At 41.3% G+C, this 72,089-nt stretch overlaps 1 protein-coding gene and 1 long non-coding RNA gene across 8 annotated transcripts; one reads left to right on the plus strand and one right to left on the minus strand.

Moving 5' to 3' along the window:
• Positions 1 to 5,747: 5,747 nt before the first annotated feature.
• On the minus strand, positions 5,748 to 21,135 carry LOC311581351. Its single transcript, XR_014773752.1, has 3 exons — positions 20,434 to 21,135; positions 20,233 to 20,291; positions 5,748 to 6,185 (listed from the first exon to the last, which is right to left on the minus strand). It is a non-coding gene; the product is annotated as an uncharacterized lncRNA (long non-coding RNA).
• On the plus strand, positions 13,803 to 43,126 carry TFAP2B (transcription factor AP-2 beta). Of its 7 annotated transcripts, XM_084753477.1 has the most exons (10): positions 13,804 to 14,091; positions 17,291 to 17,317; positions 18,579 to 19,037; positions 23,803 to 23,863; positions 31,345 to 31,564; positions 33,414 to 33,532; positions 35,746 to 35,887; positions 38,728 to 38,984; positions 40,008 to 40,070; positions 41,244 to 43,126. In XM_084753477.1, the coding sequence occupies exons 1-10, from the start codon at positions 14,011 to 14,013 to the stop codon at positions 41,264 to 41,266; spliced, it is 1,452 nt and encodes a 483-aa protein (XP_084609603.1). In that variant the 5' UTR covers positions 13,804 to 14,010; the 3' UTR covers positions 41,267 to 43,126. The 7 variants fall into 7 exon arrangements, 6 of the variants coding, with proteins under 6 accessions (XP_084609601.1, XP_084609603.1, XP_084609604.1 ...); XM_084753475.1 differs by having other exon boundaries at positions 13,803 to 14,091; positions 40,008 to 43,126; XM_084753478.1 differs by lacking the exon at positions 40,008 to 40,070.
• The last annotated feature ends 28,963 nt before the right edge of the window (positions 43,127 to 72,089 follow it).

The following is a 72,089-nucleotide window of genomic DNA, read 5'->3' on the forward strand; positions in this document are numbered from 1 at the left end:
CTACAGGAAGAGGTATAGACTATTAGTGGCTGCTAAGAGACTGAGAATCAATCTTCACCAGGGACGGTTGTCTTGTTAGGTTATCCGTTCCTATCAACACTAAACACATATGTTCATATGAGTAGATCTAAATGGATGTAGCAGGTTCCATTTGTGTGTGTGTGTGTGTGTGTGTGTGTGTGTGTGTGTGTGTGTGTGGAGAGAGAGAGAGAGAGAAAGAGAGAGAGAGAGAAGAAGAAGAAGAAGAAGAAGAAGAAGAAGAAGAAGAAGAAGAAGAAGAAGAAGAAAGATGTCATGAAGTTGACAGGGAATAGGGGAAACATGATATGGGATACAGGGTTTAAGAACAGAGGTAGTAATGATATAAATGTAGTACAGTGTATGAAATTCTCAAAAATAATACTAAAATGTTTTTAAGGACAGTGAACAAGGAGTAAAAGACAGAGCTGGTGACAGCAGGTCTTCCCATCATTCTGCCCATTTAAATTCACACACTGCTGCTTTAATTAAAGTGTCACAATATAACCGTCTCACATGTGACCAAATGTATGTATTCTCAAATGTAAGCTGGTGGCATTGGAGTGTGTTAACACACAAATTATTTCAAGGAGGAAAGAAGGAAGGGATTCAGCATCCAAGACGCTAAAATAACTGCACATTTGAATCCGGGCAATTCTTGGCCTTCTCATCAGTTTGAAATCCAATGTGCTTTGCTTTCTTTAGACTAATATCCTGAAGCTAAGAAGGTGGCAAGGGCTGTGGCCCTGAAGCTGGGCATGCACCGCTCCACTGGTTACTTTACTGTTGCAATGACCAAATGCCTGGCAAAAAAAAAGCAACTTAAAGGGGAATTATTATTTTTTTAAAACCAACAGTACATGGGGATTCAGCACTTTGTGATATGAACTGCATGGGGACAGGAGAATAAAGTGACTGGTCATGTTGTGCCTACAAATCAAAGAGCAGAAATAAAATAAGAAATGGAACTGTGGTGTCAGTCAAAGGCCAGGGACCCACCACCTCCAACAAAGCTCCTTGTCCTAAACGTTCCCCAACCTCCCAAAACAGTGTCACCTGCTGGTGATCAGGTGTTCAAATACATCTGCTGTGAAATATTTTGGGTTTTTTTTTTTTTATTTTATTTTTATCTGACTCAGTCCATTGCCTCTTTATTTCCTCTTTTTTTTAATCTGAAATTCATATCCACACCATGTTTCATGAATTAGTCATCCAATAATGATTAGTTATTGCTATGATTTATATTGTATTCTTTCAAATAGGTATATTGAAGTCATAATTTCCATACCTCAGAATATGACCATACTTGAAAATAGAGTAATTATATACGCAATTAGTTAAGATAAGGTCAAGATAGGGTAAGGTGGGCCTCTCATCTGTGTCTACAGTGACACAAACACACATGGAAAAATAAAGGTGGGCCTGTCATTCAATTGATTCCTGTGTCTACAATGACACAACACACAAGAAAAAAGGCATATGAGAACAGATTGATAGGAGAACTATTGACTCAGAGCGAGGTGAGTCAAAGCACAAGTAGTAAAAGCATACGTCAAGACTTAAGCGCAATCAAGGTAAGACTTCGTGGTAGGACCCAGAGGGTCCTAGAAGCCTACAAGTAGAACATTATGATAGGCAGATTTGGGCATAGGGGTCCCGCTCAAACTAAGGCACCAGCCAAGGACAATACAGGCGGTGAACCTTAAACCCCTACCCAGATCTAGCCAATGGACGGAACACTCTCCACAGTAGAGTGGAGAGTGGGATATTACTTTCTCACATACTCTGGTGCCTCACCTTTGACCATGTCTCCTGTAGTGGGAGACCTGATGGCACTCAGAGGAAGGACAGCAGGTTACCAAGAGGAGACTTGATACCCTATGAACATATAGAGGGGGAGGTAATCCCCCTCAGGAACAGTCATAGGGGAGGGGAGTAAGGGGAAAATGGGAGGGAGGGAAGAATGGGAGGATACAAGGGAGGGGATAACCATTGAGATGTAACAAGAATAAATTAATAAAAAAATAATTTAAAAAAAAAGACTTCATGGAATACATGAATAGCAGGCTTATACAAATCTGCTTGAAGACGCAGAACTTGCAGGGCTTGAGCTTAACCTGGAGCAAATGAAATGCTGCAGGGACAAACTTGATAAGTTCCTAGTAAAATGACAAATGAATTATAATTGTTGCACTAGTGAATGCCTAACAAATTAGTAACTTACTAATTAGTAATGTGAATTGTTACTAAAGAAAACAGCAATTTGAGCCAGGCACAGTGGTGCACGCCTGTAATCCCAGCAATATGGGAGGCAGAGGCAAGCAGATCTCTGTGAATTTAAGGCCAGCCTGGTCTACAAAGTGAGTCCAGGACAGCCGAGGCTACAAAGAGAAATCCTGTCTATGAGAAAAACCAACCAACCAAACAAATAATAATAAAAGAAAACAGCAAGTCATAAGTGAAGAAAAAAAATTTTTCAGAGTGAAAATATCTAAGCCCCACACAGAATGCCACTTAAATGGCTAGAGAGAAGACTATATTTAAAGGCTAGGCTCAAAACAAAAAGTGCCATAATGTCGTGTAAAGCAAAGACTCTTCTCATTGTAAGATGCTTCATTTCATTTGCCACTTATAATTTTTTTTAATCACTCAGGAAGCCCTGGTTAAAGTATGTATTGAAAAACAAACAAACAAACAAGAACACCAAAGATTCCCCAAGAGAAAATAATCAAATTAAAGAACGTCCCCAGTTTTGGTGTGATGGCTCACTAGGTAATAGTGTATGCTGAGCAAACAGGAGGACCTGGGTTAAAGTCCTCAGCATCCACGTAAAAGGTGAGAATGACTGCTTGCACCTGAAACTCTACAACTGTGTGTGGTGGAGACAGAAACAGTGAGTCCCAGCCTAGCAGGTTCAATGGGAGACTCTGCCTCAAGGGAATATGGCTGAAAGTGATAGAGCAGGATTCTAAAATTGTTTTCTGGCAACCACACTGTAGCACACTGGTCGTGGCACCAGCACACTCACACCTCTAACCCTCCAACACACACACACACACACACACACACACACACACACACACACACACACCTCCAACACACACACACACACACACACATACCTCCAGCACACACACACACACACACACACACACACACACACATACCTCCAGCACACACACACACACACACACACACACACACACACCTCCAACGCACACATATACACACTTCCAATACACAAACACATACACACACCCCTCCAACACACATATGAATTCTGATACTTGGGGATATTTTGAGCAATCTTTCTCTGATTTATCTTTCCGTGATGTATCATTCATTGCAAAATGAAAAAGTAAGCACTTGAGAAATACTTATTTGAAGAGTGGATCTCAATTGGACACCAGAAGCTGGAAGTAAGACCCAATTCACACCGTACGAAATTTAATCATTTTGCGCTACGATAGCTTGCTTCCTGAAGGCTTCATTTTTCATTTCCAGCCTCAAAGAGTCTCAAAAATGGCAGAAAGAAGACAGGAAAAGCTACCTCTTCTTACTTGGGTCCTACAGTATCTTAGACTTCTTGTTTATGCCATGATGATAAGATTAGCAAAATATTTCAACACAAGAAAAAAAACAACATTCTTCATGGTTTCTTTATAGATATCACTGAAAGTTTACATCCCTCTACAGGGAAAGAAGACCCAGAAAAGATTCTATCTTACTTAGGGTTTCTATTGCTGTGAAGAGACACTGTGACCATGTCAGTGCTTATAAAGGAAAGCATTTCATTGGGGCTGGTTTACAGGTACAGAGATTCTGTCCATTATTATCACGGTGGGAAACATGGCAGCTTAAAGGGCGGCCGTGGCACTGGAGAAGAGCTGAGTTCTACATCCAAATCAGCAGGCAGCAGAAAGAGAGAGTGAGCCACTGGGCCTGCCCCGATCTTCTGAAACCTCAAAGCCACCCCCCACATGCCCCGAGACAAACTTTCTCCAACAAGGCCACTTCTACTCCAACAAGGCCACACCACCTCCAACATAGCCACGCTTCCTAATAGTGCTACTCACTATAAGTGTATGGAGGACATTTCCATTTAAATCATCACAAATTGCTTCTCTATTAGGTGTGTCTTTACTGGTCCCATAGGACCAAAGAGGGTCGGGGCAGGGGAAACAGGAAGATACAAGTGAGCGGATAACAATCTGGATGTAATCTGAATAAATTATATTTTTAAAAAGATTATTGAAAAAACAGATTATTGAAACTCTAAAGAAGTCTGATTAAGGAGTATGATTGTTAGATAAATCTTCTGTAAAAGATTCATCTTTTTCTCCAGAGATGAAACAAATGTTCCTCAAGAACGGCTGCATGTGAAAACATTGAAGCCTCTTCATCTATAGTCCAATCAAATAAATGCCCCCCTTTTGATACTCTATAAGTTAAGATATACTCAGGGAAATTAAGTATGCAAAAAGTAGTAATAAGAGAAGCAAAATAATCAGAGAGTAACAGACCACCAGACCTGCTGAGTGTAATTTCTACGATGTTGCCACTAAAAAAGATCAGTTAACATATGCATTGCATGGAAACATGGATGTAGTGAGTGTGTACCATTTCTTAATCTGGTACACTTACAAATACAACTATGATCCTGGGGGTCTTCCACATGTGTCTCTCAGTGTCAATCTCATTCTGATAAATTCATCTGTAAAACTACACGGAGCTCTCAAAGTGGAATCCCAAGGCCTCAGGGTAGTAAAAGACCACCTGCCAGGTGTTCTGTAGGTAGACTTCTTTCTCAGGACTGCCCCTCCATCACTGGAAACTACATGTGCTTTGCTTGCATCTTCTAAGGACTCAGAGTTTGTCACAACCGAGTCTGCTTTTCTAGAATTTTAGATTTTTTTTTATATTAGTTTTCTCACAGTGCGCTGAATTTGCCTCCTTGGAGACCTCTCTGTCTTGATCTTAGCCTTTGATTTTAAATAAAAAGATAATTGTTTAGTTTATATATATATGTTTCAATATATAATTTCAATATATCCATGCAGTCCACTCCACTGCATGCTCACAATGTGGCAGTAAGCAAGACCAATGCAAACATTTTCCATCTATCTTCCTACTGCAAGACCATTCTTCAGTATTTAGAAGACAGCATTTATATCACCAAGTGTATATTCAATTTTTGTCTACTTTTTGTCCCTTAGCCTGGACTTCTGGGTCTTTGTGTAGTTTGGAAACTCCATTTGGTGTCAAGAGATGGCCAGATGGGACTCTGTCTTCCCCATTATTTGGCAATTTTATTTAGACCATCTTTAAGAATGTATGTATGTATTTTAGGAAGCGTCTACTGTATTGGGTTTCCATACTACCCCTCAAATGGCCCTTGACTTTAGTATATATACCATACAGCTCCCCATATTTTCTTCCTCACCCCACTCTTACCTCTCCATTTCCACTTGATCCTTTCATTCCAGCCCCCCTATCCACCCATAACTATACATTCTATTTCCCTTTCCTGCGGAAATCTAAGTGTCACTCCAATCTTTTACTCTACACTTAACTTCTGTGGTTCTGCAGATTGGAGCTTGGTTATCATTGACTTACCAGCTGATATCCCTATACAAGTGAATATGTAGCGTATTTGTCTTTCTATGTCCTGGTTACCTCATTCAAGAGGATTTTTCTATTTTTATCGATTTACCTGCAAATTTCATGATGTCATTCTTAATGGCTGACTGGGTCACAATACTCCATTGTGTAAGTGTACCACATTTGCTTTATTCATTCTTCTATTGAGGGACATAGGGAGTTTTTTTTTTCAATTTCTGGCTATTATTATAAGTAGAAAAGGAATGGCCATGATTAAGCAAGTGTCACTGTGGTAGAATTAAACATCTTTTGGGTAGATGCCTAAGAGTTGTATGGCTGGATCTTGGTGTAGGTTGATTCTCATCTTCCTGAGAAATTGCCACACTGATTTCCATAGTGGCCGTACAAGTTTGTTCTCCCACCAGCAACGGATGAGTGTTCCCCTTACTCCACTTCTTATGCAGACAGCATGAGCGGTGACTTGTTTAATTGATCTTGGGGCTGGATCTTTCATACTCCTCCTCCGTGCCAGGGTCTCAAAGAGTTGAGATTTTACTACCATATACCTAAAAGGAAATGCTTACATTTATAATTTTTATTTATAGATATTTGAAACTTTCCCAAGTGTCGTTTATAAAACACCCATGAACGTTTATTTTCTAAGGAAGAAGCTTGGAAACTACCCAGTAAATCCTCATCTTGTATACAAGAAAGCAGATACCCAGAAAGGTCAAAAGACATGCCCAAAGGAACACAGCTCATAAGTGAGAATGATGCAGAAAGAAAAGAAAAGCCTGTTGATGCTAAAATATAAAACTCACCCCCATTTAATACTGAATGTTCCAAGGTCTCTTGCTCTCTGCATATTGTCCATCTATGGGTCTCTGTATTTTTTCCTACCTATAGCAAGAGGAAACTTCTCTGATAATGGCTGAGCTAGACACTGATCTATGGGTATAACAGAATGTTATTAGCAGATATTTTATTGCCACATCTGTTAGCAAAACAATAGTAGGTCCTACGTCCATGGTCTATTTAGGTTAGGGTGCTCGGCTACCAGAGTGGTGTCAGGCATGAATTTGACCCATGGGATCTTTTTAGCAAACCTTTTCCCTAAGGGTCCAAAGAACTGCGCAAAAGGCTCAGAGGGGTGGAAGACATCAAGGAAACAATGTCTTCCAGACACAACAGGGAACTCATAGGACACACATGGCAACTCACAGAGACTGGGACACTTGCACAGCACCTGCACAGATTCAAACCAGCTGGGATCACAGTGCTGAAATAGAGGGGTGAGCCCAAGTCCCAATCCCTCACCAAGAGCCTGTGACCAGTTGACAACTGCTAACAAAGGAAAAATTCGTTTTCTCCAATGTAGTTTCACTGGGTATGCAACCACACTTAAAAGCAGGCCCCATACCTGGAAGTAGATAATCAACAATAAAAAATAATTCAAAGATATTGCTGGAGATTTTTTTTCACATATTGCTTTTGTTTGTTTGTTTGTTCATTTGTTTGTTTGTTTTAACCTTACTGGTATTTTGCTTCTATGTTATGGTTGTGTTTTGTTTGTGTGTGTCTCTCCATGTATTTGATTTTGTTTGTTTTGTTTTATTCTGCTCTGTTTGTTTTCTACTTGTTATTTTCTAAAGAGAGAAAGAGAGAGAAAAAGGGTGGAGTTGGAAGGGTGGGAAGTGGGAAGAAATGGGAAGGGGAAACTTTGATCAGAACATATTGTATAAAATTATTTTCAATAAAAAATAAAAGTCAGAACGTAAACATCCTTCCTGTTTTTTTAATCAAAATTCATCAGTATGAATTTTAGAGCATGCTTCCTATGTAACATTAATTTCTCTCAAATGTCTCTTGTACTTATGAGATACTTCAGCCTTGATGTTATTCATTGTACGTGTTTATCCATGCTTTAAAGGTTATACTTCTGCTCTACATCTTTCCTCGTCTTCATTTGCAAATTTTTCCCTCATAGATATGTATTGGTCTACTGGTTACATTTTGAAACAAAATTGTTTAGTGTTTTATCCTTGAAGACAGTGCCTTTTAAAGCAATAATATTAAAATATCTACAATGGCAGAAGCACCTGTCCTTATGTATTAGTGATGGCAAAAAGACACCTACTCACATTTTATGTGAAATGTTACTGGCACTGTGCACCGTAGCTCTATGTTTGTTCGCTTCACTTATTCCAACCTCCCACTTATATTCCATAGGCGCTATATCTCTAGACACAGATACTTGAAAACCATCCCATCGACCAGTTTTCAGACACTGCAGTTAACCAGAAAATTCTAAATCTAAAATGTCTAATAAAGTCTCCATTGTTCCTTGAAGGTCCAAAGAGGGTATAAATGTTTTTGTTTTATTTTGTTCCCCCACACACTCGGGGTATATTTTTACTAATTTATTCAGATCACAACTCAATTGTTATCCTATCACTTGTATTCTCTCATTCCTTCCTCCCTCCCACTTTCACCCTATTCCCCTCCCCTAGGTCTATGACTGAGGGGGCCCTCCTCCCCCACTATAGGGTCATAGGCTATCAAGTCTCATCTTGGTAGCATGCTTATTCTTTCTTTGAGTGCCAACAGGACTCCCCACCAAGGGGATGTCATCAAACATGAGGCACCAGAGTTCATGTCAGAGTCAGTCCCTGCTCTCCACCCAGCTGTGGAAAATGTCCTGTCCATTGGCTAGATCCGAGTAGGGGTTCAATGTTTACTACTTGTAATGTCCTTGGTTAGTGCAATAGTTTGAACAGACACCCCTGGGCCATGATCCACCCATTACAATGTTCTTGTAGGTTTCTAAGATCCTCTGGATCCTTCTATTTCCCCATATCCTATATTTCTCTTACCAAGAGTCCCAGTGTGATGTCCTCACATCTCTCCTAATCTCCTGGTCAGTGAAGACTTTCATGGGTCATGCCTTTTGGGCTAGTGCCCAATTATAAGTGAGTATATACCATGTAATTCTTTCTGCTTCTGGGTTAACTCACGCAGTATGATCATTTCTAGTGCCACCCATTTGTCCACAAATTTTGGAATTTCCTTTTTTTTTTTTTTTTTTTTTTTTTTTTTTGGTATAGCTGAGTAGCATCAACAGTGTAAGTGTATTATAGTTTCTTTATCCATTCTCCAACTGAGGGACATTTAGACTGTTTTTAGGTTCTGGCTATTATGAATAAGCCTGCTATGAACATGGTTGAGCATATGTGAGGGTATAAAATTTTAGTTACACTAATTTTTAACTTTACAAATGATTTCTAGCAAATATTATTTAAAACTTTACAAATGTGCTAGGACTAATGGCATATACCTGGGGATCTCAGAAGGCTGAGGTAGTAGGAATTCAACTTCAAGGCAAGCATAAAGTGCACAAAGGAAGTATTGACTAATTACAATGTTTGCCTCTATCTGTATAGCCATAAAATATCAATCTAGAGATAATTTTACCCAGTTTTCATTTTATATCTTTTTTATTGAGAAAAGGCTGCATCATATAACCCTAGTTGGTCTCAATCTCATTATGAACAAAATTTAACATTTTAGAAACAATCTTGTACAAAATATTTCCTCCCATTTTGAATCTTTATACCCAAATCACAGAAAACATAAGTGATTTCAAAGCCCTGTAGAACAAGTGTTTGAATTGTATTTTCTCTCACTCAAAGATAATTTTCAATTGATTTCTAATTTTAAAAATACGCAATAAAGACCATCCAAGGGCTGGAGAGATGGCTCAGAGGTTAAGCGCACTGACTGCTCTTCCAAAGGTCTGAGTTCAGTTCCCAGCAACCACAGGGTGGATCACAACCATCTATAATGTGATCTGATGCTCTCTTCTGGCCTGCAAGTGTATATGCAGGCAGAGCACTGTATACTTAATAATAAATAAATCTTTAAAAAAAACTTTTCTTAATAGAATCATGATAGATAGAAGAGTACAGAGTTATGTTATCTTAGCAGGACAAGGCATCATCCTGTCTTATATTCATGAACAATAAACCTTGGGATGGGTAAATAGCACAAGTTGACCCATGCAAATATCTCTCTCTCTCTCTCTCTCTCTCTCTCTCTCTCTCTCTCTCTCTCTCTCTCTCTCCTCAAGAGAGGGTCTCTCTGTGTATCACCTCCAATTATCTTTGATCTCACTATGTAGACCAGACTGGATTCAAACTCACCAACATCTGCCTGCCTCTGTCTCCTGAGTGCTGGGATTAAAGGTGTGTACCACCACATCTGGCTCTTTCTTCCTTCCTTTCTTCCTTCCTTCCTTCCTTCTTGTCTTTCCTTTTTTGTTTTTAATTTTCAACCTTTATCTATGTGTATACCCAGGGCAAAAATAAGCCTGGAAAACTTAAAGCTTTCAAAGTTACTGTATTTCTAATTTCTGAAGGAATTAAGCACCACGAGACTGTGGGGAGTGTGGCAAACACACGATGGAAAACCATAGTTAAGAACACCCATCCTCATGTACTGAGCTTGTAGGATCACACGCTCTCCTGAAACTCAGGTCAATGTTTTGAGACTCCAACAAGAAATTAAATCATGTGCAACATTGTCTAGAGGTAAATTACATCATTATTCTTCAATAAGCATTAATTGAACTACAACCATCCCTAAGATATAGCTTAATGCATAGGGGTTTGGGATGTTAAATATGTTTCATTCTAGAATGGGAGTTGTCAAGGCTTAATCTCAACACAATTATCCTCGTTTAAGATTAGATTTGTATTTCTTTTATATATATAATATATAATATATATTATATATATTTGTATTGTTTTTGTACTTCAGGAATATGAGAAAGAGAAACCCAAGGAGATAATGAAATTCGCAGGGCGGGTGGGGGGTCCAGGAGATGTCCTACAAGGGTGCCAAAGTGAGGAAGGGTTGGAGTTAAAGAGATTCAGATACGTAGTGATTAGATTTTGGCAAGAAAGAAAGAAAGAAAGAAAGAAAGAAAGAAAGAAAGAAAGAAAGAAAGAAAGAAAGAAAGAGTGCTAAAGTTGATATGAGATTTAACATTCCTTTTTTAAAATAACAAATCTATTCTAGAAACTGCCAGCAGAGGTCTCCATGCTAGGTGAGTTTGCTTCGCAGCCCTGGTTCTTAACGTGTCTTAGACAAAGTTCCCTTTATCTGTGTCTGAAAAGGGGTGGGGTTAGTAACTCACCTCTCTGTAGCACTGAACTGTGCGTAAGAGAGGACGTGTGGGTGTGCCGATCCCGGCCGAGCGTTCCTACTCAACGGAACATGTGTGCCCAGAAACATAAATATAGTGATGAAAATGCTCGTTTTACTCAGTTTTCCTTAGAAATTCAAAATCCTGTCTCACCTATGCATCTGTGTTTGCCTACATTCGAGAGAGATTTTTTTTCCTGAGAGGTATCAATAGGCGTTAACGTGAAATGTAATACAATGTGGAAAAGAGAAAGGTCTCCACTTACGAATCCTTTTTCTCCTCTCAGACGTTCAGTTTTTAATTTATATATTTTTGAAGCGCTTAAACTTTTAAAAGTATTTCTAAAGTTAATAGATGTGTCACGAATTGGATTTTCAAAATGCTCTCAGGCACAGCATGCTTTCACTGACCAAGAAAGGGGCATGTGGAGAATTGCTTTTAAAAGAGAAAAGAAAAGAAAAAAGGAAAACGAGCGGCTATTGGGAGTTTGGTCTGCAAAATTCCTACAGAGGGCGCTGTTGCCCGTTCAATGAAAGAGGGAACGTGCCCTGGGAAAGGTTTGCGGTAAAATAGCTGGCATTTTTCACAAAATGCCTCATCACAGAATTAACAAGGGTTTCTATTATCGTTATGCATTGCTTTGGGTAGTTATATATGTATGTGTGCACATATTTTAAGTTTCTTTTGTTCTTAATAAAACCGGACTTATTTTTAATGTTCTGTAAAGAACTTAATTAAAAAAAAAAAAACAAATCCAAGTGCATTCCTACTTTTGAAAATATCTAATATTAAGATAATATAAAACACAACTAAAAATTTTAAATTCTGCATAAATGAGGCTGCAAAACAGTCATGCTAACACACTATATCACCTACTTAAATAGTTTCATGTGTAAAATTATACCTTCAGTTTGATTTGGTTTTATTAAACCTTCGAGTTTATTTCAGATTAATCGATGAAATGCCCAAAAGTGATTTAAAACATAAAGAAATACATTTAGAGAGAGAGAAAAAAACCCACATTTTGTCCAAATGTATTTTTGTTTGAAGTTTTCTTTAGATAATTAAAAGCTAACAGTTAAAGATTTGAAAAAGAGATAAGAACTGTTTTTATTAATGAGTTTGTGTCTGGAGAATTTTAATTTCCAAATCTATTAGACCTATCTTTCAAAGAATCAACAAGAGGTTGACTTTAGTGAGGAAAGGGGTGTGGAACCCCCCACACGATGACATTAAGAAGAATGACTTCCTGTCTTCTATCTAACTCTGGTGGCAAAAGGGGTGGGGGACATCTCTGCTGACGCTGGAAGAATAGCCTAGTTTAAGATGTTCAATTTTTTTAACAGAGGAAAAAGGGGGAGGAAAGGAGAAGGAGAAAGTAGGAAAGAATAAAAGGGGAAGGATGAAAGGAAAGGAAAAGGGAAAGGAAGGGAAGAGTGGGATGAAGGAAGAAAGGCAGAAAAGGCAAAAATTCATCCAACAGGGAGTAAAGAAAGGATGTGTTTCTCTAGTTCTGTCTGAATCACCGTATATTTCCTTCATTTCACTTACGGTTAATTAATAATGATGATGATAATAATAACAACAACAACAACATATCTGCAGAATTATTCGTTGTGCAAGGCAGGAGTCCTCAGCTTGCCTCTTAGGAAATCGCATCTTCCTAGTCTATCCGGAGCCCTCTGCTCTGGGAGCCCCAGACCTTGCCAGAACACTAGAGTCCCGGGCTTAAAGACAATCGCCCTTTACAGATCCACTCTCATCAGGTTTAATAACTTCCACCCCCAAATTACCCCAACCCTCCTCATTCCCTCCTGTCATTTATTTTCTGCCCCAGGGGCCAAGATCTTCTTCAGCGCCTCCCTACTGACTCCAGGGAACCTTCCGCACCCAGAGAGTAGGAAAACAACAGAGGGAACGGGAAGGTGGAGAAGAGATGGAGCTAGTGAATATAGAATTCCTCGTGAAATTCAAAATGCCTGTGTCTTACAAGGCGCCCATTTGAGGTTAGGTTAACTTTGCACTTGCTGTTGCTTAGGCTTTCAAAATAATAATAATTTAAAAAAAAAACAAGCTAAACTACCTGAATCATATATCCAATAGAAAATCTATTCCAAACCAAACTGACCAAACAAAATTAACTCGTGCTTATCCTAAATCATTTCCCGTTATCTCCTACAACAGTATAAAGCTTAAACCTTCTCAGAGATTTGGGTGTTTCACGAATTTACTAGGTTAAAAATGACAAATTGCAGACCACAAACACGAATATAAAATGTCATACACCTCTGTTAAAGGTCTCTAAATTAACATTGCATGCTTTGTTGTTTCCAAATGGGGGGAGGCACTTAATAAAATGGAGACTCCAGGCAAACAGAAAGATAAAAAGCATCTACAGAAAATACACAACCATCCCTTAAGCAGCAAACAATATAGACTGCAGGAGCCAAGATATTCAAGTTTCCAAATATGTTAAGCAAAATGAGCAAAAATTTGAGAAATCATTGTGGTAAATAGTTTTGTTGATGTTCTAAAATGATACTTTTTAAAAGTTGAGTAGCTGTCAATACAGAAAAAAATCTCTTAAACTCAAAGGATTTTTAAAAAATATTCTCTGAACTCACGCACAGAAAAGGAGAAAATTGTGTTTTAAAATCTCAGTAATGGTCTGCCTTAAAAATATCTGTAGAAAAATGGGGGGAATTGATGTCCCTGGTTCCTCATTATCAATTGTTAAAATAGTTTAGTTAGTAGCTGCAATGATTCATCATTTTCAAAAAAGAGGGTTTAATGTATCTATTTATGATACTCGTTTTGAACAACTGTCTTTCCTTTAAATGAATGTTTAGTCTGTGCATTTTGTGACCCAGAGGTGTTTATGTAACTAATGTGAGTATTTGCGTGTAAATTCGTGTTTATGATTTTTTATAATATATGTGTGCATGTGTGTGTGTGCATGTGTGTGTGAGTGTGTGTGTGCGTGCGCGTTGTATCTATGTCCTGTGTGCAATAATGTTTTTTCTGTCTGCTGAGGCTTACTTCTCCAGCCTATTGTTTGAGACAACAGATATAAGTTGCAATGGGAGAGGAGCGTCGTTGGATTTGGTGTGTATCCCCCATTTCCAATTATAGATGGATCATTACAGACAGCGGAGTCCTGAGAAACCAGACATCTGCTCCTCACATGAATGCACTCACCTCCTAGAGACCAGGCTGCCATCATGCTCTGGAAACTCGTGGAGAATGTCAAGTACGAAGACATCTATGAGGTGAGCAGACACCCCCAGATGCATTTTAGAGCTTTGTAGATAGAAAACTGGAGCTTCTTGACACCCCAGCTGATATATTTTAAGCTATTTACTCGTACATTTCCGGTCGGTTTCTTTAAGTTTTCTAAGGCTGGCTCTAGGAGACTTCGCTCTCCTACAAGGGAACTTTTAAGAATGGAGTCTAGTAAGTTTAATTTAGGACCTCTTTTTCTTTTTCTTTTTTTCTTTCTCTTCCTTTCTGGCTCTCTCCTCCCCCTTGTAGGCTCTGGTGGGTAACGCGGAGCCAACAGAATTTAGGCAGACAGTCAGGGAAACACAATCTCCCTCAATTTTGAGTACGGGAGGGAAAGAATCGGGTTTTCAAGCTTCCTTCCGACTCAGACTTCAGATTTGTTTGTTGTTGTTGTTTTTTTAATAAATTTTTGAAATCGGTAGCAAACCTACGCAGGTAGAGGGTCGACTTCTAGGGCGAGAGAGGGGAAAGGATGGATGTATGCACAAATAGAGTACAGTATGAAGAGAAAGCGCGGTTTATTATTTTTTGTATTCTTGTGTTTTGTATCTTTGCGGGTCAGTGGATCCAAGGAGAGAAAGCAGCCGCCAGCGTGCGGTCATTTTTAACAAAGTCTGCCCACACTTCTTGCGCCTAGTTACCGGTCCCCAGGCGAGCGAATCCCTCCTAGGCTTTGCCCTCAGCCTCCCCGGACTCGACCGGTTGCTTCCGGAGTCCGCGCGTTGAGCGAGGCTGTAGCATTGCTTGGTACCTCCGCCGGTTGTTGGCAAGGCGAAGCGGCCCCAGCTGGGGACAGATGCTGGATCCTGCGCCACAGCAGGGGAGATGGGGAGACTCCCAGTTGAGCTCGAGAGGAAAGGCAATTAAAGCTCATAGGGGACATCGAGGGAGGGAAGAAAGGCTTTGAAGTTTCAAAAAATCAGAGGATCAGAAAAAGAACAGAAAGCGAAAGGGAGTTAACAAAGCCGGGAGGCGTAAGCGAGAAGCAAGGAGGGAAAGTTGGAGGGAGAGCAGGAGGCAGAGGAAATGAGACCCGCGAGACCGGCACAGGCAGCATTCGGCTGGACCACGGGGTGGAGGTGGACAGCCTAGGCACGCGAATGGGTCTGGAAAGAAACCTGGGACCCAAGACTTAGAGGGGACTCTGGGTGACAGCTCCGCCTGCATTCGCAATGCCCACCTAAGGGAGTCTGGGGGCAGTGGTCAGCTTTGTCGCCACTGTGCTGACCAAGTCCGCTGAGTAGACTGTCTCTCCTTGGGGCGCGCGTAGCAAGAGCTCCTAGAGCCTGTGGCTAGTGTCCGCCACACCTCAGAGTTCATTTGGAGGTAAATGAGAAAGTGAGAAAGAAGGTGGAAAGAAGAGGAAGAAAAGGAAGTCAGAGAGAGAGAGAGAGAGAGAGAGAGAGAGAGAGAGAGAGAGAGAGAGAGAGAGAGAGAGAGATTCTTTCTGGGGTGACTCCAGGTTTTGCCTTCATCTCTATAGTAGTGTAATGGGGGGCTGCACCTTCCTGCCTGGTGGGGTCTGTTTCAATTCGACCTCCTTTTTTTTTTTTTTTTTCCTAACGGGCGGGATTATGTTCAAGTCCAGGGCGTTAAACTATCCTAAACAATACATCACCCATTGTAAACGTGACACTGGCCGAGCTGGGGCCACGGTGGAAGTAACTCTGGCTATATATGTAGAGGGATTAAAGTAATCAGAGTTCTTTGCTTATGAAAAATAAACGACTAAGTGGGACCGGAGGGAGGTTGAGGGGAAGGAGTCGGGTGGAGTAAAAGTGGGAAGGGAGAAGAGAAGGGGGGAGGGAGAGGAGAAAGGAGGGGGTAGAGAGGGAGAGAAAAGGAGGGAGGGTGAGAGAAGGGCAAACAGAGGGGTAGGAGAGGGAGGAGAGGAGAGAAGACTGAGAGGAGGGAGGGGAGAGAGCAAATTACTCCTGGCTGCCTAAGTTTTCAGCCAGGCAAAGCCAGGACAACCGCGCACAGCTTTGGTGGAAGGAGCTTATTTCAGTCTGGACTACGGTTGAAGTTTAACCGAAATGGCAGTCAGGCCAGTTGAACGGGTTCCTGAAACATCCCGAAAGATTTTCTGTTGCCCCTGGCTTTGCCTGGAAAGGATACATTTAGTGTGCTTGAAGACCCATCACATATATTTTAAATCTAGGGGGGAAATGCAGGCTGTAAGCACTTTAAGAGGGAAAGGCTGCACTATGTTCAAAAGCCCCCATCTCCCCTAGGTCCTTTTTTTAAAAAGAGAGAAAGAAAGAAAGAAAGAAAGAAAGAAAGAAAGAAAGAAAGAAAGAAAGAAAGAAAGAAAGAAAGAAGCTTTACCTTTTGCATTTAGAAAAAGGCAGTGTAGCTCCCAGTAGAGGAACACAAACAACATGGCCCACCCATTTACTTTCCTCTCCCCCTCCAGATGACCAGGCAGTGCCTTTCTAGCTTGGTTTTTAAACTGCACACAAAGCTCCTAGAGCAACCACCAACTCCCGGTTAGGAAAGTCTCCCTCTCTATACCAGGACACCTACAATCTCTGGGATTCCCCCCCCCCCAGCACTGCTTTCTCCCACACTGCCGAAACCAGAGCGCAGAAGCTGCCTTGTGAGAGCGAGCAAGCGTCCCCGCTCAGTTAATTGAAGTTCTGCTGCCTCTTTCCTGCTAAACTTTTCCCCCAGTCTGCCTCCGCCAGCCCCCTCGTCTGATTACATCTAGTAATTCTCCACTGAATGAACGTCATTTACAATAGTGGAGGAGCTCTGAGCTCGCTGCTGCTTCACGCTCCATTTGTCCTCCATTCTCCCTTTAAAGTACTCGTGTAATATTAATAGTCATGAATATCAATTATTATGAGGCGGTGTAGGCAAGCGGAGGGAGGAAGGGGCGCCCGAGCAGTCTGAGCCCAGCTTCGGGTAGAAGAGGACTGTTTCTGGAACCCCCCAAAGAACCCGCAGAAGAGAAGAGGCCAAAAAAAAAAGACAGTGAGAGACAGATGAACAGTCCTGCCTGTCTATGACAGGCACCTCCAATCTTCTTGGAGGGGGATTTTTTTTTTTTTTTTGGATGGCTTGTCCTGGAGACACCTCAAGCTCAGCTCCTGTGTCCAGCTCGCTTCTCTGCTGGACTCCTTGATTTTTTTTTTTGAAAATTCATTGTTTGATTTTGAGCAGTAACCAGGCTTTTTTTTCCAGATGTTAGTCCACACCTATTCATCCATGGTGAGTTCAGATTCCTGTTGTACCAGAAGTGCATGCCTTCCCCTCTCACAGTCTCTGCGTTTCTCTCCGTGTGTGTGTGTGTGTGTGTGTGTGTGTGTGTGTGTGTGTGTGTGTGTCCCCTCTGTCTCTCTGTCTTCCTTTGAGTGCCTTTGGCTTGGTAATTTAGCACCATAATTGGTCGAGGCTGCAGCTGCTTCTCTATGCATTGTCTGTTCCCTATCTGTGCTCCACGAGTCAGCTGGGAGGGAGTGAGGCTGAACCGAAAAACTTTTTTTTTGTCAATGCAGTTTGGAAATTTAGGCGGCCATTTCTACCGGAGGAACCATGGGGGGACCTTAACACTTGCCATTTTCACAAACGGATGGGGAGAAACTTAAGGTGTCTCGACTCCCCCCCCCCTCCTTTCACTTGCCTTACACTCCAGAGAGGAGTGAGAAGACCCCGTGTGGCGGGGTATCTCTCCCCTCCCAACTTCAACTTTTAATTTTAACACCCTGGGTGTAATAGCATGCGATATGGAAGGCAAGCTTAGAAATAACTCCTGCAAACCACAACTCAATTTAACATGGGCTTAGGGTGTGATTTCAGAGGAGATCCGTTTCAATCAAACACTAAGTTATTTAATTCCTCTTGGGGAGGGAGGGGTGGCTAGAAGCCCAGATCAGGAAGATTCCTCCCAGCTCTGGGAATCTCCTGCTTGCCCCGGGGCCTGCCAGCTACCTGCCAATGAAGGCAGAAGTTCGGTTTTTTTTTTTCAACCACCCGCAGCACCACAGCTATTAGGAACTTTCACTTGGTGTACTTTGGATCTCTAGAAGAGACAGGGGCAAGAAACACTCAGAAAATCAAACACCATCCTTGAGTCCTACTTTTTCTTTTTCTTTCTTTTTTTTAATTACGGCTTTGAGCTATCTCTGTTCACACCCAATTCCTTCCCCTCTTTCTTTTGCCTGCTTTGCACTCTCAAAGGCTGGCTCTTAGGCCCGAGTGTGAGTGAGGTTCCTATTTCTGCTGTTATTAAGTCTCCTGAAGCCTCCCTTGTGGAACTGTTGACATTTTACCATGTGGCGCTGAGTCAGTCATCTTGGGGGTCTAAGGGTTAGACTCTTTGCTGCTTTCTTATGCTGGTAAAGTTGGACAGAAACCGAACCAAATAAGTCTCTCTCTCTCTCTCTCTCTCTCTCTCTCTCTCTCTCTCTCTCTCTCTCTCTCTCTCTCTCTCTCTCTCTCTCTCTCTCTCTCTCTCTCTCTCTCCTCCCAGGACCGGCACGATGGCGTCCCAAGCCATAGCTCGAGACTGTCTCAGCTGGGCTCTGTGTCCCAAGGACCCTACTCGAGCGCCCCGCCGCTGTCCCACACACCATCATCGGACTTCCAACCACCCTACTTTCCGCCTCCCTACCAGCCGCTACCCTACCACCAGAGTCAAGACCCCTACTCCCACGTTAATGACCCTTATTCCCTGAATCCTCTGCATCAGCCCCAACAGCACCCCTGGGGGCAACGACAGCGACAAGAAGTGGGTTCAGAAGCCGGCTCTCTCCTGCCCCAGCCCCGGGCAGCCTTGCCCCAGCTCTCTGGTCTTGACCCACGGAGGGACTACCACTCTGTCCGACGGCCTGACGTGCTGCTACATTCCGCACATCACGGCCTGGACGCCGGCATGGGCGACAGCCTCTCGTTACACGGCCTGGGGCACCCGGGAATGGAAGACGTGCAGGTAATTCCAAACAAACAAAAATAAACATGAAAGACAGTAAAAAGTGGAATGCCGGTGAGAGAGAGGAGGCGAGGGGGAGGGACGTCTTGGTTTTGCCTAGTGGCGGGGGAGTTGTCTTTAGAACCAGAGGGACTGGACAAGAGAAAAGTGTGTGAGTGTGTGGCTAGAAGGTGGCGGTTTTTAGAGATCCATTTGTGAATGTCAGGACGGCTGGAAATAAAATCGTGAAAGAGGACGTAAGTTTCGTGATAGTTCACAGCCATTGCCGCCAAGGCTTAATGTTTTTATCCTGAGTCAGGTATTGGACTTGTGCATTCTCAATTGCTTTGTGTGCTGAAGTTGGCAACAGGAGCCCCAGAGTGAGCCGGTCCCTCTAGCTTGGTAGGCAAAGCGCTGGCTGTCTAGATAATAGAGCTCTAAGCAAGAAGGCAAACGGGCCCCCGAAGGCTCCAGGTGTTTTCTCTGGTTTGCAAAGCTGTGCTAAGAATGACAATGCACTCTGGGAGAGAGACGTTAGCTCTGTTTGTTTAAGACCCCTTTGCTTTGAATTTCCAAAGGCTGCTGCAGAGCTCTTTTTCCAAGCAGAATTCTAGAGCCATCATCACTTGGCTATGTGATCTTTGCTGGGGAAGGAGAGAGAGAGAGAGAGAGAGAGAGAGAGAGAGAGAGAGAGAGAGAGAGAGAGAGAGAGAGAGAGAGAGAGAGAGAGAGAGAGAGAGAGAGAGAAGCAACTGAGTTCTGGGGCCCTTGAGGACAGACAGCGTTTTTTGGAAATTCCATCTCTTTGAGGGCCACTTAATTGACTATAAAGCACTGTTCTCCACCTTCACCCTTCAGCCCTTTCCTCAGACAGTTGTCACTCCTCCCCAATATTACTATTCCCCTCTGAAGAGGTATCACGTGTTTATTTTTTAAAACAAAAGGTTTAAAACACACCCCGGACCCATCTAGTATCCCATTTGCAACCTACACAATAGAGGATGACTTGGATAAGAGTATTTGCTTAAACTAAACAAAGAAACATCAAAGAAATGATTCCTAAATACTTGTCAGGGTGATTCTGAACAGCTCTGCTTCACCTACCGACCCAAATTTAAAGAGTCTCCAGAAAAGATAAATATTGTTGTAAAGCATTTAATTGACACTTGGATCTCATTGGCGTAGTTGAATTAGTTATGCATCAGTGTAGACTTACCTCTGAAGTAAAGAAAAAACGAAATGGAAAAGAGAAGGTAGCCAAGCCCTTCCTCTTCCCTAGGAAAAAGAGAAAACAAAACAAAACAAAACACATTAAGATCAGTCAAAATGTGGTGACAGCGTCAAACAACATCGCGCGGTCTGTGCTTGTTCATTGTTTTGGAGGAACCTTGTTATTAAAAAGGAAAAAAAAAAAAACCTGATCTGTGCCTGGCTTCACACACAGCACCAAGAGTGATTGTTTTGTTGATTTGACTGAGTTGTGCCTGTTTGGAGGTATTGCTCATTTCAGAATACCATATAAGAAAAGAAAAAGTGAGTTTGTTTTTAATGCAATGAAGTAATATGCGTCTGGGGGGAGGGAGTTTTTAAATTAACCTTTCTGAGTACGGTTCAAAGTACTGAATAATGAAGGTAGACCAACAACACAGCCCCATTACCCTGAGGGTCTAACATGAACCACTACGTCTACACATCCTAGTTGCCACGGGGGATATTAACATCACCCACTTCCTCCACCACTTTCTTGCAGGCCAAGGGATTCAGGCAACTGGGCCCTGGAATGACTCTCAAAAATAGACAGAGATTGTCTTTGCTTTTAGAATGGTTCCCTGAAGTCAAAACTCCAAGGTGTTTTTGAGTGTTTAGCAAAATGCAAAGGGAGGGAATATAATAGTCAAAGCAAGTTGATAGATTTCGAGCATTTAAGATTTAGAAAACCAGCATCATGCCTGAGCTGATGCCTTTTGCTCAGAGGCTGTGGGGGTAGAAAGGGCACCCTGCTTGCTTCTTCTTCCTCAGCTGATAGCCTGGCAATGTTGTGAGGCCTGTGGGACCTTCACCAACAGCTCTAAGTGTGAGAATACCAGGAGTACAGCCCATATCAGCCCCAACAGTGAAACAACTGTGTAAGGCTGGGCTCTGTGTGGCCTCAGTGATAGGCCTCTTGAGGCTAGGGCAGGGCTGATATGGCATAGGGAAAGGAAGGAGAAGGAATGTACCTGGGATCCAGAAGTGTAACTGATCAGCTCCCCCAGAAGGGTCCAATGCCAAGTTCTGAATCTACAAAACCAGAACCTGAGTTATGGAAGCTCTCTGGTCTCCAGACACAAAGCAGCAACAGACCCAAGAGGGAAATTGCACACTTCTGGTCTCTAGAAGTGACAACAGAGTAGTTTGGCCTGGACCTCAGAGTCACTTGTTCTATATCAAAGGTCTGGTCCCTGTTCATCCAGGACACTGGAAGCCAGGGACCAGACAGCCAGAGGTGCTGCATAGGCCCTGCGGGTCCAGGATTGGGGGTGGGGGGGGTGGGGATTTCACATGACCTAGAGGCACACTCATGAGGCCGCCGCCCTGTGAGAGAAAAGAAGGAGAGCTAATTAACCAAATGCTTCTAATATTTTTTTAAATGAAACTATAAAACCCTGTCAATTTCTATTTCAATTTACTCACAGGGGCTATTAAACTAGCAGATCGCTGTCTGGGTTCCGGGTATGCTACATTTCACCCATTGGGGAGGGGGGGCAGTGTTAAAAACTCAGGGGGAAATGGTTACAGAAAAAGAAAATGAGGGGACACCTAGTTGTGGATTTGTTTAGTTGCTGTGTAGGCATCTTGTTCTTCACAGCTTGACTCTCTAGCCTCCCATCACCTCTACCCCCCATGAGTACCAACATATATAGCTGCTTGGTGAACCCTACACACACACACACACACACACACACACACACACCCCATTCAAACACACCCTTGTGTCTTAAAGCAACCCCTGGTATCACTTTTAACTAAAGAAGTCTAGTAATTATGAGTCTGAGTTGTTTTTCTGCGCTTCCGCATGCAGTCCTAATTAAATCTTTACGATCCTCCCTGTGACGATTAAGCGCCAGCATGCTGCGTGAATATCCTGTACAAAAACCCAGCAGGCGGCCGTAATTAGATAGAAAATCAGACAAGAGCCTCCTCATTAACTACCACAACTACCCCACGTTGCTGATGAGGCGTAGATACATATTTGCGCGCCAACATGAGCGTGAGGTTCGGGGGGCTCATGGGTCCAGGCCCCGCGTATGTATGTGATGGGTTTTGCTTGCACAAACACAGGCAAATATTTCTGTCCTGAATGGAACCATAGCCACAGACACACAAGTTTAGAAAAAGGGGAATTGAGTGCAAGCGTGCCTATGTATGTGACAGGGTCCCCTGAAAACTTAAAAGTTTCATGAAAGATTTTTAAGACACCTCTCCTATTACGATGTATATGGCAGTCTCTAACAATTCAGCAGTTCAGATGGAGAAAAAACCCCACCCTCAGCTTTCTCAGAGCGGAAGAGTTGACTAGGAAGAATAAAAAGAAACACATGAGCAGAGCGCACACACCCTGATGGTTAGAACTTCTTATTTCTTAAGCTAGACTTGCTTGTTTGTGAGAGTCTTTTCTTTTTTCCTGTATTGGACACAGACCCTGTCTAAGGATGCATCCTGAGTGGGTAGGAAGCACTGGGGAAACCCTTGGCTTTCAAGCCCTTCTTTTAATACTTATTTGCAGAGTGGGTGACAAATAGGTTCAAACTTAACTTCCAGCGGATGAAGAGAAGCAGTCGTGGGATTCAGAAAGCCAGTGGATATTTTCTTTGGGAGTAGGGAAGGTGGAAGAGAATTTGCTTTCTTGACACCCTGCAATGCACAGCCAGAAAGCCAGTTCCCCGTGTGTTTCATGACAGCAAGGAACTCGCTCCAACAACTATTCTCTCAGATGTGCTGCCAATTCTGAGTTGAAACTTCCCCTCTCTGGGATGAAACTGAAGATGGATGTTCCTTCTGATTAGCAAGGTGCTGACTGGGAGGATCCTGTCCTTTGTGTGTGCATGCACCAATACCTGTAGTTCCTGCCTTCCTAACAGGTGTGCTCCTTGCTGGGCAGCAGCACCAGCGTGGCTGGAGGAGGCCTGTGGACATTGTACAGGTTCCTGCAGGGACTGTCACTGTGGAGCAAGAAGCTCATGGCTCACAGGAATGTGTGTGGATTGCAGTGGGTGTGAGGTCCTGGAGGCTTTTGTATTGCTGTTTGCATTCCATTCCAAATGCTCAGACTTTAATTAAAATCCCATAATGTAAACTACTATGTATTTGTAAAAAAAAAAAAAAAATGGCTCTGGGGTTAAATGCACTGGGATAGAAGGAAAAACTGAAATTGTTCTTAGCTAATATTGGTGGGAAAAAAATCTGTTAGCTGTTGCCAACTTTTCACAATTCATTTGCACGAATAATTTAAAAGTTTATATGTCTGTGCAATATTTATGTTTCAGATAATAACAAAAACCAATACTGCATCTCAGATTTCTCTCTCTCATAGGTTCTGTTTTCTTTTTCTTCTATTGGAAGAATTTACCATTTTAGTGAATTGCATTTCCATGTCAATTTGGAGATAGTAAGGATAATAATAAAACCTCCCTTTGCGTATTAATATAAATGGAAATAATAGAAACTCCGTTTAGAATGACATGATTTATGTACGCAATCCTTTAATATCCAGTCAATTTGAATGGTGATGTTTTTATATTCACAGTCAGTTGAAGATGCCAATAACAGCGGCATGAACCTATTGGACCAGTCAGTCATTAAAAAAGGTATGGATTGTTCCTTCCAAGAGTAAGCAAAGATTTCAATGTCTTTATGATAAGCGCTTACTTTGGGAGAGTTCATTATTTTGTATCACAAAGAATGTTTGTTGTAATCAGTCAATGGTGTCAGATTAGGAAAAAAGGGCATGCTGGGAAAAAGGAAATGGGACCAAGTAGAATGGAAAGTCAGTCAGACACCAGGATTGAGAATCAGAGAGGCACTGGCAATTGCCAATAATGCATAAGGTAGCCATTCCAAATGCATCTTACATGACTGAGCTATCATGATGTGCGGAAACGGCTGAGAAGCACTGGTTTCAAAAATGTGCTATTATTATTTGTTCATAACTGGATTTAGCTGTGGTAAAGGCTGTGTCATGGAGATAGCTCCCCCCCCCCTTGATTTTGGTTTGATTTTTTTTTTTTGGTGGTGGTGGTGGTAATTTTGTTACCAGTTCTCTGTGTTTTATGAGTTGTTTCCTTTTATTATTTTTTTTAATTGTGCCAAATGCTTTGCTAAATATGCTCATCTTGAGAGGCTGAGGCAGAGACTACTATGCATCTAAATCTTCCTGCATATGCCCTCATGATTTACTATGACTGTGGAATCACCCCATACTGTTAAAGGGCATGTGATATTAACAAATGTTTGCAGTCTCTTGTACAGCTGTAAGCAAAATAATTAACTAATTAAACTAATTAAATGTAATTACAATAACTCATTTCAGGCGTATTGCAGCTGCTTAATTTTTTTTTTTCTCTGCTCTTCTCTGACAGTCACTAAGAGAATGTCTGGCGATTAGAGTAGCTGCTTCAAGGCCTGAATGTCAGTCACATGCCACAAATTTAAGAGTTCGAATGTGTGCACAGTGCAATCTTTAATTATCATGCACACTTGGTATTGGAAAACATAGCTTTAACTACCATAGTGTATTCTTATTGAGGAGTCAACAGTTCCCAGCTTCAGTCATTTGAGATTCACTTGAGCCGCTTAACAGTCACAGAAATAATTAAAGAAAAGGATAATTTAGAAAGTAATCCATCCAGACTCAAATTGGGGTAGTAGTAGGCAGTTTGTGAAATAAGGATTCCTAAGGGGTTAAAAGCATGCTAAATTTTCTCCTTTCAAAATGTCATGAATATGTAAGTTTGAGAGGTAGACAGGGGAGTGGATGGTGCCTTTTGATTTTGGAATGATTTTTTAAAAATAGGTTTTACAATGTTACCCAGGATCTCTGCCCCTCTTTCTTTAGATAATACCATCTTCGGCTGGTATGCTCATGGTGTGGTGCTTACACTGGTAAACTGTGCTGACTGCTCACTTTCACTGGCTTCTCTTGTGGAGTCCTCTCTTTCGTTTAATTGCTGGCTGATTGGGGTGGGGTGAGGGAGGAGCCTTCCTTGTTGCCTTTTGTCATTGTTGTTTTAATACCCCCTCCCTTTCTGTGGAGAGCTAGAACAGCTTAGCTCAGGGATGGTAGCCTAGCAACATCAATTGGCTGGCAGAGGGACGTGCCCAGCAGATGACCAATCAGAAATGTTATTAACAGTCAGGCCAATAAAAATATTTGGGACTTAGCTTGCCTAAAAAAAATGGGGTTCATGGTTTTCTTAGATGTGGGAAGCACTGGTTGCAGAGTTTGAATGTGTTTGCCAGAGAAACATGAATATTTATGCACAAGGTTATTTCCAGGGATAAAAAAAACAAAAAACAAAAAAAAAAACAGTGTTGACTAAAGTTGCTTGTTCTGTTTTCTGCAACTGCCACATGATTTCCCCCAAAAGCTTTTTAAAAGCACGCACAGCTTAAAACACTAAAGTAAACCCCTAATCATTAATTGCTTTGGTGTGAGCAGTATTAATATGAATGTTAGGTCAATTCCATTATTTAATACCTGGAATGTTTGTTTTATTACATGAGGAAGAGACCCTAATATCATATTTTTATCTTTTAAAGGCCACAGGCCAAAAAAAAAAAAATGAGCAAATGTTTGATTTATTTTTCTAACTCACCAGGAACCACTTAAAATAAAGTTATGGGTTCAGTAGCTCCTTCCCTGCCTGCCTTCTCCCATCTTTGCATATTCGCATCCCATGAGGGATGCTTCTGTCAGCTTAATTCTGTAGAGAGGTGAAAAAGTTTCCTGAACTGAATATTCTAAATCTCAGCAACTGGAAGGGGACATGGTTGCTTAATTTGTTCTCTAATGGGCATTTAGACTTTTTTTTTAAAAGAAAATTATGCTTTATTAGTAAAAAGCCAGCAACTAGCCCACATTACACGTCTCCTCTCCTATGTTAGGAAACCTAATTACCTGTTTATAAAAGAGTTATCTGTCCAGTTGTGTTGTGGCCACTCCTAAAACTTAACCCAGGTCATTTTTCTTCCTTATTGATATCACCCAATATATTATAGACTCCCTCTCTTGTTATGTTTGCTATGTAGGCTTAGCTGACATTTCTGAAGTAATTTAGTTAAGAGGAAATGAGTTGTTCCCAGTAGAGAGAGCAAACGAGTGGAGTGAAGGTAGCCAGCGTGATAAATGGCTCTTTCATTTGAAGATCTCCAGAGCTCGTTTACGGCTAATTTTCTGTATTGGCCCCCTTTGAGCTATTAATGCAATCGGCAGGGACCGTGGCCCCTCTCTTCTTAGCTGCCCCATTAGAGCTCCCATTAAGCTGCCTAGTCTCAACTCTACGGCAAGAGTTGGGGAGGGGGGAGTAATGAAAGGTGCTTTTTAAACTCTCCTAATCTAAACCGGCAGAGGGTGGTTAATACGATTTGAAGGGGGCTGGTCAATGAGCAATCAATAAAGTAATAATGAGAAGGATTCGGTACATTAACAGTCTAAAAATCCAACGAGACATTAAAAAATCATTCTTAAGTCTCAGTTCCATTAAGATTACGAATCTGGGTGGGGTGGGGTGGGGTGGTGGGGGTGCCCAGCTAACATAAATGATCATTGCCATCTTCCTATAGCCTAACTTAAAAGGGTTAGCTAGGCTTAAAGAAATGGGGGTTGAAACAATCAGAGACCAATATGCAATCTGTTTGACACATTAGACAGTGGAAAATATGTCAGAATTTCTTGGAAAGGTTATTGAGGCCGGAGTCCAAGGTTCAAATGCTGTGTCTGTGGGGCATTTCATATTGGTCTTAGGGATATCCTGTTTGGTTAGTTTCCGTTCAGCCTCCACTCTCTTCCATGTTTTCCCTGTTAGTTCTGGCCCCTTCCCCACACAAACACTTTGGTGTGGGTTTTCTTGGAGAGGAGGGAAAAAAAAAAACCACTCAATTCTAGTGGGTTCTTTTGAGATTCTTCCTTCTTGCCTAGAAGGAATTTTGCACCAAGAATCTGAGTCAGAGTCCTGTAAAGGTGTGTGTTTCCTCTCAAGAACCTTGTCTTTCCAGAGAGAGAGAGAAAGACAGAGAGAGAGACAGACAGAGACAGAGACAGAGAGAGACAGAGAAACAGAGAGAGACAGAGACAGAGAGACAGAGACAGACAGAGAGACGGAGAGAGACAGAGACAGTCAGAGAGACAGAGACAGACAGAAACAGAGACAGAGACAGAAAAACAGAGGGAAATATCCACTAAGGATATTCAGAAACCATACAATTTCAAAACTGGACCAGTCAGACATTCCTTTCCATTGTTCCAAGTGTGGGAACCTGCAAATGCACAGACAGGAGAAGATAAATGACTTTCTCAAGGTCAGATGACGCAGTAAAAACATTCAAGTTTGAGGTTTTCAAATTCTGTCGTTACAGAATGCCAACATTGGGTATTGGCACACAGAGTCTGTGTGTTCCTACACATTTCAGTGCCTAAATGCATACGTGTGGAATAAAACTTAGAGATGAGGTAGACTTAAAAGGATGCCTTCCCTCACCGTTTTAGGTGCTAACTTTCTTGCTTGTTTACCAATGTAGCCCTCTCACAATTGTCAGTTTCTTCCAGGGCAACTTACCCCTTTAATGTGTGAGGCAGGTTAACTTCTCCCTCCTCCTCTTTCTCACACAGGTCTTGTCAAACACAGTTTCTCAAATTTGTGCCTTTACCCTGAAGTTGTTTTTAAAAAGGGAAATGAAATATTGGCCCATTAATTCCTACATAGTCTACTACTGAATACCATTTCCTTTACTTTTCCTCCCTTTTTCTTAAAACTCCACTCACTGCCAGGAAATAGTAATCTATTTGTGTTTTTTTTCTTATTGGAATAATTCATGGGAAAAGGAAAGGGGTGAGTCTCTCTCTCTCTCTCTCTCTCTCTCTCTCTCTCTCTCTCTCTCTCTCTCTCCTCTCTCTCTCTCTTCCCCCTCCCTCCCTCCCTCCCTTTCCTGTGCATGTTCACGTTAAATCTAAAAGTTGGCTTTACTACCATCCAACTGAGAACTGAAGAGGGGGGAAAGCCACTTTTTAATATATGCACAGAAAATTGTAAACATGTAAAGAACCAAAAAGCTTCCTGCTGAGCCTTGCTATGCTCCATTTCCTCAGCATTTCCTGCTGTCGCTTTAAACCTATCTCAGTCATCTCTAGGTTCCATGAACAGGAACAGTGTGCTTATAATTACTAACAAATCAACTGGGCCCTGTTGCTCTCTGGGTTTATTGATAAGCTGGAGGAAAGCAGAAGGGGAAAGATGAAGGGAATAAAATACGGGGTTAACTGGCTGAGCTAAGCAGGTGTGAGGGGAAGGGGAAGAGGAAGGGGAAGGTTGGCTGATAGGGACCTGTAGACCAGAAGGAAAACCGGGAAGAGAAATGTGTAGGGTCTGGTCTAGGGGCTCCATGCTGGACCAGGGGTAAGGAATGTGACTTGGTGCTAGAACCCGAAGATGAAGGATACATTGTAAGAACATGATTTTGATAGAAAATGGAAATATACTTGACAACACTTCTGTTCACCTTGTGAGATGTTTTGGGAGGAGGAAAAGCCATTTCCTAAGGTTTGCTACCTATGTCTAAGCAAAGAAGTACAGCCCAAGGGAGGAGTAATATATCTCCCTAAAGGAACCAGCTCCTACCAGCTGAGTCAGGCATGCAACAGTAGGGTATAAAGTCTCCCTGAAGGCCTAAGTTTTCACCTGGGAATCAGAGAGCCAGAAGAACTACTGCTATTTAAGAAACACTGGCTTACTACGCATAGCAGTAACTGTCAGGTTACTGGGCTTGTTATTAAGTTATTCCAGGCAATGCTAAAGATGAGAATGAAGCCGAGTATCAAAGATTAAAACTTTTACGTCATTTATTTTATGATTCTCTTGTTAAAACTGCAAAAGGGCTATCTATATTTAGGGGAAATCTTCCCCAATCTGATACTATGCTGCTGCCTAATAGGATAAGTTGTATATAGAGACTTGAATATGAATCTGAAATACAAATATCAAGAATGCTATGAAAGTAGATAGCAGGCTACCAAGAAGAGACTTGATACCCTATGAGCATACACAGGGGGAGGAGGTCCCCCTCAGTCACAGTCATAGGGGAGGGGAGTAGAGGGAAAGCGGGAGGGAGGGAGGAATGGGAGGATACAAGGGATAACAATTGAGATGTAATATGAATAAATTAATGAGACATATTAAAAAAGAAAATAGATTAAAAATACATGTGGATACCTTGTAAAAGAATTAAATGTCTCCATCCTAATCACCCATTTACAAAGGGATTTAAAATCATCCTTATAAACTCCATGGATCAGTCATGTTTTACAAAAGCAAGTTGGCAGTTTGCTGCCTTACTACTCTGAAATGGGAAGCAGTCCCTGATTAGAATATGGCTGTCCAGACAATCAAAATCCCCTTTGTCCCTTGTCCCTACCCCACAACAAGACAATGTAGAAGATGTTTTCCACTATCATCCCCCCAACTAGAATAGATATTGGACATCAACTGCAGATCCTGAAATTTCGTTGTATCTATCAAGAAGTGGTCAAAAGGAAGGTTTTAGTGTCTAAATCCACTCACTCCCTTAAGGAAAAAAGCTCTTTTCACAAAGTTTTGTAAAACACCAAATCAAACTAATAAACCCCTAACTTTTGGAAACCTCTCAACAGCCACGGAGACTGAATGCTGAAATCTGTGCTGTAAAGAGTAAACTGCAAGAGAAATGCTGTGCTGTCTTATCTGCCCTGTAGAAAAGAGGTTACATTATAAAATTCTAAAGCCCATCCCGCAGTAGTGAGTACATCTTTCCCTGTCAGATTTATAGGAGGAGGCATAGAAGTTGTTAGAAAGAAAGTGGAAGTTTCTCCCCTCCCCAACCCTTAATATATATGTCGTGGGGTAGGGACAAGGGACAAAGGGGATTTTGACTGTCTGGACACCCATATTCTAATCAGGGACTGCTTCCCATTTCAGAGTAAATATATATATTTCAATGACTTGTCCATGGAAGACGTTAACATATAGGAAAAGTTCAAAGGGCGAGACTTTCAGATCGCTGCTCACTGCTTCTTATTCTCCAGTGTTCCACCTAGCTCAGCCTCATCCTGTCAGATGACACCAAAACACAATTAACAGGAATACAGGCTGGAGAGGCTGAGTGCACCCGGGTAGCAGTGGCAACCAGCTGTCAGCTCTTATTAACTTCTGCATAAAACATACCTTGAGTGTGGTTTGTTATCAATTACTTGCTGAAATGAAACAACTGGGGCAAGGCAAGAACGCCACCGCTCATGTGAATTACAGTGATTGGTTGATTGATCAGGGCACCTGTTGTAAATCATAACTGTTCCAAACAATCACCAGCCGGTGCCTTAATTTGTAAACAAAATTCGTGTCACTGCTGAATTGCTCTCGCTGGAGATGAGCATTTGGGTACATTTCTAAATGAATCCTGCTGTTATTTTTATGCCAGGGAAAACAGGGCTCATTATAAGGCAAGAAGCAGAGCTTTTCCCTCCCCCACACACCCCAGGAGCGCAGCCCGTCTTTAGTGAGGACCACAAATTTGGGTCCAGTCAGACAGAAGGAATTTCTACAGCGATCATTTGGCATTACCATGTTCTTTCAGAGCATGGTAATAGTACTCTTCACCCTCAAGTACCCAAGGAGACAGTGTTATTCTGGGGAGGTCGGATGAGGAAACTGAGGTCCGGATCTCAGCGAGGTGTCAAGGTCACAGAAGAAACACGTGAGCAAATAGGCTTTGCCTTAGACTCAAAGCGTGATCCAGGGTTCAAGGGCTAACTCCAGTGTTTCCCTGATTTGGGCTGGGCCATCGCAAGCAACACTCACAGCCCCTCCCATCTTAGGTAAGTTTCCAGAGGAATTGTGACTTTTGGGTCGGTTCATAGCGCTGGGAACAGCAATGCAGCTGCAAACCACTGGACTAGCCGCCTCCCCCTACACTTTGCACTTGGTGGCTGCCCCGTGGCTTTCCCAGATGATACGTCCTGTCCTATCAACCATCAGTCAGCTGGGTTGAAGCCCGGTCACCTTTATGGAAACATTTTTTTCTCCTTCTCTCCATCTCTCCCTAGTTCCTGTCCCTCCCAAATCTGTGACTTCTCTAATGATGAATAAAGATGGCTTCTTGGGAGGAATGTCAGTCAACACCGGCGAGGTATTTTGCTCAGTCCCAGGCCGTTTATCTCTACTCAGTTCAACTTCAAAATACAAAGTCACTGTGGGAGAAGTTCAGAGACGGCTCTCGCCCCCTGAATGCCTCAATGCGTCTCTCCTTGGCGGCGTCCTCAGAAGGTAAAACAAAATAAAACAAACAACAACAAAAACTACACACACACACACACACACACACACACACACACACACACACACACACACGCTTGATTCTGTTAGTGGAGGAAGATGGTGTAGGGACAGAGGGGGTAAGCCTGACTCGGTTGCCTAGCAACCTGGAGTCTAAGTATAGCTGGCCCCTGTGAGTGATTCCACAGGAAGGCTGTGGCTAGGTATCTGGCGTTCTAGACCGCATTGTACCACTGTACGTGTGCAAGCCTCCTAGATAATTCAGGATTGGGAGGGAACCTTTCCCTTTCTTGCCTGAACAAGGCTCTCACCTAAGTGAACGCATATCTGGGAACATTAGCCTGAGTTCAAGCCAGAACCTAGTCTCCATACCACACAAGCTCATTTGAAACAGCAAAGTCAGTTTCCGTTTTGCTGTCCATATAATCTTCATTTTACTAGTTTTCAAATACAGACTAATGCACTAGTACGTTGTGCTTTCCATTTTGAAAAATCCTTTTCTAGATCTGTGACCTCCCTTCAACACTATCACACCTCACAACATTAGTACTACCTTATAACTATCAGTAGTCATTTCTCGGGGCTACCTAGTTGCTCTCCAATATTACAACCCACAGAAAGACTCCTGGTAAAAATGGAAGAAGAAATGGCTAATTTTTTTTTCTCTGCAAAAGTTTTTGCCCATATCTGGACCCTTGGCACTGTCCTTACTAAGTGATTTTTGTATAAGATAAAACTTTCTAAAATTAACCCCCATTCTTTCCTCACAGTGGCTGGTTGAATAGTACAGCGACAGGGTTCTTGCATGATAATAAGTTTCCTTTCATTTTTGTCCAGCCTTCAGAGGACATGGGGGGGGGCTTGAGGGAAACTAGGTGTTGTTGCAACCCAGGAATGGTCTTAGTTTGAATTATCTTCCACTGCCCTTGTTTGGTTTAGTTTTTAAGTGAGTCTTTTGAGCTTCAGAGTCTGGCTATATTATTATTATTATTATTATTATTATTATTATTATTATTATTATTATTATTATCATTACTACTACTACTACTACTACTACTACTACTACTACTATTACATTTTGAAATAAAGTTTCTCTGCGTAGTTTTGACAGTTCTGGAACTATTTTGTAGACCAGACTGACCTCAACTCAGAGATCTGCCTGACTCTGCCTCCCAAGTGCTGGGATTAAAGTTGTGCCTCATCACACCTTGGTTTCCAGAGTAGGGTTGTTTTCATTCAATTCCTGAACACGAGTGTATACAATTTATGGATTGAGATAGTGAATACAAAGAGCTTACCGTATTTGTAAGTATCATAATGACAAACATTATTTGATTATAAATGCTAATCTTCTCTCTCCCCCCCAAAACTCTATTATGTAGGGTTATTGTTTGTTTGTTTTTGCTTTTGGATCCTCCTTTAGAAGCCTACCTGCTTTTGGAACCTAGCCCTCTTCTTTTCTCCTCTTTTTAAAAATCTTGCCTGGATTCTGCTGTCCTCACTGACTCCAGGGCAGGGAGTGAACCTCTTCATGTACATGGGATGAGCAATATTTACCTTTTCTGGACCCACTATCCTACATCCTAATTATTCCCATCTGGCATTATTTCCCCCCCCCCCTCACAATAAAAAAAGACTTAACTTTTTAGTACTCTGTGTTGTAGAAATTAAGCAAACCTCAGCAAACTATCAGCAAATAACTGAAAGCAAGGGGTGCAGGGGAAGTGCCAGCCTCAAGTTAAACCCTCTTCAAGCTCCACTGGGCTCTAGATTGCTAAGTCTAAACTTTGTTTCAGGAACACTCTGAGGTTAATCAGAATGTTAATTCTTGCAATTGCAGAGCCAAATCGAAAAATGGGGGGAGATCCTTGAGAGAAAGGCTAGAAAAAATCGGTTTGAATTTACCCGCGGGCAGACGCAAAGCAGCAAATGTCACGTTACTCACCTCCTTGGTGGAAGGTAAGTAAGACTCCTGGCCATTTCGCGGAAGTGGCAGAGCTTAACTATCGACATTTTACATGTTTCATGATTAACTGGGAATCACTGTGATTGCTGTGCTCTATGAGTCTGATGTCAAGGGACGGCAGGAGAGAAGTTCAAAGGTCTTTTTTACTTAGAGGGTGCCAGCAGCAGCTGAGAAGGGAGCACAAGGTATAGAAATGTTCTCATCCTCTGAACAGGAGTTAGGCCCAGGCTCCAAGTCAAAGCAGGGATCATTTCCCTTGTCACAGGGGTTGAGGCATCCTCTGCTTGAATGCCTGCAATAGGATCTCTGCACGCTGCTATCAAAACTCTTTGCCCTCCCCTAACTTTACCTCTAAATGTTACTGGTAAAAAGCAAGTGACATTGAGGAGGATAAAGGCAAATGTTTCCATGTCTGACCACTCTGACATCCATCTCCAGGTCCCACAAGGTAGAAGGAGGGAGCCTTCCTGGTTTTCTTTCCACCTCTACATGTTCATCCACCAACAAATGCAATAAAATTTAAAAGGTGTTTTTAAAAAAAAAAAAACGTATAGTGATAATGAATCATAATGGTTACTTTAAAACTCATGACTGTCCATGAGTCCTGCCTCCTGCATCCTGGACCTTGACATCTTAGAAAGTCCATCAAGGCTTGGAAGAAAACTGTGGAAGGAGCTAGGGAAATGTGTGGAAATGGAAGCTGACTCTTCAAGGCAAATTAATTGGTTGCGAATTAAATGGCCGTCATTGTACTAAGAAACTTGTCATTTTCTTGTCAGTGTGGGCTTTTGAGATGAAACCTATGGCCTGTGGTAAGGGAGAGAGTCTGTATGATCTGGGAGAGGGATGTCTGCAGACGAATGTGTAGGGAAGGAGAAGACGGGAAGCACAGGTGGTTGGTACACAGGGAAGATGACAGGGCGTTTTCTCTGGAATCCTCCTTGTGTGTCCTGTGTTTGTTCATTTGTTTCTCCTCCAAATTTTAGCAGATATGGTGCTTCGACTCTTGGAGGGAGCTGACTCTTGCAGGACAGTATTTTATGTCGTCTAAATGATGATCACAGAGAGATAAAAGAATAACTGGTCTTGCACTTTACCATCTTAAGGCAAAGGTTTTGTTTGTTTTGTTTTGCTTGGCTTTGCTTTGGCTAATATTCTCTCATCAGAGGCTTTTTAGTCATCACACTGTCGAACTCCACTTGGTAGCAGTTGGCTTTTCTTAGCATGTGGGCATTCCATTTTGCCTTTTAGGGGAATCATTACTAGCACAAACCTCATTTTGAAAACAGTCAGTGTAGGCTTAGCACAAGATAAAGATTTTGGTAGAGGATGGAAGGAACTAGAAATCATACCAAAACGGCAATATTTGGTGGGTGGTTTTGGGAAAATGGAGCTTTATAAGCACTACGTTTGAAGTCTTTTGATATTACAACACCATTAAAAGTAAGTCACCTTCTCTCAAAATAATGCGTTTATGGCATAATCGGACATACATATTTTCCTGTTTCTGATCTTTCCTCAAACCCCAATGCTGTGTTTCAAAAAGGTAATAATACTTTATGCAGAAGGGTCTTCTTCTTTGTAAGGCCTGGAATGCCTAGTGCGCCCTGATGTCTGCAGTTACAGATTTGATTCCTCCAGTAGAAAGGTTTTAAGTAGGAGGAGGATGAGCGTAATCTCTGAAAGAGAGATTACCTGAACACAACAAGAAAAGTCCAGGGTAAATAATTATCTTGCTGTTGAATAGGAATACTCTTTTCATACACATCAATACAGTTATTAGTGCATTTACATATGTAGATTTCTTATGTGGTTTCGTTATAAATATAAGACTATTTGCTTAATGGAATTGTAGGAAGATGGTGACTTTTAAATTGTATTTGAAGCAGGTGTAACTGGTGCTTTAAGTAAAAGAGAGGAGTCTAGCTATCATATTCCACTAAATGTCTAGATTCAGTCATAAGGTGGCTTTTGAATCTATAGTCACTTCCCTCTAAGCCAAAGTGAGTGATATTGCAGGAGCTCCTCCCCCCTCTTGGGAGGGGACAGTGTCTATCTAGAGCCTGGTAGAATAAGTTTTGTCCTGTTCGTTTTCATTGTGAAGTTCATCTTTACCTTGAGTATCTGCTTCAGGTTTGAGTTGGTTGTGTGCCTGGCTTCAGGTGTTCATTGCCTTGGTGTTGATTCTCTGCTGCTCTCCTTACAGGGGAAGCTGTTCACTTAGCTCGGGATTTTGGGTATATTTGTGAAACAGAGTTTCCCGCTAAAGCAGTGTCTGAGTACTTGAACAGACAGCACACGGACCCCAGTGACCTGCACTCCAGAAAGAATATGCTGTTGGCCACCAAGTGAGTTTCCAAGTCCCTGGATGCGGGTCCAGGACTTCCTCCCTGACTTAGGAAACTGGAGGGGGTTTGGTTCAGCCTATCTGGGGTGCAGAAAGCACCTTGGCCTGAAACAGCAAGCTAAGAAGCCATCTGCTTCTAAAGGGCGGGGTATGATGTAGACTTGAGGGGCTATGGGCATGTCCCAGTTCCCTTTTCTGCTTACAAAGAGAATGCAGGTTTGTATCATTTCCCCTCTACAGTTCTGGGGTGTCAGGCAGATTTTCCCTATGTCTCTTCCAATATCCCCAGGTGAACATCTCTGTCTGGGCTTGGCGTTGGTCTTCCTTGCCATCAGGGGTACAGCCATGTGTGTTTGCTCAGGGTGTCTATATGTCACCCACAGCTCTAATTACTCCATTTCCAACGTTGCTGTTTGCCATCTTCCTCGGACTTGTAAAATTTACTACAACTCCAGAGGGGAAAACAGTAAATCTCTGGCTAAATTTAGGTCTAGAGCTCATTTGAACATTTACAGTGGGTTTTCTATTTATTTGATTTACTCCTGTCTTTGGCTTCGGTGTCATATTGTTGATGTTTTATGACCAGCTTGGCCTGCAGTGGGCGGCGCTGCGTGCACCAGCACGTTTCTCTCTCGCAGGCCAGGCGCGGCGGCCTAAACAGCAACGCTCATTTATTTAGCGTTCCAGGACGCGGTTTGTTCCGTTGACAGCATAATTTAAAGAAATATATGGAAGGCTGAAAAATCATTTGCTCAAATTTGTCCAGATGTTTTGAAACGTGATTGGAATTTGATTGCCCCTTTCCGCAGGGTCAAAAAATATTAATGTCCCAGAACTTTAATTGCTTACAGAGCCTGGTTTGGGCTGTGCAGATTTTAAATGTTTGACTCTTAAGCAATTGTTCTCTGCACTACAAAATTTCCTTTTTTTTTTAAATTTTTGTACTTTGGAAATGAAGACAAAGTTAAGAAAAGCCTTTAACCATCTTTACTAATGATCAAAACTTGACACCCTCCTTTCCTCCGACCATACCATCTACCAGTTTAATATATTTTTGTTGGTAGGCTGCCCTCTTACCATTGGATTGCTGTATGCCAGTAGCAACCAGTTGCACTTTATAAATGAAGCAGGGAACTTTAGGGAAAATAAAATAATTTTTTTAAGAAAAGCCTTACATGTCTAAGGCAAATTAAAAGATCAATTTTTCTTATTTCTTAAAGAGATGATTATTTGTTCTTAAAGAGATGAACACACACACACACTGAAACCTTATGACTTTTAAGGCCACTACTTTTTAGCCTAGGGTATCAGAATCATCTTAGGAGCTTTCCCACTATATTCATGTCTGGACCCATCCCCACGCCCATCATGTTGGAGTGATGCAAGGGAGGTGAGTCAGAGCCTGGGAGTGTGTAGCGAACCTCACTGAGGCAGGCCCTGTTGGGTGAGAGCGGTCCCTTGTGGAGATCAATGGATACCCGCTGAATGGAGACAAGAGGGGGTAAGGAGAGTCTCCATTTTTGTCTGCAGTCCTTGGAAATGTCAGTGGGTGGAGAAACGGTTCTCCCACTTGGTTTATTACTAGCCTTGGGCCATGGAGCAGGATCCAGGGGAAGGGTGCCCCAAAGGTCTTTCAAAACCAGAAATCCGCCCTGTTTACCTGAGAGTCAGGCCAGGTGTTAGCTGCTAAGTGCCCTTTCAGCTGTGCCTTGGCTGTCTAGGTCCAGCGCCCTGTATAGGTTTTCTTTTCTCACTGGCATCCCACAGAACCAGAGCCTGGGTGATGACGGCAGGTGGTCAAGAATAGCCTGCCAATCTGAGAAAGGCTGTGGCCTCTGGGATGCCACGCCTCAGAGGTGCCAGCAAAGCCAACCCATTTGACCTTCAGGGCTAAAACCCTCCCATCCATTTCCTATATTAAAAATCTCTCAAATAAGCTCAATCCATAGTTAGGCACTTAGGGGTTCCTAAGGCTAGGAGAGCTCTCTAAATTGTAGGCACCTTGAGGAAATAAAAAAAACCTCAACAAATAAAAATCTATCCTCCCCAGTGTTTCAACCATCTACCATTAGATTTTATTTAAACCATTCAGAAATCCTTTTATATTGACAACAATACTGTTACACAAAGATTTTTAGTAGCTCACATAGGCAAAAATTGGGGAGGGGACACAATTTTTTTTTTAAAAAGAAGGGATTAGATATTTCTCTTCCAAATTGCTGCAGTTAGATGGGTTTTGCTTTGAATGAAATCAGCATTCTCCCCTAGAATAAACAGGTTTTTGCTCTGGGCCATGCAAGGCTCCAGCAATCTGCTTTTATGCCAGAGACAGGCTTGTGGCTGGGGGGTTTAAATCATTCAGGTTGTGTGTGTGTGTGTGTGTGTGTGTGTGTGTGTGTGTGTGTGTGTGTGAAAGAGAGAGAGAGAGAGAGAGAGAGAGAGAGAGAGAGAGAGAGAGAGAGAGAGAGAGATTTAAAGGTTGGAAAGGCAAGCAGGAAGAAAGGGAAATGACTGAAGACAAGTGCCAGGTAACAGCTAAAACCTACAGACTATTCAAAATCAAAAGCTAAAATGCCTAGCAAATTTCTTAAAGCAGAATACAGGTGGCCCTGGAATGGAAAGTGGAAAACGAAAGGTGTGTCGAGAGTGGAAGGTTTCTTTCACTCCCAGCTAGTAGGTGAGGGAGCCCCTGGGGAAAGAAATTGAGCGGAGTTGCCTAACTTAGTATCCCTCTCCTCAGACCCAAAGCCTCTGGGCTTGTGTGAGTGTCTGTTTTTTGAGGTCGGGCTAGTGACCAAGACTCTGAGGGTGCTTTTGTCTTCCTCCACCACCCCTCCGCAGGCAACTTTGTAAAGAATTTACGGATCTGCTGGCGCAGGACCGGACACCGATCGGGAACAGCCGGCCCAGCCCCATCCTGGAGCCCGGCATTCAAAGCTGCCTCACGCACTTCAGTCTCATCACACACGGCTTCGGTGCCCCGGCCATTTGCGCCGCGCTCACTGCCCTGCAGAACTATCTCACCGAGGCGCTCAAAGGCATGGACAAGATGTTCTTGAACAACAACACTAACAGGCACACGTCTGGGGAAGGCCCAGGTAGTAAAACTGGCGACAAGGAGGAGAAACACAGGAAATGAAAAAAATAAAATAAAATAAATAAAGAGAAGGAAAATGTTTTAAATACAAAAGGAAAACAAAAAAAAATAATTTTAGCTTTAACATATTGGATTGGCTTTGGAAGAATTATATTAGGTAGAATACACATACAATCAAAAATTTTAAAAAGAAGGCTAAATAACTTTAAAAAAATAAACTGAGGCGTACAACGGAGCAACAAAACCGGCTCTCGTGTCTATTTCAAGATACACGTGGAGACAACCGTCCGGATTTTCCACTTCGGTTCTTTCGAGTTTAGTAATACAGATAATAAAAGAAAACTATGAATTCCCCCCTTTGGAAAATAAACATGAGACTAAACATGAGAACACGCTAACTTATTGGAAGAAAATTGGAGAAACGTTGGTGTCGATGCTTTGAGAGCTGGTTGACTGAGTCGCACGAACTTTAAAAAAATTTAATTTAATTTTTAAAAGGAAACTCTCGCAGTCCGCGCCCTCCATTTCTCCCTACTCTTCTCACCGCTGCTTTCCTCTTTCCCTTCTTCACACCTCTCCGGGAACCTGCTGGGTGATCTGGAGTGTGGTTGGCAATCTGGTGTTGCGTTAGCCCCTTTGGTATCCAGACCTCGCCTTGCGCTCCTAACTCCCCTGTTGCCCACCCCTCCCCCGCCCCGCCCGGGTGTGTTTAATTAGGGAGGCCAAGGGTGGGGGTGGGGAGACTGGCGGAGGCTCTAGCTTTTTGATCCAGGCTTGAGAGCCGACGCTCCCGCGGCAGAGGAAACCGATAAGTTGATTCATCCTGGTTACTTTCAGAACATGTTACTAGTTCTCAGACTTGCCAGCACCTGTTCACAGAGAATATTGCATTTGTTATACTTGTGTCATCTAGAAGTATAGTTTAAAAAAAAGAAAGAAAGAAAAAGAAACCATGAATACTTTGATTAGTATGTAATTTCTTCGGAGGGGTATGTACCATTTCATTCTCTTCTGTTTCCCAAAGCTTTACCCGCATGGTTTATGAGCTTCTTCAAAGAAGACTTGGGCTTCCTACACAATCTAGAAGGTACTGAGAAAAAGAAATCCGATCCGTTGAAAGTCAAAGCCTGTGTGTCAGATTCGGGCAGGTTCACTTCTTTAAAGAAGCTCAAAAGGAATCATTTAGGAAGTGGCCAGTGTTGGGGAGTAGCTTTGAATCTTCTTGCTCACACACCTCGACAGGGGAATTCTTGCAGGGGTGGGGCACTGCAAAAGCGCATTTTAAGGGGGGGGGAGGGTCAAGTAAGGCATCTTGGGAACCTATATTCTAACAGTATTGTCTTCACTGAAAAAATGAATTCCATTTCCTTGGAATCCTGGGGGACTGTTGTTCTAATGGGGAAAGAAGCAGCTTTGCTGGTGTAATTGGGGAAGGCAGCCTACACACTACTGTGACACTTTATGAATGAAGTAATTATCCTTCTCAGATATACCCTTGTTTTGACGTGAAATGGTACACACACACACACACACACACACACACACACACACACACACTACAAAGCAAAGTGTAAGAGCGTGTATGTCAGCGTTGACTTCCTGTGTGTATATATTGGGGATATTCCCAATGGATAAGTTTTAGTGCATTTAACATATCTCACTTCTGTCAGCCCAACTTTTTAACCCATATTCTATCTTAACAGTGCCATGCAATAAACCCTACACCTTCAGAAAGAGCAGTGTTTGGTTGGTGAGATAGGTACACTCCTTTGGTGTGGGTGCTCCTGTGTCTTTTCAAGAACTTAGATGGGATCTTTGCAAAAAATCTATTGAGATAAAAATTCAAAGGTTTTCTGTGAATTACAAATAGCCCTTTCCCCCCTAGGAGCCTGGACTTTGTTTTTCCATCCTTTTCCAACCCACCTTAAAGCAAGGGAAGAGGCTTGAAGTTTTAGGGACCCTCTGAGGGTTTTATTTGAGGGAAAGGAAAGTCACAGAGTGGATTTTAGGTTACCGAAGGTTGTAAGCAACAACTCATCTACCATCTCTAGCTGATGCTGACTTCTGTGGGTTTGCAAGACCCAGACCTAGACAAGCTGACAGGAGTACAAAGGTCAGGATCTATAGACTCACAGCATCTTTCTCAGTTTAGAAAGCAGCCCTCTTTGTCCGTGGGCCGGGGGCGCTTGCATTAATTGAATTCTGATTGCACGAGGCCAGCAGAAAACACACTGAAAAACATCGTCTCCTTTCCTTGCAGGGCAACGCGCCCCACGCGTGTGACACCGAGAGACGCGATGGATGCGCCTTGCTCTTACTGTGCAAGTCCTGGGAACACGTGGGCCCTCTGGAGCCCAGTGGTGTTGAGGACATAGAATCAGCAGCTGCTGGGGTCTCGCACCGCAAGGGCCCTTCCTGCTCTGAGCCTCACCCTAAGGGCTAAGGCTATCAAGAAAGGCTGGTTCCAGAGTAGGTAAAAGGGAGGCGCCCCACTGGCTGCTGGAGTGGGGGGGGGGAGGGGTCCCAGAACTCTACAAAGCCCTTTTGCCACTGGCGGTCACTCCGGGCTCTACTCTGAGAGACATTGTAACCCGGAAAAGTTCAAGGAATTTGAAACTTCCGCGTGTTCTTTTGTGCCAGGAAGGAAATTGTCCCCACCCTCACTCTCCTGATGCGTGGGCATGAAATAAGAACTGTCATACTCGGGTAGGTAGGCTCCCTTAGCCAAACGTCATCAAAAGCGCAGCTATGTAGACCTGACTTGAGCCCCATGCCCCAACTCCGGGGTGAGTCCTACGTTCCCGCCCTTTTCTCTATTCCTCTTTCACGTGGGGAGGGGGGTCCTCTCCCATGCCTTCCTTAGCCAGGCCATTTACATTTATCTGATAATTGAGTTATTAAAAGATTTGGTTTCCTTGGGCTTACATATCAATAAACAGTAGGATTAACACAAGAGTTTGCCTTTCAAGTCAAGGAAACAGTTTAAGACCAGACCCTTTGAATTTTGTTTTCAAACCAAACAGGTGAGTTACAGTCCTATCCTCTCGGCCCTGCCCTGCGTTTTGTAGCCGTTTTATCCGGGGTCCAGAGTGCCACTTTCTAAATGCTGGGGTTCTAAACCAAAATAACTAAAGGCTGGAGAGTAAGCCCGCGGCAGCTGGAGTTCCCGGGAGAGTCTTCCAGCTGCTTCTGAGCGAACCGAGCATTCTCCTCCTTGTATTTTCGATCCCAAGGAGTTTGTTTCTAAGTGAGGATTCCCTCTCCAGGGACCTTTAACTTCCATCTCAACTAGGAAGTGACTTTCTTTTCTCCATTTTCCCCAAAGCACATTGCATTTTCTTTCATTTACCCCACCTCTTCACCCTTAGCTTTCTCCATCCCCTTATAAAGAGCTCGATAGACTTTAAAAGATGCGACTTTTGTTGTCATTGACCAAGGAAACAACTTTCTTTTAATCAATTATTTCATATGCTATGAAAACTGGTCTAGTGGAAAACCCCAACCCCCAGCTTATCTACACACTTCCTTCATGGGTACAAGATCCATCTCTAGTTAGAGTACTGATAGAAAATCTATCATCGTACATGATAACCTGTGCTTGTAATAGATTACGTGGAAAGGAAATAACCTCAAACCATCTGATACTGCCTCTCAAGCTACCCCTCCTTTACTGATGTGTATTAAATTATTGGTGAAAGAAAAAAGAAGTATTGAAATTTGTTTGGTTTCTTTAAGAAGAGAAAAAAGAAAAAGAAAAAAAAAACACGGAGTGAATGCTGTTTCTTCTTTAAATGCCAAAATTGATTCTCCTTTGAGTTGGTCTCTAATTCACTAATGTTCTTTTTTACCACCCAGTCAAGAGCACTCTGGAGGGTGTCTGTGTTAAGTTTGTATATATTTATTTATGCTTAATTTAATGGGAATGTGTAAATATGATGAGCAAGTAGTTTGGGATTATTTATCTGTGAATCTATACCTCTGTGAATGGGTGGTTTGAAAAAAAAAAAAACCGCTTGACCCTAGGTAGAATCCTATCTGAATTTTTCTGTTCTTTATAGACAAGCTGTTATGGTATTGGGTAGAAATTGGTTTATTGTCCAGTGTTAATCTTATTTACATAAATAAAAAGATTGTTGTGTTTTTGTTGTGTTCTCATCTTCAGTTTCTTAAACACGGATATTGTTTCATTCTACAAACAGGAAAGAGATATAGCAAAAAATTTCTCTTTTTGTTCCCCCTGAAGTACATACAGTGTTTTTGTTACAAGAGAAATACAATAAATTTTGCTTATCAGAAAAAAATGAACACTTTTGTTTCCAGTAGAAGGTGCTTTTTCTTACTTTTAAATTTTCAAATGGATGCTAGTCCAATCTTATTTGTAATAAAAGTTCATATTAACTGCATCTTATTGTTTATTTTACCCTTAAAAGGAAAAGGAGTGTTATATTTACTTCCTGGGTGACTAAAAGATTCTGAGTCCAAGTCAAAGATGCTACAATAGGTGGTGGATGAAATAGGTGTTCCCAGGCGGTGTTGGTACACACCTCAAAACTGGGTGTTGGCTCCTGCACTTGGAGACATGGATTCTTGGAGGGGTTAAGTGGTCCATTTCAGAATGGTATCTCTTGCTCACTTCATCAGTAAGGGCCTCTGCAAATAAATGATGAAAAAGCTCCCTTGGCCAAGAGAGTTGTACGAGGCTTAGGAAGCTGTTTCTTATCTTGGGTTCTGAGGCTGCCTAGAAGCAGCCAGCTCTTCTCACTTGAGTTATTGGACTTTGGCTTAGCCCCATATGCTTCAGGGACCGGACATCTCAATCTGTATTTTTATCCTAAGGTGGGGAGATCTTCCTGGAGGCTAGGGAAGAAAAGTCATTCAAAATACTCTACAATTTGTACAGCCTCTTTGGGGGGGGTGCATCACAGGCTTTATGTGTCCTTTCCTATACCATCATTGCCTAAAGTAATCATAAAAAGCAGAAACAGCAGTGAGTGCATAATTTAGGAATGGTACATCTTGGGCTCAGATTACATAAGAATGCTTAACATATAGTTGGTGCTCAAGTAATTAATAGTATTCCTTTTATAAATTTTCCATTTTTCAGATCAGTCTTTTCCACTTGGATTTGCCTATAGAGAAAAACAGAAGAGGTGGTGCAGTCAGTTTTATATGAGGCTTTTTAATTCTAGTATTATTTATTAACTTAAAGGGAGGAGGGTTTTCATGGCTAGAACTGTAAGCAATTTTTTTTAAAAAAAGAAAGAATGCAAACAAACAAACAAACAACCCCACAAACCTAAAATAGAAATCCCACAGGAAATATCATTACAAGAGTGTGTGTGATCTATATAGCTTAAAAGAAATTGTGTGAAAGTGCCTTAGTCTCTTGGCCAGTTGTGTTAACATTGGATTTCCTTTTCATTTGCTTTACAGAATGTGGGTCTGGTTAGCACTGGGCTTACCTAGAGTTGTAATTTTCATACCCTATGACAAGTTTCCTACAGCCGGAGAATAGCAGCCCTGAGGCAACAGAAAACTAATCGATTATCCACAGGTAAACTCTGGACCACTGCCATGACTGTCCCACCAACTTCTGGTAAGAAGTCAGTGACCTGTGCAAGCAAAATTCCACATCTAGAGACGCCATACCTGTGGAGAAAGAAAAGAGGGAGGAGGCTGCGAAGGAATGGTCGAAAGCTGAAACCATCACCACCGTACAAGACTATAAAGGCAGTAAGAAAAGAAGTACAGGCAGGAACTCTTCGGCTTTGACTTGCAAGGGAGTCATTGCCCCATCTCTCTGCCTGGAACTTACCAGAGCAGCCACAAAACTTACACACTCTCTCCCCCAACCTACCACTGGCTTAAGGTCGTGAGTAAGGTGAAAGTTTAAAGGTTTAGAAAATTAAAACGCTTTTCTTTTCTTTATTTGATAACAATTGGCCCTGTGTCCATCACTTGGGACCACCAGGTTGTTGATGGGCCTGGGGGTCCATACCTTTCCTGAAGGCACTTCACGGCTCCCAGACACACCCTAGTTGCCTTTTGAGTTCAGACTTCTCAGGCAATAGTTGTTTGCCTTGTTGATGACTCAAAAATTAAACGTGCAGCGCACAAGTCCATTAATTTTAGCTTCCCATTAATCTATTTATAACTGAGCCAGCGGAGCTCTATAAAGACGGTCCTATAAAATTGAAGTCTTTCCCATAAATCTTCCAAGTTGTTTATTTACATGTATTCCCTGGCCCTTTAATGGTCCTCCTGTAAACTCAGGGAAGACTCTAGTGGACCCACCCAGGATGGCGTGTGCGCTCTCTGCTCTCTTCCCTCCCCTCTCCCCAATCCCTCACAGAGTTTGACGTAGACCGGGAAGGGGGTAGAACCGGGAGTGTGAAATTCATTCTTCCTCCCTGACTTTGTTTCCTTGTTTCTATCCCAAACTCGCCCTCTCCGTATTCCCCATCACAAGCCTCATGCTGATTTATATAGTCATAAACAGCATTCTTGCGACTGTATTTCCTCTCATAGCTTGGGGTGAGCTCTTTTTTTTCACGTCCCTGGCAGCCACTACTTTAAAATCAGGCCTCATAAATAACCTCAAGGGTTCTCTCAAGATGAGATCCGTCAAATGTCTACTTCGCTAGTTTGGGTCTCTCCATGGCTCCCCCGAAGGTCACAGGTTGGTGCAGTCCCATTGGCTTTCCCCTGGTGGTTGCCTCACTCGGATGAGAACTGCTATTTAGAGGCTGGGTACCATGGAAGTGCTGCGTTCTGGGAAGCGTCTGAAGGCGCGTGCCACTCGTGCTGTGCGCCTCAGCCTGCTTGCAGCCAGCTCACCGGGAGCCTGCAGCAAGCGTCTGCGAACGTTCTCTGGGACATCTGACCCGGTGTCATGGGCGCGCACGCGTACACGCGTGTGCGGGCGGCTGCAGAGCTCTAGGGCGGATCCCCAGCCTCCAGGGCTGTGCGTCCTCTGCCAGGGCATCTCCTACACGCCTTGGGGATCAATGGGCTCTGGGGTTGTGAACTGCTGCAGCCTGCGCAGCACTCTTATAGAACTGCTTTCCTTTCTTTCTCTACCTTTCCTCCCCGAAAGCCTCTTACGCACAGATTGAGGGTGTAGTTTTGTTACAGAACTTTAAGGAGTTGGATGCTGGTCCAAAGCGATCACCTTGTTCTGAGCCTATTGGTCCCTGTTTTTTCTCCGAAGGGCAGGGCAGTCTGGAGCTGACGCTAGCAAGAAGAGTAGGGAGGTCGTGGGAGGGAACAGTCACACCTGCTGCCCAGAGAGGCCTCTGCATAAAAAAACGCTCTTTAAATTTTAGAAAAGTCACATAATGGCTGATGGCATTACCAAAGCGTGACCTGCCCGGGCCAACCAGTTAACGTCCCAGGCGTGCCTGCTCGCAGATATTAGCAAACATTTCAAGGATGTGGTTGTCAAATGTCATTAGCCAAGTCGTGCTCACCAGCCATTTGATTAAGAAGGGGGAGGAAACAGCCATGGCGTACAAGTGTAGAATATGTAGTGGTGGTGGTGGTGGTGGTGGTGATGGGATGTCAGAAATTTTCCACCTGAGCAGACAAATGTCCCAAGTGATCTGGCTGAAAACAAGCTGTAAGCAGTAGGGTACAGAGATGTGAGGACAGGAGGACCTTCTCTCTGACTGAAGAGAGAATCAGTATCTGAGGTGGAAACTCCCCCAAACTGGTCTGCTGTAGAGACTGGTCTGTATGATCAAGCTCTGCCTACCTGGAGGTTCAGAACCCTGGAATCTGATATCTCAACCCTTAATTATCACCTCAGTGTACAAAAGGGCTGGTGGCTAGTCAGGTGGGCAGAATGCAGTCTGTAATCGGATTTCGGAGGAACTGAGATATACAGCAATGGATTAAAAAGACAAAACAGCAGCAACAACAACAACAAAACAACTTGTAAATTGTCCTTTCCTTGCAGGTAGTATAACATGTCTGGGGAGCTGGGGCAGGAGCCAGGGGACTCAAGCCATTACAGAGGAAACAAACAAGCATAACACTAAACCAAACTTGGGCTGTTCTAAAAAAACAAAAACAAAAACAAAAACAAAAAACATTTTTGTGACTGTGCTGACTTTAAGACCAGAATATCAAACTTTGGCCAGAATGAATTCAGTGTAAGCGTTATCCCTGGTAAGTGTCTTTACTAGGTGACCATAGAAGAGACAAGCCTTGGAGATAGCAGTTCAGTCTTACACTGGAGCTCAGTCTCTCAACTGCAGGTGCAGAGTAAACACAGAACAGGCACAGCAAAGCAGTGTTTACCCAAGTGAATTTTCTTTGTCCTGACAGTGCCAGGTGTTAAAGCTCGTGTTTTTGTTTTGTCCTTTTAAAACTTTTCTTTCTTTTTCCTTTTCTTTTCCTTTCTTTTTCTTTCTTTCTTCCTCCTCCTCTTCTTCCTCCTCCTCCTCCTCTTCTTTTATTTATTTACTTATTTATTTGGAGACAGGGTTTCTCTGTGCATCCCTAGCTGTCCTGGAGCTCTCTCTGTACACCAGGCTGGCCTTGAACTCCAGAATCTGCCTATGTCTGTTTATTTCCTGTCTTAATTTATTATACTTTAACTCTTTTCCTTTCTGGATAGAATTCTCATGTCTATAAGCTTCTAAATATAGGGTTCTTTCAAGATCTGAGGCAGATGCAAGGCTGACTTTGCCGTCTCATACTTTTTCACTGTGTTTAGGGGCGCAGGATAAAGAACCAGAGACATGAGCCTAGCTAACAATGTGGGCCCACTGGTGAGTCATTTGCTTTCATGTTCTGTCTAAACACTCTTTTCCTTTTCAATGATGGGGGCCAGTCAGGACCACGGGGCTACATAATCCAAAGAAAGGCCATGCTGATCTAGGTTCTTGTGACCTTTTACCCTTCTTTTAGTTCTCAATACTGAACATCTGTGTCTGGTGGCCAATGTCTGAAAGTAATAAAGACAATTCAAGCATTTTAGTTTTTTTCCTGGAAAAGGGCTGGGTGCTAGAGCAGAGGTTAAGTCTCAGTGGATGACAGCGCTTTGCAGGCCGCATCTAGGAGTATCATCCAATGAGACTCTCCTTTCCCAGGCCCCAGGAATGCAACGAAGAGGGTTATGTGCTAACACTATAAGCAGGTCATGTTGCTCCTTTCTCTGTTCTTATTAGTTGGTGGCTTTATTTATTTATTTAAAAAATTTAGTGCTCTAGGCAAAATGGCATATGCCTGAAATCCCAGCACTTGGTAGGCAGATCTCTGAGTTCGAGGCCAGCCTCGTCTACAAAGGGAGTTCACGACAGCCAAGGCTACCCAAAGAAACCCTGTCTCAAAAAACAAAATGAAACAAAACAACAAAAATTCACTTCTATACCAGGGAAAGAAGGCAACATCTACTCATTTCCTGCCCAGTTCTAAGTTTACTTTCCAAACTCCTAAAGATTTTTAACCTCACTTTCTCAACAACTTCTTGATGTACATACAGATCTCTTTGTTCTCTCTAAACACAATCCCAGATCAAACCAATGTTAACTACCTGAACAATATATAAACACTGACTACATGGTCATTGATTTATTGAGATGTATTTAACTCTTCAAGTTAGGGGATAACAATTGAGATGTAATCTGAACAAATTATTTAAATAAATAATAAAAAAGAAGAAAATGAAAAAGTCCACTAGTCTTGAGCCAATTTAAAAGGGTCAGAGATCTGAAAGAAGAAAATATTCTGGAGATAATCAATTAGAGAAATTTATGTCTTAAACAAATGTTGTGCCTGAAAAAGCCCCATATTTTCTCAGTACATGCTGTCCTTACGGCACTCTGCTGTGGTCTTTTGATGATTCAAAGCTTGTTTCTTGTAAAGGGCACATGTCTGATGAACATGGAGCCAAGCTGCTCTGTTAGGAAGGCATGGCATTACCTAACAGTTTAAAACTTATGGGTACTGCTGAATAAAACAACAAAGTATCCCCTGTGTTTGTAAATCTCCAGCATCTCAACTGCAGTGAGACATCGTTCCTGATCAAGCATGTTTGAAAAAAATCACCTTTATTTGTAGAAGTGGGCATGTCCAAGAACCAGAGTGTGGAACCTGAAAACAAGCACCGAGTTTTCCTATCACCTGGGCCCTTACTGCATGGTTGCCCTGCATGTCACCATCCTAATGTGTACACAAAACCAAAAAAACTTGCAGTTGACTAGTTGAATGCTTCTATTTCTAATTACATATGTGCATAAGCACACAAAGAAGGCTGTTCTCACTCATCATTTCCTCTTGATGTTAAACATGTGTTGGGAATTTTGGACTTCTGACTTCTCCAGATCATATTTGTGACTTTGCTCTTACATGTGCAGTTTAGAAGGCTACAAGGTGATAACTAGGTTATTCTTCTCTCTCCCCCCACCCCTGTCAATAACTCTGTCCTTCCCTTCCTCTTCCCACATTGACTGCCCCCTCATCCCCCCCCCAGCATTCTGTCAAGCAATAGGCTGTAAAATAGTTATCCAGACCAGCAGCCAGGCAAGTGCCGTTTGAGAGTAATTTTTGCCCCAAGCATTTAGCCCAGGGCAAAGCAAGCGTGCTCTCTAACTGATCAACCTGGATATTTCATTATTCATTAATTTACTGTTTAACCAAATCCCACTCATTATCAGAGGCAACGCTTGGCAGAGCCCAGTGAACAGTAGCAGTTGGTGTCAGGCGTGGAGAATTGGCCCATTTGATCCTGGGCTGTTTTATTATTCAACACCACTGACTGAGAAAAAGGTCCATGAATAATAAAGAGCCAAAGCGTGTTTGAACTGAGAAGCATGACACAGCCTTACAAAACAGCAGTTAGAAAATTAAAGGCAAGGTGGCCCAGACTTTGCATTTTTTATCTTGGCTGTGGGCACAGACATTTATAGCCCTACATTGTTTTCAATTATTTTTTTTTTAAGTCCTTAAGACAGAGGCATTTGTTTCAATGGCACCCTTTCAAAACAGGCCATTGAAGAACTCAGGAGCAAACTTACACAGCAAGAAACAAACATGCCTCCAGATGGGAACTTGAAAACATAATTTCTAACCTTATAATCAGTTAGGTCCTTTGTGGCCCTTTTGAGCTATGGGGAAGATGAGGATGTTTTAACTCTCTTTTGGACCTGCCATCATCCATATCCTGGGTTGGTTTAATAAAATAATTCATGAAGCCAATCAAATGCTGTATATTGTTTTTCAATTTCCTAAAAACTCCAAAGGTACCTGATCATACCAAGAACGTAACAAGGATTTATGAAGACACAGATGATGCTTAAAATCTCACTAATCTTAGAGAAGGGCCTATAGTGAGAAACATGGAAGGAGAAAGCAGTGTATAGTCTTGTAACAGCATCTTTTCTGAGTTTACATAGGCAAGCCTGGTCAGGAATTCCTTTGGACTTTGGTTAACCTGTAAAGTGTGGGTGAATATGCTTACTAGGCACATTTGTGGGGAGCTTGAAATCATGTGGTCTTTTTGTTTGTTTTCTTTGTTTGTTTTTGTTTGTTTGTTTAAGACAGGGTTTCTTTGTGTAGCTCTGGCCTAGAACTAGCTGTGTAGACCAGAGATGGCCACTGCATCCTGAGTCCTGGGATAAGAAGTGTGCACCATGACCACTGAGCCTGAAGTTATGTGACCTTTAGACTGAAATTTCCTTGACATTCATCTATATCTTTTTTAAACTCCATTTATTAAACTTGAAAATATAGAACTGAGTCTAAAAACCGCGATGTATGCAATTTCTTTTACTTTGACTTGCATTACCTAGCAATATGTTCAATATATATATTGAGGAAGGCAAATAATATACATGAACTGCAACTATTTTATTATTTTTCAGATGAGCAGTGGCAGAGTAGGGGTAAGTTTCTGGGCACTGATAAAGTTCAAAGTCAAATATCTATAACCTGACAGGATTCTGTATAATGTATCCAGGTTGAATGGCGCCACTTTTAAGATAAGTTAGATTGACACATAAAAGATCCTATCTAAAGGTGGACAGATAAAATTTCAAGTGACTTTTATTTATTTATTTATTTATTTATTTATTTATTATTTATTTATTTATTTTTGTCTGTTGAAGGTCAAACCTGAACCCACACATGAACTTCAATGCCTAGCCCCATACCCAACCCCATTTGAACTGAAGATGAATGTTGGCATCTATAAAGAAAACCTGAAAATGCTAAAGAGATACTCAGCTTCTTAGCGTAGGGTGTTCCTTTACTTGTATAGAATGCATCTGGAGCTATTGCTAACACATCGACTTTAACAGTTCCCACAGAAAGCATTTATTTAATATTACTCAGCCCGGGCTCTCAGTTTTACATATGAGTGGGGAAAAGCATGTCTAATCCCATGCACATTACTCCTGGCAGAACTGCAATTAAGGTTTGGTTCAGCATTAGTTCCTTGTATTCTTGATGCATCAAAATACTGACAAAAAGGACACAAAGCAGGACTGGTTTGACTCTTAGTTCCATCATGACAGGGACCTCATGGTGGCAGGAACCTGAGGCCGCTGGCCACTGTGCACTCACAGATAAGATGAGTGCCAATGCTTACTTTGCTTTCTTCTTCTAGCAAGTCAAGACCCCAGGGCAGATCTAAGGTCATCTTCCCACATCAGGTAACCAAGATAATCCCTTAGAGACATGCCTAGAAGCTTCTCTAGTAGTTGACCCTACTTCATGTTAAGCATCACTGGTTCTTACATATATTGGTTGTGAGCCTTAGTCTTTAACAGCTGAGCCATCTCCCCAGCTCACATCACTGGTTCTTAAGAGCTCCTTCCTCTGCAGTAGATCCTAGGCTTGGATTATATTTTAGGTAGGTGTGTCAATTAAAAAAAAACATATATTTCAGTAGTTTGAGAGGATGAAACTTTAAGAATTCTGATCTCAGAGATCAGATGAAAAACAATAGTATCTGTGCCATGGGTTTTGATGTTATGAAGAATAGGATGAAAATTGTTTCTCCAACCTGGCTGGAATTAGAAGGTGTAAAGTCATAAAATGGAAACACTATTGTTGCCCTTTGTACTGTAATAGGCTATTTCATTTATTTTTTGTTCTTTAGTTATTATTACAAATAAAAGTAAGGATATGATGACACTGTGATTATGGCAATAAATCTTAACATAGTGCCTTGGGTTCTCAGACCATATGAGCCCTTATGAAATCCCACACCCCTGGGTATTGGCTTTGAGGAGGATTCCTGAAGTGCAGAAGATTAAGTAACATCATGCAGTTCACCCACTTGAGAGCCACAAAGCCCAGGCCCTCCTCTACTTTCAGCTTTGCTTCAAATTGAGACATCGGATCTTTTCCCCAAGTGCGGTGTGATCTAGACTCTTAAGATGCTCTAATGTCACTTTAAGTTCTTGAAATTTAGAACTTCAAGGGTTGGAAAGAGTTGGTTCTCACAGTCGTTGGAGAAGAGATGTTCTTTCGAAAACTTGGGAAAAAGAAGAGGAGGAGGAGGAGGAGGAGGAGGAGGAGGAGGAGGAAGACTAGCACATTTTCAGGTCTCATTGATTCCATAAGGCAAATAGATAACAATGTAAAGATATCACTTCCTTTGAGAAAGTTTTCCTTTCTTGCTTCTTTACCTCCTGGTGTAATTATTTATGTAACTTTTCTGCCTATAGTATCTGAATGTTGTCTACGCATTAAAATCCCCTAGGGATAGTTTTGAAAATTACTAGTGTTCAAGTTCTGTCCTGTGATTTATTTGATCTGAGACCCAAGTATTGCTTCAAATAATTCCCAGGTGATTCCCCTCAACGATATGATAGCAAAAATAACACCTTATATTCTAAAAGTATTTTATTCCATAACATACCCCACTGCTTCTATAATTCTACACAAATTTGTCTCTATGACTATTTCATATTATAAAATTGAATTATAAAGCCTATGTCTTAATTTACATAAAAATGTAGCAGAGATAAATTGTTTATTTATTTAATAGAGTTCTTTTTTAATTAATTAAATTCTTTTTTAATTCTTTTTTAATTAATAAATTAATTTATTCTCTTTATACCCAGATTGTAGCCCCCTCCCTCCTCTCCTCCTGGTCTCATTCTCTCTCCTTCTTCCCTCTATCCTCCTCTACTCCTCAGAAAAAGGGAGCCCCCCCCCACCAACCCACCCCAGCACATAAGTTACATCAGGACTGAATGCTCCTCTTTCACTGTGGCCTGGCAAGGCAGCCATGCCAGGGGGAAGTGATCAAGAAGCAGGCAACTGAGTCTGAGAGAGAGAGAAAGAGAGAGGGAAAGAGAGGGAGAGAGAGAGAGAGAGAGAGAGAGAGAGAGAGAGAGAGAGAGAGAGAGAGAGAAAGAAACTCATCTCCTTACTAGGCAGCTCATGTAAAACCAAGCTGCGCATCAGCTACATCTGGGTAGGGGGCCTAGGTCTAGTCCACTGCAACAAATTCTTGAAGTGACCAAAGTCTGGAATAAAGACATACACTAGTAAACATCTATTTCACTCTTGAGGACAAGAATATTGTTCCAGTATTCGCAGTTTCTTTTTTCCCCTTTGCTTACTATTTTCCTTCCTTCCTCTCCCTTTTCCTCTTCCTTCTTTCCTTCCTTCCTTCCTTCTTCCTTCCTTCCTTTCTTCTTTCCTTCCTTCCTCCCTTCCTTCCTTCCTTTCTTTTGAGAGAAGGTTTACCTATGTAGTCCTGGCTGTCCTGGAACTAACTCTGTAGACATGCTGACCTCCAACAATTCACCATTCTCGGCCTCTTAAGTGCTGCAATTAAAGGCTTGCACTACCAACTGGCTTGGTATTTGCAGTGTAGTCACGGGTGTTTGATAGTTCACCAAAATGCAACTATTCTTGTCTCCAGCCTTTTTGCCACCATGCAAGGCTGTAACTACTTCCTGCATTTTTAGGTGTGGTTTCAGCATTCTGTTTTTACTCTCTTGTGTTTCTTTATTTCTTTAATTTTTTTTTGTTAAAAACGTATTTATTTTTGTTTTAGCTGGAGTTACAGACAATTATGAGCTGTCATGTGGGTGCTGGGATTTGAACCCAGTCCTCTGGAAGAATAGGCAGTGCTCTTAACCTCTGAGCCATCTCTTCAAGCCCCCTCTCTTGTGTTTCTTAAACCTTGGATATTCTTGACTTTTATTGTTGTTGCCATAGAGCCTCACTATTAATTTGAGTGTCCCAGAGCTCTGTCTAAATCATACTGGTCTCAAATTCAAAGAAATATGTCTACCTCTGCATCCAAAGTACTGGGATTAAAGGAATGTGACACTACAACTGATATGAAATTTTTATTTTAACTTTATTTAGTGGTTTTAAAAAACCCTCAAAAGCAATGAAATCTAAAATATTTTAAAAACAGTTCTAGCATATGCTATGGTTTGAATTTCTACTCTCGTACTCTAGATAGTAAATAAATTGAGAAGGCATTTATAGATTTCTTCAATTTAACTTATCCTGGTGTCCTAGTATGCAGTACATTCTTCACTTAATATTGAATTTGAAATGTGTACCTGAATATGCTTCATCCACATTTCCAACAAGAAGTATAATTATCAATCAAAGAGAAAATAATTATAATGTATTCGAATTCCACTTTTTGAAGAACTTTTATTAGCCTAAAAAACATCATCTGGTTTTATTTTTTTTTACAACAAGTCTGGCGTGCTAGGTTAGTATAAAAGTATCCCTCTTGATTTTACAGAAGGGAAAATGTTAAAGTTGAGCCTCAGTTTCAATGTGTGAGGCAATGACGGAGCTGCTTTTTTAAAATTGTAAGTTAAGACACTGTACTTATTATTTTGTTGTTGTATTGAGACTGGGTTTCTCTATGTAGCTCTGATTGTCCTAGAACTTGATCTGTAGACCAACTTGGACTTGAATTCAGAGATCTGCCTGCTTCTGCCTCCAGAGTGCTAGGACTAAAGGCATGGGCTACCACCACCACTGAGCTAAAGATGCTGTACTTATATGCTGGATGTAAATGCACATACACACACACACACACACACACACACACACACACACACGCATCACAAATATGCACATACTATTTTTCAAAGTACTCAAAAACAGGCGGAACACTTAATAATATGGTAGCATGATATATTTTCAATAGTTTATTAATCTGTATCATCTATGCCGAGATATGCATTCATTTTTGAGAAAACGAAACTGTAGAGTACTTGAAAACATGCAGCTTTTCTTTTTAAAGTGTAAAAAAAAAAATACATTTCAACCATTAAGGACCTCTACTTGAGTTTCTGGGAGTGTCCACTTTGGCTAAGATATGAGAATATGCTTTGTAAGTAACCCCAGAGATATCTGTGTGTAATGGGTATGCGCATGAGAAGTTGTGTTTTCTCAAAGTTTAAATCCTTCCCTTGTACTTTCCATTTACATTATCAACTTGTTCAGCAAGTCTTCTCCACTGATACGGTAAAGGCAAAGTTCTGCTTAGCCACACCTTTGGAAGGCCAGAAATCGTAGTTTGAATGACTCTGAATTAAGGAGGTTTTACTTTACTTTACTTTATTTGTGACTTAATAGGTCTTGTGCCATATAGCTGCCTTTACATAAGTACATAACCTTATTAGTCTACACTTTATATGTATAACTTATTCCGTAGAGCTGTTAATTTATCAGTCACCCTAAGATGTTTCGAATTCTTTTCCAGCTGCTTAACGTAGGTTTTCCTCAGTCCGTCTGCAGCAGAGGAAGCACTCTGCTTCCTTTAGCCTTTTTATGAGGGTGTCAAAAGTTATAAAAATATGAAGTCATTTTAGCAGCTAGGTTCTTTGAGACTACTGAGCACACACAGTGTGGGTGTTCAGTTTAATCACACTGATGGATTTGCATGTAACATCTCAATCCCAGATTCCCTCATTAGTGCAGCCAGCTTTGGAGTTCTCCCTGATGAGAAGGGTGAAGGTGACTCCAGCATCCCTAAGGGGGATGGCAGGGTACTGCTAACACCCAGGAAAAGACAGTGGGGGCAAACTCTGCCATATGAGGCTATAATCCTAACTGGTCAGTGCACGGAAAGCTTTCTCTTTCCTGACCACAGGATCTTTCTTTGAAATGCACAGGGAAAGAGGATAGTCTCAGGATTAGCCAGCTGGCTATTTCTATATGCTTATTAAAATTTCTAGGAGAAATAGAGGGACCTTTAAACCCTATGAAAATAAGATATCTGTACCAGCCTGGAAAATCACAAACATCCCTCTTTCTCAAACTATTTGTCACAAAAAAAGACAGGATAAAAATACGTTCACACTTAATTATCAGTTGCAGCAAAGAAATGTGGATATAACTAAGGGCGGTTAAAACATGGATATCGGAAGCAACAAGAGAATCCTGACGTCTCTTCTGAAGGTAGGAAATTATTTTCTCCTTGAAGAACCCACAGGTCAGGCTTTTTAGTTTTGGACAAAACACAGTTTCGTTCCACCTCATTCAGAGTGTGGAGGGAGTCTTACCTCTCCTACCAGCACGTGGACCTGCTGGCCTTTGTGTCCAGTACCCACATGCCAATTGCACAGCTAGCTCAGCAGACCCCTGCACAATAGTGCATTAGAGGGAGCAGAGTACAGGCTGCACATCTGGGCTCTTTGTTTAGGGAAGAAAAACAAGCAACATAACACTTAGTAATCATGGACAGACACAGGCCCATCCGAACACCGCAGAAGTGGCATAGAACAGGTTGTGTGTGTGTGTGTGTGTGTGTGTGTGTGTGTGTGTGTGTGTTGTGTTCACAGCATGGCATCTAGTCAGAACTGACAGACTTCACAATATTTACTTTTATAGTCATTCAGACACATTCTTAATAATTGAAATCAAGACTGTGTGTGCACATATGTACACATATATAAACATGTCATTTATCATCCATGTTCCTCTTTTTGCCTTTAAAGATGTCCCTGAGTAAACTGTTTTTAAATTTCAGACTCCCAGAAAATACACTGGGATTTACAAATTACTTTTAGTAATTTGAAATTTTAATATTCCAGTTGACACGTTCTCCTTTTCTTCTAACTGAAATTTTCATAGCCGGTACTCGAACACACACATTTGCTTAAATCTTAAGTGGATTTAGTGGAAAATCTTTTATGGGAAAATGTAGACACAAGAATGTTTATATTTGTTATAACTTTGAACAGCTTAGGAGAGTGTCTTGATGTGGTTTTTAAATTTTTAATTAATTAATTAATTAATTAATGTGTGTGTATTTGTGTGGTGTGGACACACATTTGTCACAGTGTTCATGTGGGCATGGGGATAGCTTGCAGAAGTGGATTCTCTATTCAGTGGTGATGGGAGGCAGGTCATCAGGCTTGGTAGCAATCAGCTTTACTTGCCGAGCCATCTCACTCCCCTTCTTCACATGTTCTTCTTCACTTGATGCCTCATTATCAATTCCTCAGAAAATTATAAAGTGCACAGGGTCAATTGAACGAAAGACAATTGAGGAAAATTTAGTGGCAAAAAATTAAACAAGGTTTTAAGCTGGCTCTCTGAAGGTCTTTTAGTTGACAAAGGGCATTTTACCAGACCAAAGCCCTTTAAATTATAATAGAAAAGAACTTACACATTTGACTACAATGGCCAAGATGAGAAGCAAAAGAAATCAATTAGAGTGTTTTTTTGTAATGGTGTGGTGTACATATGTGTGGGAGTCCAGGTCAGTGGAGGTGGCACAGGACAAAGGGATTTGAATTGGTACAAACAACTCATGGTTTTTCTCTTCTTCTTCTTCTTCATTTTTTTTTTTTTACTTTTGAGACAGTGCATGCCCATTATTCCTGGTTTGCCTCAAATTCTCTATGTAGGCCAGACAAAACTGGAATTCACAGAAATCTGCCTGCCACGTGCAGAGGTTAAAGAAATGTGATGCTACAATGTGTAACTCTGCTTTCTTTCATTTAATTATCTAGCAAGGGAAGATAGAAAATATGCCAGATAATTTTTCAAAGCAAATATGAATGAAGAGACTGCAAGGAAGAGAGAGAGAGAGAGAGAGAGAGAGAGAGAGAGAGAGAGAGAGAGAGAGAGAGAGAGAGAGAGAGAGAGAGAAGAGAGAGAGAGAGAGAGAGAGAGAGAGAGAGAGAGAGAGAGAGAGAGAAGAAATGAAAGAATCCGAATCTATGGTTTAAAAGAAAGCATTAGAAATACCTCTTTTTGATTGGATGCCTAATTACTATTTGGGACTTTAAAATCATTGTGTTTAGATCTTGAGACAGGAGAAGTTTGTTTCCTTCTTCCTAAGTATCTGTTTTACTCCATGTTCCCAGACTTCTCTGAATGAGACCTAATTTTCAGTTCTCTATCACAGATGAAATGCTTCAAACCACAACATCACAGGCAAATCAGTACAGTGTGAATGGTTTTCAGAAGTGATCAGAACCTGGGCTATAAGTCAGCTGGTTCACCTACTGTACAGGAAACCTTCTTCAGTATCAATGCCTAGCATTGCAAAAACAAAACCATACTCATGTCTTACGCATGTAATCGCAGGACTCCGGAAATTGAAGTAGAAGAATCTCAAGTTCAAGGATGTCCCTAGACGCACAGTGAGTTTTGATGCCAGCCAAGGAGACAAGAGACCTGTCTGAAAACAAAACAAAACAACAATAAAAACCCAACCAAACAACAGAGAAAAAGATAATGTAAGCTCAGTATTCATTTGAATACAGGAGAAGTACTTACAATAAATAATCTTTGTTGGGCTTGGACAGATGGCTCGGTGGTTAAGAGACTTGATATTCCTCCGATGGACTTGTATTTGGTTCCCAGCAGCCAGGTTGGGCAGATTACAACCTGTAATTCCTAATTGGGAATCCCACAGCCAACTGATAATTTCAATTCTAGGGAATGTGATGTTCACTTCTGGCCTCGGCAGTAGTCATCCTGACACATGTAGAAAACACACACACACACACACACACACACACACACACACACACACACAGAGAGAGAGAGAGAGAGAGAGAGAAAGAGAGATTCTTTTTAAAAAGTTAAAAACCTCTATTCTTGTATTTATGTCAATGGTGTCAGCACTCTACTGAACTGAACTGAATGAAGAAAGACCCCAGAATTTAAAACTACTGTTTGCTGATTTCACAATTTGCATCTGGTGGTGTCTCTGCAATCACAGCCAGATGCAGAAGATGTTCACAGAGATATTTCACTGGATGTTATGCATAGAATAGCACACAGTCTACTCCAAAGTAGCTATTTTGGCAATTGTCAAAGGTATAAATCTTGGACATGCAGGAAGATGATACGTTTTAAAGGTAATGATTTTCCTAAACCAAAGGAAACTTCCAAAGCTAAGAATGAGTCAAAAGATTTTGCATTTTGCAGATGAATATTTTTAGAACTCTGAGAACATTATTCAATTAATTTCAACATACTTAATAAACTCTCCTACATAGAGAGCAATAACTCTCCCTTGGAAGTGCTACATACAGTAGGTGAAGTTACAGGCTGAGGAGACAGTTTAGCCTGTAAAGCACTTGCTGAAACCAGGAGGATTGGAGGATGGGAGTCCAGCCTCCATGTAAAAGTCTGGCGTACATGGTGGCTCACCTGTGATCCCAGACACAGGAAAGATCCCCTGACAAAGCTGGCTAGCCAGACTAGCTGAGTAGGTGAGTTCTGGGTTCAAATGACAGACTCTGCCTCAATATGTAATTTCGAGAGCGATCACGGAAGATGCCTCACATCAACATTGGATCTCCACACAGACACATGTGTACCTGAACATACATGTGTGCCCACAAAGAATCAATCTGAGGAAAGTTATGCTATTCCTTAGGTGGAGAGGTTAATGAAACATTTAAAAATAAAGTACCACTGAAAGCTGGGTTGGCTCACTTTTTCTTTCTTTCCCCTTTTATTTCCTCTTACCATTCCTCTCTTTTCTCTCTTCTCCATCCTCTTCTGCACTGTATTCTTCTTCCACCTTTGTAATTTTTTGTGTATATGTATTTCTACAGATATAAGCATTAATTAATTAATTAATTAATTAATTAATCTTCTCTAAAACAAGTCAGCAAGTTTAGTCTGGTAGCATCAGATCATCGGTGGTGGCTATTTCAGGTTAGGTAGTATGAAAATAAAGGCATTATATGCTAGGATCATGCATTTCTCAAGTGTGTCAAAGCAGAAGAAAGCAAAGGCATAAATCTTCAAGAAGGAATCATTCACTAGGCAATCTGAAACAACTTAATTGAGTTTAAATCTAATTATGAGCTAGTTTTGGTATCTGGGAACTGTATCTCCATTTTTTCGTTTATGAAATGCTAATATCTTATACTTGACTTTTATGGTTGCATTGATGATAAATAAAATTAATATATGTAAAAATATTTGATTGTACTGCTACAAATGTTAATTTATAAGGAACCTGGATTTTTCACTTATTAGAATAGCACTTCTTTCGAAATTAAAACAAACAAGTCACCAGATAAGGTAGTGTACATCTTTAATTCTTGCACTCAGGATGTAGAGGCAGGTGTATCTCTCTGAGTTAAAGGCCAGCCTGGTCCATATACAAAGTTCCAGATATCCAGGACTACATAGTGAGACCCCTTCTGAAAAAAAAAATAAATCAAACAAAGACCCGGTTTTGTATTTTGTATATGAAATAAAAGGATGATTAATTTGGTTAACTTTATACATGAAGGGAAATATAAGAAAACAAATGATCTTTATATGTCAATTGTTATTGTGGGAGTGGGTTGAAAGATGCGTGTTAATTGGTGCCCCTAAATGAGTTCTAATTTGGTATAAAGGTTGTTGGAGATGCATCTACCATGAGATGGGCTCATCCTTGATAAGAGTGGAGTCATGGTTCTGTAGTGAATCAAACATTCATCTAGCCTATGTAAGACCCTGGGAGCAACTCCTGCTCCCCAAGTCACATAACTGTGTATGATTCTGAGAGATATGAGGAAGGCATATAAGTCACAGGCAGGGAGAGGCTGGGAAGATAACTCTGTTTAAGAGTTGACTTGCTTTTACAGAGGACCAGGGCTTGGTTCCCAGCATCATTTGTATTTCCTGCTGCTGGGGATCCAATGCCTTATTCTTCCTTCCATGGCACACTACACACATACAGGCAAAACACACATACCCATTAGCAGGAGTTGGCCAAGGCTCACCTGTGTCAGAATCAACTGAGCTTCCACTCCGTATACAGTTGTCTGAGCCCCATTCTATGCAGACATAGTTAAAATCTCTTGAGGTAGAATATGTGAATCAGACAGCGCAAGGGAGTTGACCATGTAGGCAAGTACCAGACTTGCTGTTCAAGTACCCAGGAAAAGGAATTCACTAGCAAGAACTCATTGTACCTACTTAACATCTGCTTAGTTATTTGATTAATCTGTAGACATAATTGATATCAGCTCTGTTCCTGACAATGTCTTTTCAGAGATATTATCCCTGCAAATCAGATAATGTTATTTAAGTGTAAAGAGGAGGGTTGTTGTTGTTGTTGTTGTTGCTACTACCCAGTGAAGCGTGTTTCTTTAGGTCAAGATTTCTTATTTTTCCTTCACTCTCTAAGTCATAACTTGGCTGAAGTTAGAAGTCAGATATTCTTTCAGAGTCAATGAATTTATCATCAATAAAAAAATGATAAAACTGGCCACACCTAAAGCTCCACCCGAAGGAAAATTGTGACTTGAAGTCATTGGTCTGATGTTGTCTTGCAAAATCAAGAGGCATATTAATGTTTAAATGCTCTGAAAAAAATACTACAATAAGAAAGATGAGCAGTTTTTTCTTTTCTTTTTTTATTAAATATTTTTTATTTTTACACATACATTTATATTATTATACATATACACTATAAACTACCTACAGCAAGAATATCCACAGTCAAGAATTACATAAATGTTACATTCTTAGTGTTTCGGCTATTTGTATTTGGCAGCCTTGAAGAAAACATCTTTCCTATCTTGGAAGCAGTTTTTCTTTAATCAAAGGTCTCTGTCTGACTGGCCTGGAACTAACCAGGCTGCCTTTTAACTCTCAGTCACTCACCTGTCTCAGTGTTCTGAGTGCTGGCATCAGGGATTAAATGTGAGCACCATCACATCCAGTTATAAGAGACTTTGTTAAAGGAGACAACTTGAGGCATACACACAGGGCAAATCTTATATAGTTTCTAATCCAAATGAATCAGGACATTAATAATAGGTTATAACTAGTGGCACAGATAAAAATAAAGAATCCCTAGCTAAAAAATTCTCCAATTAATCAATAAATATAAGAACATTGACCTCTTTTAGTGTCAGGATGCCCAATCATATACATAGGAGGAATGGGAGAGTTTGGAAACATACATTGTTGTAATAATTGATTTGAACAAGTGTCATGAACGGAGTCTAAAACTAATGAGTACAACATGATGACAGACAGGTTACTTGTATTAGCTCAAGGCATGACTCCACTGACTACTGAATTGCAAAAGAAAAAAATCGTATCAATGCATAAACTTAAATACCTCCTAAATCTAATCACAAGGAAACATTGTACGGACCCAATTTTAGAAACATTATGGAGAACTTGTTTATGTTTTTCAAAAATAGCAACGCCACGAAAGATTAAAAAGTAGTCAAGGAGCCATATCAGATTAATGACTAAACGGGCATGGGACTAAGTACAAATTGCTAAGTGGATTCATTGAGGAAATTAGTGAATTTAAAATATGGGTGTCTTAAACTTACTATCACTGTAGTAAAACACCATGATCAAAAGAAACAAAGGGAAGAAAAGATTTATTTGGCTTTTTCTTCCACACCACTGTTGGCCAGTTGATTATCCTCAGAATTCAGAACAGGAACTCTAGCAGGGCAGACACTCCATGGAGGCAGGAGCTGATGCAAACGGCATGGAGAGGTAGTGCGTGCTTGCTTGAGCTTAAGGCTTTCTCATTCCGCCTTCTTATAAAAGTCAGAACTCCCTGCCAAGGGTGGCTCCATCCAGAAAGGGCTGGGCCCTCCCACATCAGGCACTAGCTAAGAAAATGCTCTCTACGCTTGCTTACAGCTTGAAGGCAATTTCTCAATTGAGGTTCCTTCCTCTCTGATGACAATAGCCCGCGTCAAGTTGTGATATGCACGAGCGAGCCTGTGCCAAGTTAAAAATATACACTAGCCGGGTATTAGAAAATAGTATCTGGGTGCCTTTAATTTCAGCACTCTGGAGGCAGAGGCAAGCAGATTTCTGTAAGATTAAGGGCAGCTTGGTCTATAGAGTGAGTTTCGGCAGAGGTTAGGCTACACAGAGAAATCCTATCTCGAAAAATCAACCAACCAAAACAACAACAACAAAAACACATAAAAATTTTGGGAATCTTTGGTGTGACATTATTAAATAAGAATTGTAATTATGTTTTCTTGTGGTCATGTTTAGGCCTTTCCTATAAAGGTAATAAAAAACATGGCTGTGAAATATGTTTTGCTACCAAGTCCGTATCCAAGGATACTTGGTGACATCACATTGATGTATTGAATGGTTGAACTTGCTATGGAAGAAGAACAGATTTTTTTCTGATTATTAAGTGTTTTAGGCTGTACAAAAGATAAGCATAATAATGAGAAGCCATGCAAGCCAGTTAACCTTGAAGCAAGGTTACTGAAAAGAAAGCTATCTGAGATGAAGGAGACTTCAGGAACACATCACTCAAACCTCCAAGCCAGTAGAAGCAAAAAAAAGAGACTGGACCCAAACGATTTAATAAATTTGGAATTTAAGTATTTACCTCTATAAAAGCACTTGATAAATTCTCATCAGAATACAAAAAAAAAGATAAGATAGAAGATAATGCTAAAGTTGACCACTTGTAAAGAGTAGAGATGTTTCTTCATAGGATTTGAAAGTAAAAATTTTCTAAGGAGAGCAGAAATCGGAAAAACCCTACTAATTTTAATGCAAGTTTAGTCCAAGTGGGCTATTTAATATAAGGTAAACACATGTGGGCTGAGCACGCTATTTGGATGAAAAGAAGTCCACATGTATGTAGGCTTGACTGGAGATAAAGGCACCATTGCAGCATATGCTAGAAGTTCACTTTCAGAATTCAGCTGTTTAGCAGCAAAGAGCACACTGTGAAATATGCAGGTTGTGTTGGAAGGAGAGAAGGCATTTCATCAAAACGTGAAATTACGGGGTGTGAAAGATTCAAGGTGAAGTTATGTATTTGTGACTGTAACAAAGATTGAGACCAGCCATGAGGCAGGCACCCACGCAGAAGACCAGCCTGCAACTATCACAGACACACAGAGAAAAACAAACAGCCAACAAAAAGTGGGAATTGAACTATTGCCTGTTTCGGAACTTACATGAGTGGTGAGGTTGTGGCCTACTGCTGCAATCTTTGGCTGTTCATCTGGCTTTTCAGTGTCAACATGAGGTTCTAAGAAGTCACAATTAGTTCACCCTTTTGTGCCTTCCATCTACCCTTTGAGTTCCATTGGTGTTAACTGTTCATTTCTTCCCCATTTGGAACCATACTTGTGCCTCATACTTGAAGAAGCAGAAAAATTGCTTTTGATAAACACAGGAGGCATCTGTAGCTTTTCTTGATACTACAAGTGTTCCATAATTTACAAGGCAAGATAAAACATGTAAAAGTTTTGTATCACTTTTATCATGGAATTTTGGTTTTCTAGTATTTTAAATCTTTACAAAAGAATTAAGTTCTGTAACTCCTGTGCTTTTCCATGGTGGGATGGCTAATTTTTCTAGGAAGACTAATTCTGAGGTAGAGGATATGATAATTTCAAATGAGTATATACATTGATTAACAAATGAAAATTCATTAGAATTTAATTAAAATGCCATCAAGCCCTATATTATGTACTAAACTATATGATTCAAGAGTATAGAAAATATAATTAGGATTGCTTAAAATTCACCATTTTATAAGAGTGAACAACACCGTTCAACATTCCTTTCCTATTTAAAGGTCTTTATATGGTATTATAATTAAATTGTACCTTATTTACTGTCTAAACTCTTTCAACCTAATACATATAAATGAAATATATCTGGTTTCTCTGATGGAAAACTGAATCTATAAAACTAAAACTTAGAGGAAACCAAATATATAACATTTGCTCTGTGGCATCCTGTCTATTACAAGTTAAACAAACAACTGCATGAGATGAACATATGGGCTGGCAATGAGCTCAGTGCTAGGGGTTCCGTCCTACATTACATTACAAAGCAGTAAATGTATGAACATTATGTAAAATAAAGGCGCAAGTTGGATGCTGGTCTTGCACACCTTTAATCCTCGCACTCAGGAGGCAAAGGATCTCTGTGAGTGCCGGGCCAGCCTACAGTCCACAGAGTGAGTTCCAGGACAGCCAAGAATAGACAAAGAAACCCTGTCTCAAAAACAAAACAAAACAAACAACATCAGCAGCAAATACAACAACAACAACAACAACAACAACAACAACACCCAAAAAAACCTCAAAAACATAAAAATAAAATAAAATAATAAAACAAAAAAGTGCAAAACAATAAGAACAATGAAATCCATATGTGTATGAAAAATCACAGCTATAGATAAAATAAACTCTAAGTGACATTTTCACACAGTGTTATAATGGTCTGTGCTATTTGCCAATTTTGTCTCACTACATCTAGAGGAAGCAGGTGAGCTAACAGGGTGCTCCCATCAGGACTCAGATTTGGGCACTTGCTTTTCTGTCATTATCTGGTGTCTTTGCAGGTGTTGCCCACATTGATATCATCTACCTGACCTAGGCCCATGTAGATCCCATCACTTCCTTCCTTCATATCTGCACATGAATTCCATAGAGTCTTCATTAGAGTCTATATGTGAAGTACAGAGCCCTTCTCTGCTGGTCTTCAGGGCTTTAACCATTTGGCTTCCACTTTCATGAATTCACTCCAATGCTGAGAGTGTAGTTTGGACACCATTTTGTCCTTGATTATTGAATAGTTGTCTGGAAACAAATGCATTTATTTTACTGTAGCAAGGGAAAGATTTTAAACATTTGAGGGGGGAATGAAAAGGGGCTATAAAAAAACAGCAACTATTTTAGACTGAGTCCTAGTGTAAAAAAATGTCTCCTCCAACACCCCAAAGTAATTCACTTTATTGTTAACCCCTTTGTTGTACTATCAACCACCCTCATGACCTAAGGAGCCCGTGGCCTAAAGCTGTTCACTGCGTGTTCTGGGTACCTGTCCATATTGAGCCTCTCCATGACTACCTAAACAAGCCAGACATACATACCTCCAAGTGATTTTATTGGGAATGACCATGGCAAACATCAAGGACTCAACTTGCAATCATTATCCTTGGTTGTGAAAATTGGAAAATTCAGAATTGAGCTGTGGGATAATAGCGGTGAAGGTGCAGAAACCACAAGGCCCTTTTGAAATTCCATCATGATATCCACACAGCTGGATAGCACAGTGGTGGTGGAGATTTGGACTTCAAAAGGAGCATGGAGTGTTTCTGCCTCTAGACACAAATCCTGGGCCTGCCTTCTTCTCTGACTGCTAAAGGCTGTACAACTGTCCATGCCTTCACCAAACAGTGAGTTCTGCTGTGTGGCAGTTTGCTCTGAACCAATGACCACAGGAACAGAGCCATTCAGAGGAACTGTCACAAACATGGGGACAAGAGCACAGTGAAGGAGTTTCTCCTACCTGCACCACAAGCAGTTCCCTGTGGTCTCTATCAGCACAGTGGCTGCCTCCAGACTACTGGGATTAAGGGCATGCAACACCATAGTTTTTTTTTTTTTTTTAAATCAGGTCAGTTTACAAATTGCCACAGTGTTTACAGAGTGTTCTGAAAATGAGAGGTCATGTGACAGGAATCCTGGGGTGCAGCTCTTGAAATGAATTCGATATGAAAAATTAGGGTGACGTGGGGGGTCTTAATGCAAATCAAAAAAATCTATGCAGAATTGTAGATGAAATGAAGGTCTTGCTGTATGGTATGTTATCATGGACAGGGAGCATTTATATCAATCATTAGGGCTAGAGAAAGAATTTATATAGAGGTAATTGATGAGACACATTAAAAAGAAAAGCCAATGTAGATAATAGATGGGGAGAGAATAATACTCCTGGTGCTTGGCCCTGGAGCGGTCCTCTGGGTCATGGTGGCTAGCAGCCAGGAAATTATTTTCGACAGTGTGTAAGAAAATCCTGAGAGCCGTTTCCTTTTAGACACCCCTGAGCGTCCTAAAGCCATTATAGGTGCTAAAGACACGTATGGATTTTAAAAGCATCACTTATAGACTCCAGGAGAGAAGGCCTGTGTGGCCCATTTTACTGCAACACATTAAAAAAAATCTAGGGTCCTATTTATTCATTACTGATCCATTGGGAGAGATCTATCTCAACTCCCGACAACACTTTATATGCTTCTGCTATTTGCTGAAAAAGGGTTCTTTTTTTCCCCTTCTCCCATTAAATCTTCATGCCAGGAGTTGTGTTTATTTGGCACTAAGTTAAAAGGAGAGGATGTTGTTAAAAAAGAGACTGCTTTATTGTTCTTATTAACACGGCATCTTAGTACCTACTGCCACTAACAGCCAATTGGTTCTGCCTCTGAAGTCTGTCATCAAAGATTAATTCAGGAACTATTTAAATGTGCACTCATATTTTTTGTCTAAAAGTATATAGCTGAATGAAATGGCTGAAATTTTGGACAATGCTATTTATTTTCTCTAGATATTTTTTTTTTGCAATACAATTTCTAGCATGTACCAATCTAATTTTATTATTATTATTTTTTTCTGTGGTGGCCAGAAAATACTTGCAAATTCTCATCTTAGAGATATAAATGAATTCTAAAAAAGAAAAAAAACTTCCTACCAATAATAAGTTCTGTCCATACTGATATGTCTGGATAAAAGTACGTCAAATAGGATGATCGACTGTCTCAGGCACCAGAAGTTTGGACTGGCTTGTAAGAATATTGATCGTATTTTAGTGCTACAGTACCCAGCACGTATAGAAAGTTAATGCAACCCAAAGACATATTAACTAGTTCATTCTTTTTCTGAAGGGTGATAATTTAAGTTCAATGCCCTCCCCATTTCAGCAAAAAATCCCAGAAGGAATTTATATGGCTAGTTTCTTGTGAAGTGTTTGTCCCCTTCCTCCTTGTGGAACAATCAACTGAAGGATCCCCAAGGTAGCAATTTAAATGTGGAGGCCACATAGAGCATCTTTTCTAGAATGTACAAATGTGTTCTTAGAGGTGGTAACTCAGGTGCCCCTAACTCCTACCATTCCTTTAGGGCCTCTGAACAGCTTTGATCCACAGATTTTTGGCTCAATGCTACTTCTACATGGATTGAGAGCACTGGAACAGTAGAAATAGAACCATGTTTGAGAGCAGCTGGGAGAGCCAGTGAGCTGTTTTCCCCTGGTAGAAATTCCTGGAGTGGGTAGCAATGGACACGCACAATTCTCAGGACTGTGCTGGACGAGGAGAGATATTGTATAGCTCTCTAGATTAAAGGGCAGGTTTGGTGCTGAAGTTTGTTTGCAGTTCACACAAATTTAGCTGGCAATGTTTTAATTTTTATTTTCTAAGCACTCAGTGGCAGTATTGAATGCTATGGTTTGTTTTACTTACACATTTTTCTCTTACTTTTCTTCATTTTAGTTTGTCCATGGTCCATGTGACAGTGCTGACAGAGCTTAATAGAAGAGTGGCTGACCTCATTGACACTACAAACACTTTCATGGGCTTGGGCTTACCTCCTGGTCCTTTCTTCTTAGTTTTCTATCTCACATGTGTGGATATTCTGCTTATATGTAGGCCTGTGCACTGCATGTGTGCCTGGTGCCTATGAGGGCCAGATGAGGGTTTCAGAACCTCTGGGACCGGAATTACAATTCACTGTGAGCCACCATGTGGGTTCTGAGAAGTGAACTCATGACCTCAAGACATGCAGTCAGTGCTCTTAACCACTGAGCCACCTCTCTAGCCCAGGTTTGCCCCTTCTGATCTGTTTTGACCCTCAAACATACAAGAGTAGTCAAATTTTCTTGAACCTAAGGTTTTGTTTTTAATCTTCCCCCCAATTCTTATGAAGTGAAGTCTTCATAAGAATTTAGTTTGTCTCTATAGAGGAGGTTACAGGTCAAGACTGCACATGAAAGTGAGCATGTAACAGCCCAGTGGTTAGGAGCATGCATGGCTCATGTAGAGGACCTGAATTAGATGTGCAGAATCCGTGTCTGGTGGCTTACAACCATCTGAAACTCCATCTTCAGGGTATCTGATAACTCTGGCCTCTGAAAGCACCTGCATGCACATGCACATGCACACAGGCACGTGCACACACACAGATATACATAAGACATATTAAAAACATATAATAATAACAAAAGACAGTGAGGATGTGAGAAGTGAGAGAATGACATAGAAAGCTAGACCAGGTAAGGAACATTGAGTATTGCTAAGTTTTCATTTGTCATTTCACTTCCTTAAAAGTGAGATTTTAATTTCTTGTGTGTGTGTGCTGGGGAATTGAACCCTGAGCTTTGTGTATCCTAAGCAAGCAGTCTTACTGCAGAACCAATGTGAGAATTTTAAAAGAGAAAATAAACTAGGCCTTATAATAATGATTTGTTTATCAAGAAAATTGGGTCACAATACTTATATTTAATGTCATTGGTGTTGTTTCCAGGGTTGGTGACTATAAAGTACAACTAAAGTGTCAAGAAAAGCAAACCACCATGTTAAAACTTCTAAGCCACAAATATAATGAAATAGCATGTTCAATTTTTTTTCAGTGTGAGAAAAACCCTCTATCAGTGGTTCAGATACTTGGGTTTGGTCTCAGTAGCTCTTCAGCTAAGCAGGTCACCTGACTTTAGAATTAGTTAGCTTCCTCACCTGTGGGATGATAGACTTGGCTAGATCAGGCTGACTCTATGTGGTCTTGGCTGTCCTGGACTTGCTGTGTAGACCATGCTGGCCTCGAACTCACAAATATCTGCCCGTCTCACAAAGATCCACCTGTCTCTGCCTCCCAAGTGCTGAGATTAAAGGTATGCACCACCACCACACTGGGCTCAATCCAGGCTCTTTATTGTTGTTACTTTTTTAAATTGTTGTTATTTTTTAATTGTCTTGCTCGGAGATGTACTAGGGTGACAGCCAGTGGCTTTCATTGCTTAGTTTGCCAGTGAATAGGTTTTCTCTGAATGTACCCTCTTCCTAATTGGCAAGCTGCTCCATTCTTTTGAGGAAGCAATTCCACAAGAAATATTTGGAGTTGAGTTTGAAATGCTTCTCCCTTATTCTTGCCTGGGGGATTTATGTAAAAGAATTAAAAAAAAAAATGAACCTTAAGGTGGAAGAGTCTCTGGTCTGATCTACCTCTGGGTCTTTATGGGCAGGAGGGGAGGTTATGGCAGCTTTTCGTTTTCTATGAGAATGTCAAAGCTTGGAGCAATAATAGAGTCTGCAATTGCTCTTCATGAAAGCCTATGAAATTATCAGTAGAATGGAAGGGCAATGCAGCCGGTGAGATCAGAGATATAAAAATAATTTTCCTATTACAAAGGAGTTTTCTTTCTCTAAATGACATGCAGGGCTAATCCAGCCTCATATCCATGCCTGGTATCTATCTCATAATATATTTCTTTGCAAATAGCTTCATTCTATATTATCGGTGTGATAAATTCTCCTCTATCCACAGCTTTTCTGAATGGTGTGACACCGGAGCAAAGTTACCTCTCTCAGTGCTCTGGGTGGCTGTGCGCACGCAGCTCTTCACTCCTCACCATAGATGAGGCACTCTATGAAACACGGCTTCCAAAGGAGACCATTAAAAATAAACTTTAAAACTCTCCAGTGAGCATGCAAGAGAAATTGGGATAAGGAAGCTCAAGAAACTCAGCCACAATGCCTCTGAGAAACTAGCATTTATCTTACCCTAAAAATGTAAATTGAATAATAATTTTGTAGACTTTAAAGCCAGAGAAGTTGCCTGGGGTCAATATTAAAGGCAGAGTGGGGGAAAAAAAAAAGACACTGTGCTTAAAATTCTGTTATAGAAACCCGAAGACGTCAGATTTCCAAGGCTTTCAGTATGCAGAAAAAAAAAAAGTCTGTTGAACACATGCATGATATATTGTACATGCAGACACGGTAGGAGTTTATGGGTGATGGCGGAGGGAGCAATTATGGGCTGTTGTTCAGAAAGAAAGAAAACGGAAAGAGAGAATTGCATTTTAATGTCACAGATATTTCAAAGGCAAGCTGATGCGCTTTTTTAGAAAGAGAAGTAACTGAGCAGGAAAGAAGATGCAGCTGTCTCCAAAGATGCTTGCTCATGGCAGGAAGCCCTCCAGATCACTCTCTGCAGAGTGGTCTTAAAGTCAGACTGAATGGCTGAAGACCTCACACTCGAATCCGCTTCTCCGCTCAGTCTCTGTGTAGAAATGTCACACGTCTGTTTTCTCTTCCAGCCTCCAATATCAACACTTGCTATTATTTAATCCTGCTTAGCGTCTCCTTATGTTTGTACCAATTCCTTATTTTTAAAGTTGACAAGACTACTTCAGTGAGTGTCTACGTAATAAACTGTATTTATAAGCAACATCTACATCTCTGCATTCAGGTGTCAACATTGGAGCATGCATGAATGAATCTTATTATGCTAGCTAGATGCTTGGCTTCCTATACAGAAAATGCTTTCCTGTAGGCCGAATATGTGCCGTTAACTAATTATTTGGTGGTACTATAATCTGTCCTGACACACGAAGCACGAAGCGTGAAGATGACAGCTTGCTACAGAAAAGATGAGCAGAAGCTTTCGAGATGGACCCACCTGTTTCTATCATTTGGTCATTATTGGAACTTTGAATTTTGTTTTAAATCCACGCTTCAGGTTTCGTGTGTGTGTGTGTGTGTGTGTGTGTGTGTGTGTGTGTGTGTGTGCGCGTGCGTGCTCGTGCACATACACGTGTAGTATTCACTGGATGCTGTGTGTTATAAAGAAAAATAACTGGGGATATGAAGTTGAGATGGAGATACTAGTGTGTCTGG

This window comes from Acomys minous, assembly GCF_964271855.1.
Source record: "Acomys minous genome assembly, chromosome: 13".
NCBI lineage: Eukaryota > Metazoa > Chordata > Mammalia > Rodentia > Muridae > Acomys > Acomys minous.

Excerpts from the sequence above, each read along its gene's own strand:
- TFAP2B (XM_084753475.1), top strand. The coding sequence starts at position 14,011 with ATGCACTCACCTCCTAGAGACCAGGCTGCCATCATGCTCTGGAAACTC. Across the intron at positions 17,318-18,578 it reads TCCACACCTATTCATCCATG|GACCGGCACGATGGCGTCCC; the intron begins GTGAGTTCAGAT and ends CTCTCCTCCCAG. Across the intron at positions 38,985-40,007 it reads CACGTCTGGGGAAGGCCCAG|CTTTACCCGCATGGTTTATG; the intron begins GTAGTAAAACTG and ends TGTTTCCCAAAG.